Genomic DNA, 61,108 nt, shown 5'->3' with positions numbered 1-61,108 from the left:
CTTAAATTTTATTCTTTTAACTTCGCTTCTAGATTTTCTGTTAATTATCTTCAGATGCTAAAAAGTGGTCTTATTCAATGAATTTTGGCACTGTGTCCATGATTGTTCTACAGAAATGTATAACTTGAGCAATATTACACCACAATCGGTTATGTCTCATCTTGCTTATGTACAAGTTTTTGGTGGTAATGAATATGGACTTATGATTATTTTCTTACAATACTCAAAGCCCATTCACGTGTTTCAACTTTTATTGGGTGTGGTGTTGATACTATAATTTGATATTCCCTTGCGAATTTTTTTAGCGAGTTTATCTTCACAAATGTCACTGTGGTTACTGTTTCTTTGGTAAGTAAGCTCACCGTAGTGTATTGCGCTGGCTAGCCAAAATTATTATCAATTATAATATATAGTATATTCTATTGTTTTATTGTATGGCTTCTAGAAATTTCGATCTCGTTGTTCGATTACATTCTGCTTCTGTCTTATTGCGAAAATAGTATTTAGACCAAATTAGCACGATTGTGTTAACTGAGACACCAAGCCAATTTGTTTGAATGAAATTTTGTTCTTCAGATCTTTAAATCCAATATGGTTCTATATTATATCAAAATTTTGGGCACGGAGCTCCTCAAACTCGTTTATGATGTCTGCATCATATGAAAAAAATTTCATTTGGACACATTTTCCTGCATTGATTTTTGATTCCTTAATTTTTTATAGTTACCCTTTGTATTATTTTTTGTAGAGGAAATTTGAAACTCTAAATAGACACAAACTAATAAGTTAATGAGTCGAACCAACTCCTAAATAGCATTTAAAGAACCGCAATTAAAGACCGAATATGGGTAAAAACGTTGGAAATAAATCAAGTGACCATAAGGATCTATCGAACAAATCATTATTTCGTACATACAATTTTGTACGACTCTCAGAACTACGTGAATTATGACTAGATTTTCTGTAATCTATGGTCGAAGCGGCTAATAAATTTTAATTTTATCTCCAAGAATAGACGAATTTTTTCTTTTGAAATTTCATTTAAATTCTTTACCATCGGTGGGATCTATTCAAGCAGGGAAATTAGAACACATTTAGTTTATTCTAAATTTATATTATATTCTTCAGCTCGTAGCGACTGGTGCAAAATTTACGAGTGATGAAACTCGCTCAGCATGGCATTGCTACATGGCCGGTCTGAAGATCATTTTCGTTAGAAAATCTACGATAGCAGGATGAATATAGTCTAAGAGGGATGAAAAATATTTACAGTGATGAATATTGAATGGGAAACGGAGAGCCTTATACACCGAGCATACGTAGTTCGCGTGTTATGCTCGAATGTTGAGTGATGATGCTTGAACTTCTCTTCTTTTATTAGAGCGTTTTAAAAATTTTGCACATTCTTTCATATTTACTTTAAAGTTTGAATTAATTTGGATCATATTTACTGTAAAGTTTGAATTAATTTCGAAAATTAGACAAATTTAATTTATAGTTCGAATTAAATGCTTGAATTTGTTCTGGTCAGATGTGATGATAAGATTGGATGATTAATGAGTATAGAAGACACATTTGCCAGAAGAGGTTTTCAAAGGAAGCTAACCATTACTATGGAAGCTAACTCGGAGGAATCTGCAGATTTTGCAGTGACCTTCATTAAAGAATTTCCCTGCCTCTTCTAATATCTTTCACAAGCTGAAAAATCGTACTCTTATTTCGGTACTACATTTAGGTGATTTCTCTCCCTCTGATATGCCGCCATAGTTAAACATTTACCAACTCCGAAACTTAAAAAAAGACATGGAATAGCAGCCGTAGACAATAACGGTCCTGGTATGAAATTTATCCATTCAACATTTATTAATTTCTATCCTTTTTAACATGTCATGAACACCTAAGGTTACTTATTTATTTCTGTTAACATGTGCCCAACATGTCATGGACCCTTGCTACACATGTAACAACAACACGCAAGAATGAGTGCAGCTTTTTGTTCCTACAAAATTATGAGTAAGAAAAGGCTTTCTCCTCAGCTGAACCGGCATTTAGAATTGAAGTTTTGATAAGTTTTTAAACAGAAGCTACTTTTGCCATGAAGTTGATACGATTGCGGATTTTATGAGAATAGTTTGCGCATGTTATCGGACATAATTTATCACAGTAAAAAGGGCCAATATTCTCCTATGACGAAAGAGAACCGTATTAGGCTAAATGAGCTCGACCCTCTATAGCTGCAGCTCTCAAACCGCCGTAATAGTGGTTGTTTCTTTTATCTGGAGACAGTAATTAGGAAGATATCCCGCATATTGGCGGCGCCTGCTGCAGGACAGCGTCGTTGTACACTCTTAATGGTGTTGAGTTCCAGGCCAAAAGCACGGGATGTATCGGAGGCTCTCCGCAACTGAACACGTTATTAATTTCCATCGGCGATAGCGCGCTGCCCCAAACCACGAAGTTGCTCATTTCTCCCGTGACGTGCGATGTAGGATCAAAGCCCGTGAGGCTTGGTAGTAAAGTTTTACCAAGAAGCATCATTCCGTTGGTTGGAAGAGCCTGCACATCAGGGATGGTATTCTCGAGAATACCTGCTAGTTGGCCGTTGATGTAGATGCTGAGTACATGGTCTTGGCTACTCCATGTGAAAGCCAAGTGATACCATGTATTTAAATCAAAGTTGTATGGCATTTTCCGGAAATTTACGTTCAACGGAACTTCCGTCACTATGTCCACGTCATCTTCTGCGAAAATTGGCACTGCGTTGATTTTAATCGGGGTCGGTGTCCCTTCGGTTGTTCTGATCTCTTGCAAAGCTGGGACGTTATTATTTCGCTCAATGAAAGCAGCGGCATTTCTTACCTGTTCTTCGTTATGGATGGGCATAGGCAGCGACTGAGGCGGGATTAGCTCTGAACGGATATTTTTTGGAATGTTCTGAACTTCTTGGACTACTCGTGTCTTCTGGATTTGGGCGGGTCTCTCCGGGGCAAATCTGTTTTTGGATTCTGATTTTTCGCTGTATTCAGGTGGCAGCTGTTCGTGTGAAATCCGTGATGGCTCTTGGTAAAACGATTCTTGTTGTCCACTAATATCTTGCTGTACAGGCATAGCTGTCTCGTATACTGTAGGACGGAATCGTAGTCCGGCCAATAGTTCGTCTCTGGGTCCTGCTGGAACTCTCATTTCGAAACGGGTTTTGGTTCGTTGAGGCCTCTCTTTTTTTAATACTTGCGGCTGTGGCGTTGCCTCCTCGTATGGATAGTATGCGAAGTCACCCGCAATGGCGCCACCAATCTGTCCGAGTTCAGACGGTGGGAAATCGGTTTCTTCGTATTCTGGAACAATTTCTTCTATAGCAAGCACTGGCTCCTCAATGTCAGTTTCCTTGATGATTATTGGAGCTGGTTCCGACTCAGCAAAACGTAGTGGTTCTTCTTTATAGGTTAGAACCGGTAATGGCTCGGGAATTTGCTCTAGTCTATTTTGGTTTGTTTCTTCTTCATTGAGCGCTGGATGGTCGTACCCTTCTCGTGCCAGATCATATACTGCGTGGAGGTTGACTCTGGGACTTTGCCTTGCTACGCTTTCTTGGTACTGCTCGTACATTCTATTGAACGCGTCAACGTCAGTAATGGGCATAGAATAAACTACGACTTTATTACCATTGTCTTCAATCTTCGGCTTCCCTTCCAGTACTTTCTTGAATTCGTCTAGTGAGTGCGAAGTGATGGGGCGGTGTCCTTCAGAATTATGTTTTGTGCTGAAAGGTCCTTTGCTATTCAAGTTGTTGTAGGCTTTTCTTTCTTTTGATTTTGTTGAAGTTGACTTTGTTGTTTGCTGTTGCGTGGCTGGGGTTGGCGGCTTGGTAGAAATCACTGATGGAACTTGGATTTTCCTAAGAGGAGAAGGCGTTGTGGTTCGGGCAAAGGTAGGTCTGGAGGTTTCAGTTGATGTAGCATGCGTGATGGGAGCTCTGGTAGTTGTTCTGGGCCGAGGCGCACGTGTTGTTGTAAGAATTGGTATTTCTGATGCTACTGATTCCTCTTCGGAAGTTTGTTTCAGTCTTGCCCACAGAGGGACGCGAGATTCGGTTTCTTTCTTTTCGGTTTTCACTTGAACGGGTCGACTTGTTGTTGTACTTGTTGTGGTACTCGCCATTTTTGCGACAGTGGCCGGGGCTTCAGTTCTTTTTCGTTGACTGTAACGGAAAGCATCAGTCGGTCTGACCGTTTTAGAAGAATCGCGTGATCCAGGACGTCGAAGATCAGGAATGAAAGGCCTTGATGGTCTGGCTCGTGTAGTTGGTTCCGTGGTGTGAAGAGCTACGAAATCTTGAATGATAGTAGAACTTGGAACGTTGGCGGTAATTGGCTGTACTTGTGATACCCAGCCACCGTTCTTCGTGTTGTCTTCCTGACTCCAGATGAACTTTTCGTTATCGGGCGGCAAAATTTTCGTTCCAACGTTAACGTTTGTGAAGTCTGGAGATTTAGGATCTTCATTCAGTGGGTCCCACTGATTAGTTGACAGCGGCGGGGCATTGTGGCCGTTCCAGTTAATCACAACAAAATCATTCTTTCCTGATGGCTGAGTAATGATTTTTGGTTCAGGGTTAGCGCTTTCTTGCATTTGCAATTCATACCCGACATCGTACCAGTTTTCATAGTGATTTTGAGTTTCGCTACCAGAAGTCTCTAAGTCTGCCACTCCCATTTCTGACACGTCAACAAAATTCATGGGAGTCCAAGTGTTCGATCGTTCTTTTCTTGGGCTCATGATATTAATTACGTCACCCAATCCCATAGAATAATCGTTTGCATTCCTACGTTTCCTTCCGCTTCCGAATCTTGATCGCGGTTGGCGATCGACCTGTTCCACTTGCGACAGCTGTTGAGGCTTTGGTCCTCCCCAAAGCACTCCCGCTCCATCGTGCCTCAGGAAGAAGGCTATTTGGTAGGAAGCGTCTTCGGAGATGATGGTTACCAACGGGGCTACACCCCCAGGGAACTCAGTGACGTTCACCCAACTTGAAACGGTGATGCCGGAGACTGGCGAAGTCGATGGGCCGTCGACCCTGGCGAAGCCGTCTTCCCCCAGCAGCAGGCGGCGGGTCTCCGCTGTGTGGTAGAGGCTTACTTGTACCGCCACCGCTGCCATCAGCAACATCCTGCAAAAATTTAGAATTTTACCCACAAATTTCTTCGAAGAATTTGGTAAATATTTCTTACAGCTTGTCTACTTTTTACGTAGTGTGTTTCCTACTCACTAGAAAAAAAATACAACGATTTGAAAATTAAAATTTGAAAAATTCGCCAGGAAATAACAAATATTTTGACTAACCTTAAAATTTTGCTTATTTGTTTTTAATGAGTTAAAATTTTGTACGTTAATTCTAACTAATTATAAAAGGTTTAGAACAATTTTCTATTATGAATAACTCACGTAGCTTCTGAAGTAATTTGGCTAAGTTCAGAAACGAATGCTATGTATCCGCCTTACTAATTTCCTGCAGAATCAATGCCTTTGACGTGTAAAATTTAAGTACCTACTAAAAGAATATATACATTCCGTATAATATTTTCGATGGGCCACGAGATGGGCTCGGTTTTTCAATGCCTTTCATGGCACGAATTGCATTACGCATTCTAGATTGTGCAACAAGATTGTTCGCAAATCGAAGTGGCAGCTGTCGGCTTATTCCCTACTGCCTCAACCGCTACTTTCACAGCTTACAAGCGCGTGTGTCATGACGTGCATCTATGCAAGGTGTATCAAAGAAGTGCATGCTCAGAGAAATGAGTGGTACTAAGTCTAAATCGCGATACACTTTTGCTATTGTGTGTCATGACGTGCATCTATGCAAGGTGTATCAAAGAAGTGCATGCTAAGAGAAATGGATGGTACTTAGTCTAAATCGCGATGCACTTTTGCTATTGTGTGTCATGACGTGCATCTATGCAAGGTGTATCAAAGAAGTGCATGCTCAGAGAAATGAGTGGTACTAAGTCTAAATCGCTATGCACTTTTGCTATTGTGTGTCATGATATGCATCTATGCAAGGTGTATCAAAGAACTGCATGCTCAGAGAAATGAGTGGTACTAAGTCCAAATTTCGATGCACTTTTGCTATTGTGTGCTGTGACATGCATCTATGCAAGGTATATAAAAGAAGTGCATGCTCAAAGAAATGAGTGGTACTAAGTCTAAATCGCGATGCACTTTTGCTATTGTGTGCAGTTTGACCCAGCGAATGAGTGAATCAGAATTACGTGCAAAAAGTGGGTTACTCATTGGATAGTGTGACTCAATCGTTTTTCATTCCTTAATGAGACTTAAATGTTATTTTGGGGCCTATATACGTATTTTTTTCTTGCTGGCGTGTTCTATACATAGGGCGTGTGGTTCATCTTGTTTATTTGTACACTGTTATTCTTACAAAATATCAAAAGTGCGTGAATTTTTGCAAAAGCTGTCGTACATGCGAGTAATCAACTGAAGCTTCAGAATAGACATAATTCTTGACTAATGTGAGCCTTCTCGTTCTATTTTATCGGTTTCTCGCAATGGATTTCACCACCCATTGAAGAGCTATTAATCTCAGCTTAGTTTGACTGTATATGTGTTGGAGAGTTTTTTAATTCGTAATCGACGTTACTCAACCTAGATCATTTCAGCCAATGACCGCGCGGCCGTTCCAACGCGAAGAATTGGCTCTGCCAAGCCCTATAATCGATATACTTACTTGACGTTCTCTTACAATTCGTCTGACTTTTTTAATTGATTGTTGTGACACGAGAATTGCTAATATTGAACCTCAAGAATTGCTGATATTGTGACTCGAGAATCGCAGCTATTGTGACTCGAGAAGCGTAGCTATTTTGACACGAAAATTGCAGTTATTGTGACCCAAGAAGCGTAGCTATTGTGACCCGAAAATCGCAGTTATTGTGACCCGAGAAGCGTAGCTATTGTGACCCGAGAAGCGTAGCTATTGTGACACGAAAATCACAGTTATTGTGACCCAAGAAGCGTAGCTATTGTGACCCGAGAATCGCAGTTATTGTGACCTAAGAAGCGTAGCTATTGTGACCCGAGAGTTGCTGATATTGTGACTCAAGAATCGCTGTGATTGTGGCTCGGTCGCAACTCGACGATAATGACTAGCGTTTATCACTGGCATAGCAATGCAATTCTCATCTCGTTAATTTATTGCAGCCTCTCAACAAGGAGGTCTTACTGACCAAAATCCATTATCTTTGAATTCGGTTGGAAATTTATTGTATTGAATACACTATAGTGAAATGAAACTTAACTGATGGACTGCATTTCAACATATTTGCTTGCGCTATTTACTCTGAATTTTCATTACACAAATTTAATTCCTATGCATTCAAACTTGTTACCATATTCTTTAAGTCTCTAATTCATTCTCTATTCTGTAAATAATTCATATCTGGTTCCATCTAAGATTCCTTATTGCATGTAACTATTTAATCGATCTTTATTCCTCCAAATAACTATTTTGCTCTCCGAGATATTTTACAAAACAGTTTTTCAAAGCGTGAATGCAAGTCACATTGATCGGCGTCGGTTTATTGAGCCTCTAGCATTTCCTTGCCACGAACAATGGCATGTCGGAGTACAGCAATGCAGTTATTACTACAGCTCGTTAGCTACCAACCTTCACCTGTTGTAGGTGCTTGTGCTGAGTGCTCTGTTGTATTGTTCTCTTTACAAGAGGTCTCACCCCTTTCCCTCACTATGCTTTTTATTACTAACACGCAATTTCATTTCCTTCGTGAAATTTTTTTCGTTACCAGCACGCAATTTCATTTCCTATGATGAATACTTTTCGTTACCAACACTCAATTGCATTTCACACGAAAATATGTTTCTTTACCAACAGGTAAATTCATTTCCTACGAGTTTTTTTTCGTTACCAGCACGCAATTTCACTTTCTACGCGAACTATTTTTCGTTACCAACACGCGATTTCATTTCTTACGTGGAATATTTTTCTTTACTGCCACGCAATTTCATTTTCTATGAGGCGTATTTTTCGTTACCAACACGCAATTTCATTTCCTTCGAGGCATATTTTTCGTTACAACACGCGATTTCATTTCCTACGAGGCATATTTTTCGTTACAACACGCGATTTCATTTCCTACGAGGCATATTTTTCGTTACAACACGCAATTTCATTTCCTACAAGGCATATTTTTCGTTACCAACACGCAATTTCATTTCCTACAAGGCATATTTTTCGTTACCAACACGCAATTTCATTTCCTACAAGGCATATTTTTCGTTACCAACACGCAATTTCATTTCCTACAAGGCATATTTTTCGTTACCAACACGCAATTTCATTTCATACGAGGAATATTTTTCGTAGGCAATCGCTTGTACATGACGCCTATTACAACGCCTATTAGAAGAAGGCTCTGCATGGGATGGTTTCAATTGGTTTTTCTTTGCACGGTTTGCCTTCTAATTTTCTTGTGCTGTCATCATAGTTACCAAGTTATCATAAATCACGAAACTCTGTGTTGGTAACTTTGATTGCATAATAATTACGTATTATATTCTTATAATGTAAGGTGAAGCATATAAATAATTAGAATTATGATATATAATATAATTATATGCTTATCAACTATATATTATAATTATAGGTGATGATTTACTGCAATGACTAATGTATTAATCATTGATGATTTAATCCGGATAGTTGAGGAACAGTAGACGGCAGCGCTAAATGCACCTGCATAATATATTGAATTCGTTAAAATATAATGAACTGAAAATTAGATAAATACGCGAATGAATCACGAGAAGCTTGAAAGTAGTAATGTACAACATTAAAAAAAATGGATTAGTAATCCGTTGATGCAGTGCGCCAAGAGCCTTCGCGTTATACCTAGCGACAGTTTTTCTTCTAATGGTGTGTCTTGTGTTTGTATAACGTTAGGCTTTGTGTTTTCCTAATGGTATGGGTATGAGGTGGATGGTATGGATGTTAGGTGGATGGTGTGGGTATGAGGTGGAAACGTATCAATTTGCCAGTATGAATCTGACTTGCATATACTTTTCCGTAATAAATTTACATATTTTTCAAGCCCTCAAACTAACGTGCGGTACATTATAAAGACAAATGTTATCGTGCACTCAGTGTTTCACTGCGTGGTCGTTGCCACTATTTATGAGACGTCGAGATGTTTTTTTGCAAGAGCTGGTGCCACATTGTAACCCATCTTAACCGTAACCCTCGGCCTGCGATCACAAGTGTACTTATATTTTTCACGGCCTCGTGGCCGCGTGCTGGCCGCTGCTGCAGAATTTTGTGATCTCACTTATATATTTCACGGCCTCGTGGCCGCGTGCTGGCCGCTACTACAGAATATTGTGGCCTCACTTATATTCTCACTTATATTTCACGGCCTCGTAGCCGCGTGCTGGCCGCTACTACAGAATATTGTGGTCTCACTTATATTTTTCACGGCCTCGTGGCCGCGTGTCGGCCGCCACTACAGAATATTGTGGTCTCACTTATATATTTCACGGCCTCGTGGCCGCGTGCTGGCCACTACTACACAATGTTGTGATCTGCAGCACGCGCTGCTCTTGACATTCTCAAACGACGTTATTATAAATCTTGTGAGCTTATTTATTTCAAGAACTTATTTATTTCATTGAACTTATTTATTTCATATTTTGTTGTGACATTTCTTTCAAGACTCATCCAGGTTTTGCATGTCATAAAAGTTGACTTGGAATTATTGTTTGTAAACCACATTGAGCTGGTAATATTTTGTATAATTTAGTAGTTATTTCGATGGCCACGATTTACAATTTAGCTGCCGGGAAGATATTTAGTTCAATTTACCTGCATTTAAATTACAATATTATATCATAGAGAAACGAATACTTAAGGTTATTGTTTTTTTTTGTTGTGGTTGATGTCGCTAGTTGCTTAGCCTCTCGATTATCATGAATTGTATGCCTTACGTACTTGAATATATTTATTCCAGTTTCTTTCTCGGTGGAGTGAATTGATTTCTTTTGTTAATTTACAATGAAAAAAGGTCCTAGTTAGATGTAATAAATATCCCAATTAGGTAGAATAAATGTCCCAGTTAGGTGGAATAAATATCCCAATTAGGTAGAATAAATGTCGCAGTTTGGTGGCAAATTTATAAAAAAAAGTAGTTGATTGGTTGTTAAGTCAATATGCGTGCCTATAGTATAGTTTTATTGGCGGCGAACGTTTCTGTAATAGCGTTAACCTTGGCTGATGTGATAACTTTTGTTAATTTACTATGGAATAAATGACCCATGTTAGGTAGAATAAATATCCCATTTAGGTAGAATAAATATCGCAGTTTGGTGGCAAATTTATAAAAAAGTATAACTCAGTACTCACTGCATGGTGAGTGACTGAGAGCGCATTTTCTCGTTGACGAAAACTTGAGGTCACGGACAGACGGACGGACAGACAGACAGACAGACGGACGGACGGACATGGCGAGCACAATAGTGCATTTTTTCCATAAATGAGAAAATGCGCTAAAAAGTAGTTGTTTGGTTGTTAAGACTATATGCGTGCCTCTAGTATAGTTTTATTGGCGGCGAACGTTTCTGTAATATAGCGTTAACCTTGGCTGCTGGGACGGCGTTTCACTTCCCTGTGATACAGCGCCGTGCATCTGTCATGGCTTATTATTTTGGTATCCGCTCAAAAAATTAATGGGTCATCTTGTCCAAATAGTGATGCACTTGCTGCACACATAACTTATCCGCCCTTTAATCGGGACAAACTGTTTCGGCGTTACCGTCAAAATCCGAAATTGCTTCGCTAGTTAGACAATGAGCCGCTCATTTTTCGGTGTCTTCTCACTGCGAGCCTACTTTTCTTCGTTTCCGAAAATCTCCACTCAGAAAAAAAATCCGAATAAATATTTTAACTTGTTGTGCTTACTGGTTTAGACTGAATGGTCTAGGAATTGAGAATTAATTTAGTTGTAATAATTAATTTTTAAATTTTAATTGAGTTCTGAATTTAATTCGAATGTCCAGTCACAATTCAGTCGAATCGGTTTTCATAGCTTCTGGAATGTTAAGGATAAATTTTGATTGTCATTATAACTGAAATCAAAGATTCTATTCACTATTTAATAAAATATACAGAATGTTAACCGACGGAATAAATAATCATTTAGTTTAAAAATAATAAATAATCTAGTCATTATTGGGTTATTATATGATCTCGCGATGTAAAGTTTAGATTTGTTACCACATTCTTATCAGTGAATATTTATATTATATACCTTCGTAATTTTCTTATCGAACACGTTTAAGGTTTACGTGTAAAGTCGCATTAATTTTTTATTTGAAATTCGTATAAGCCACGATATCATAATTTAAATTTTCATCTCAGCAGTTCCACTCTCACTATTTTTTGAAGTTGAAATCCTGAAACAAAGAATTGCGTTGCGATGGCCGTGCCATATTTTTATTCCTTGCACAAGGCCAGTCATTCGTCGGGTCGTCTTCGTGCGCTATTTTAAAGAGCTGCTTAACTATGGTGCGCTATTTTAAAGAGCTGCTTTACTATTGTGCGCTATTTTAAAGAGCTGCTTAACTATTCTGCTTTACTATTGTGCGCTATTTTAAAGAGCTGCTTTACTATTGTGCGCTATTTTAAAGAGCTGCTTTACTATTGTGATGACGAGCTTGTCGTGATCCGTGAAGTTTAAAGATCACCTGAACTCGGAGGCCTCGCGCGTGTCGGGTCGCTTTGCATCAACTCACGTGAATTTAGACGTGACTTCATTCACTTATTAGATTAAAAATACATTGGGCATCTAATATAAAGTTCATTGGGTTTCTGAGGTAAGTAAGTCGACCTGAAGTCGACTTACGACTGAAGTCGAAGTTTTTCTCTCTGGGTTCTCGAATTCTCCAAGTTGTAACTGTGGGTGTATATGAGGTTATACAATTTCACCGTAATTCTAGCTATAGCTAACAAATTCAGGAGTATCTTCTTTCTTTAGCAGGCTTGTAATATTTAATTTAAAAATCAGGGCCGTGCTTCGCGTAACGCCGAACGTCTTCATTTGAACTTTTCTCGTGGGAGTCGCGCGTGGCATTTGAAGCTCGGAAAGCATCTCACGGGCCCGAGTCAGTTGAATTGTTAGTGCGCTTGAATTGCTTGTAATCAATCCATCGAGTCGTTAAAATTGCTGGCTGCGCGGGAATTCTACCTTCTGAGCAAGAATAATTTCCATGCCAATAAATCTTCGGCTACCTTCACTGGTATCATGAAATTCTCATCGCCTTTACTATATGTCTTATACTTATTATACTTACTTATATACAGGCCATGGGCCTATTTCTTCAACGCCGACACTTCTATTCTATTCCATTCTATTCTATTCTATTCTATGTGCTACCTATGAATTTCTTCACGCGACGCAGTAAAGGTATGTCCTGTTGCTTGCGCGGCCCGTAAATTAACAGATTCTTCTCAGCACGTATTATATTATTGCATCTACTTCTTTCCTTGGTATTCGGATTTCAGAAATCTTTCTTCCCATGCCACTTGTTGTCAAATTTTTTTACGAATCGCTCTATTTTTGCAGAATTCGTTCAGTTTCATGTCGCAGTGGCTAGACAGCCATTACTAAGAGAATGTGAACTGTAGATAAAGATAAAAACACGAAATAAAACGTTAACCAGTTGGTATTGATATTTCTGAAACTTACCGAGAATATTGGCGTAAGACTGAATATTTTCTAAATGAAGTTAATAAACCGCATGTTATGGTATCTCTAGGTATGAATTCTGTTGAGTTAGTTAGTTTAGTGGCCAAATGTTTACTAGCGCTTCAGCTATTTAGCTATCTCGCACCGAAAGTCAAGATGAACATCACCAAAGAGATGGAAGGTCTCAATTATTCATCACCCACAAGGGGCGGAAGTGAGAGACAGAGAAGGGAAATGTAAGGAATCCTACCTACATAATAACTTAACCCCACAACTGAGACCTGCAGTCAGACACCGTGAGCTCAGCGGTGGGGCGCTCAGGAACAATCCCCCTAGGAACGCGAAATCCCATAGGACTTCTGACGCGCACAGACACACGTCAGAAGTCCCCCCTGAGGGGGAATTCTGTTGAGCATAAAGTTCAAGTTTTTTTCCACCTAATGTTTCTCCGTCTTTTCTTGACTACTTCGACGCCTTCGCGTTGAATGAAACGTGAGCTTACTCCACCGATAGCCAGGAGTCGCTGCCAAACTGTTGGAATTATGCGAAAACTCAACTATTCTCAGGGGGACCAGAGGCGAGAAGCAAGCAACAGCATCGTGCATCAGGTGGCCCAAATGAGGGCGGATGAACGATAATCAGAGGCGGCGATCCATCGTGGTCTATGACTACTACGTCCCAAACAAATACTAAGGAACTAAGTAAAAACTCCTACGAGCAACGTCAGCCTGGCTTATAGAAAGTGAGACTAGGGGGCGCTATGAAAAACTTACTCCTCCACTCGACTGGCGTCGTGATCTAACCGAGACTGCATAAATGGACTAACAGGAATCCGGTGCTGCGTTTTCGACGGTATCTTGTCGGCATAACGATGATTAGTTTCTAGAACAAAGTTAATGACATGCTGCGTTTAAAGGTATTACAAAATTTGTCGTTGATTAGATGCACAGTGGAGTTGTTGGACCAAATGTATAAAAACATGCATCTTGTTGAATTTAGAGCTTGAGGATTTCGGTTTGCTCTGAACAATAAAATTGAGTAAATTTCAATTTAATTGAGCTATTGCAATTTCAGTCATAATTAAAATTAATTAACGGTGAATGTAAGAGACTATTGCTGCTGGAATGAAACGCAATTCGGCGAAACAAAATATTCTTGGAATTTGCCCTTTTGCAGCATTTCCGAAAAATATCTTCAATCTGCGCAAATTCGAATGTACTGCGCAATGAGCTGGCACTGAAGAAAGAGGAGACGATATTGGACCGGTTAAGCTTTGCCTGGATGACTCATGCCAGCGGAATGCGAGCAGCGCCATTAGTTGTATAACCTGCCCCGCTGTACTCATGATACTTTTACTGCCTGCTGCTGTGCTATTTAAATGGCTACTTACAGACTCGAATTGATATATGAAATTTCGGCTTATCTTCGTTCCTTGGTGTTTATTTCCCGCGTCCTATTATAGCTTTTGAAAATCTCGTCATTTTCTTTGGTAAAAAAAAACATTGCTGTCCATTGAGTCAAAAAAAAAAAAAAAACTGCTGTCGATTGGGACAAAAAAAAATTAGCTGTCATTTTGTGTGGTATGCAGTCTCCGTTATTGGCAATGAGTAAGTCTATATGCTCCCATATTTCTGTAAAATATGTAAAATGTGTAAATATGTAAAATATGTAAATATGTGTGAATATGTAAAATATGTGTAAATAAACGCGGCTGCTCGCACGTGTCTTGATTGGCGGAAGCTATGACGTCTAAAGCAACCGGTTAACTGCATTCAGTTTTTAAATAGTTACTACAATATGCCACCGGTAGACACTTTTTTATGCACATCATTTGTTAAGAGCTTCATATCATGTTGGCTGAGGCTTTTTTATAGCCGCGGTCTAACTCATTTTTTAGGAGAAACCCGCACTGAATTCGTGAGAAAAAATATCCCTGATTTAATTTGAAAACTTGAATCGATGTTTAATTCTTCGGATTAATGCAAATAATTTGTTCAGCAAGGAAGTAAGTATCTGGTTGCCCCTATAGTAATCTGATGCGAATAAAGCGAATAAATTGAAATTGTTGAAAATCATCTCATTAGGCACGGGTGGCATTAAAGGTCGCATTCCTCACAGGATTTTATGGATTAATTTTCTGTAACGCTCATAACTTTATTGCGTGAACGTCTCGCCAAATGTTCAGTGGTGTACGATTAATCTTTTGAATTGACTGGGGGGTGGACAAACGATTGCATAGGAGTTATCTGTTATGCATTGGGGTTCTTAAGATCACTTGCTCCCTGGAATGCTGCTGCTGATACCAACACCTTCAGAGAAAGGGAGACGCGATAAATGGTAGCTATCAGGAAGTGACTTATAGAAAACAGGCTACTTTCGATTCATGATTATATTTTTTAATGAATGTGATTTAATTTAGCAAGTTTATTGTAATTAAATGTTGGTTTGATGCGCTATTTTTTAAATGGTGGCTATCAAGAAGTGACTTGGAAAATAGGCTACTTTCGATTCATGATTATATTTTTTTAATGAATGTGATGTAATCTAGCAAGTTTGTTGTAATTAATTTTTTGGTTTGATGCTCTATTTTTTAAATGGTAGCTATCAGGAAGTGACGTAGAAAACAGGCTACTTTCGATTCGTGATTATATTTTTTAATGAATGTGATTTAATCTAGCAAGTTTATTGTAATTAATTTTTTGGTTTGATGCTCTATTTTTTAAATGGTAGCTATCAGGAAGTGACTTAAAAAACAGGCTACTTTCGATTCACGATTATATTACTTTAATTAATGTGACATAATCCAGCAAGTTCGTTGTAATTAATTTTTTAGTTTGATACTCCGTTTTTTATCTTTAGTTGCCTGTCGATAAGGTGCTTGGTTAAATGAAGTACATTATCGTATTTAAATTAGTTCGTGCATTCTTGAGAATTAGTTATGTAGACCAAATTGTTTTGTTACAAATTATTATTTTGATTTTAAACGTGTTCATTCTATCGAGGTAAGTCTCTGTTAAATTTGTCAATGTTGGTAATTCCCAACAAGTTTCCCAAATCTAAACTTGAGCAATGAACGCAGACGTACCTTTTATTTATAATTAATAACGCTATAATTAGCCTGCAATCTTTTTTCACCGTGCAATTTAGTGCAAAATTAATTCACGTGTGAAATTAGTTGTCTCATGCACTCGTAGTTTACCGTTAATTTGTTAGATTCATTAAGGTTTGGAAAAATTCGCAGAATCAGCTAACGCTTTTGTGCAGAGTTTGGCCGCTTTATATAGTGGCAATCGGTATGTGAAACATCATTCTTCACCTACACTACATTGCCTCGCATGTAGCGCTTCATTAATCTACCACGAGCCTTCAGTGTTCAGCTGAGAACAAGTGCACCGGAATTAGCGATGTGGGCATTAACCTTCGCCTGTGGCCCGTGACGAAACATTAGACAAGTTGAACTGGTGCGCAGAATAATATGTTAAGTATAGCAGGGGCCATACTTTCAAAACTCGCTAAGTGAACGTAAGTACTTACGCTCTATTTTCTTGTCTGTGATTGGTGGATTTTGCTTGAAAGGCCGTCAATGAACGTAAGTACTTACGCTCTATTTTCTTGTCTGTGATTGGTGGATTTTGCTTGAAAGGCCGTCAATGATTGGCTGATGAACTTACGATCTCTTAAGATTTTTTGAAAGTATAGGAACTGGTGCGCAGAATAATATGTTAAGTATAGCAGGTTAGCAAGCTGCCACTCCCGCTCGGCGCTGTCTAACGAGCGTTTGATCGTTGCTTGCCTGCCTTCTCCTGCGTGGTGTGGCCGGTGATGAAATCCTCTGAAAAATATGCATTTAACATATTCTTCTTCTCTTTAATTATTATTGTTGAATTTCTTAGTTTTTGGTTCGAAAATCCGAGTCAATCGTATGGCTGGAAGGCTATAATTTCAGTGACTTTAGAACGAGATGCCTTGGCAATCTATCAAAGCATTAAATTCGGTAATCTTGTATTTATCGTATTATTCACGATATTATTCTGTTTGCTTAATTTTAAGCGAGTCTATACGAATATGCCGTCATATTCGCTAATTTTTTTTACATTTCCCTAGTAGAAAAAAGGCTCAGAGTAACATCTGTTGCTAGGAAGGGATGCTCTCTATAACTTGCAGGCTGTAGGAAGACATGATGAGAGAGCTCGTGCAATAGTTCACTTACATATACCGCGCAACTGTGTTGCAAAACTTCAGTAATCGTCGCTCTTCTCTGAACCTTCTTTATTTGGCAATGTGAGGTCGGAAGAAAATGAAGAACGATGTGTGCATGTACTGCAAGGAACGATATATGGATTTACTGCAAAGAACAATGGTACTCGCATGCTTCCAAAGCTATGTATTCAAGCATGCTTCCAAAGTTACTCATTAGTTTTTCTGCATCCATGCAAGGGATTTTTTTACATTTTCAATGTATGTTGTTGATTTGCGGAAGTCGTCAAAGTAATGAATATTTCCGAGAGCACACATGCTGTGCTCGCGGGACGCACGCTATGGCCTCTCAAAGCTGTCCGGCTCATCTTAAGATGTGGGCTTAGGTAGCCTTAACTTCGCTACGTTCGCAGTGTAAGCCAAATTTTCGCCTTCTACGGTTGTAATTTGTTTTTTTTTTAATTTTCATTGTTTTTACATTTATAAATTTTCCTGATAAAAAAAATTTTCCTGATAATAATCTCTTTGGTTGCGTTACTATTGAATCCTTACTCAGAAAAGATTGCACTGCTCTATTCTCGTCGTTGTCTAATACGACGTTGTTCTTTATTATTATTCGCTGGTGCAGGAAATTTCGGCGTATTTAAAAAAGAAATCAGCCTTTTTTTTTACCTTTTTTGGGGTCTATTTAATGAACCATATCTTTAGAATTTCACCTCATTTGCAGCTATTTCTTTGCCAAGACCTGATCTGAAGACGACTATGAGCGCTGGTCTGTCAGTCGCTGGAAGATGGCACTCAGTCTAAGTGCCATCGAGAAGATTATCTCACTCAGAGAAATGTGCAAGACTTTGTCCATATAGCGATGCACTTTTTGCCTTACTGTGTTTAATACTGATCAGTTCGGCCCGGCAAAAAAGACATATGAGTGTTTCCATGCAGAAAAAGTTATAATTTGGACAACACAACCCGCTAATTTTTCCGAGTGTTCGGTGCCAGGGGATTGGAACCCCTCTTTTCACTTCCTCATGAGGAGGACATGGTGCCGTGGCGGCTGTATCCTTATCTCACGTCAAGTCTCATATAAATTGATGATCACGAACATCAATTTTTGCCGATAGCTTCACTAATCATGCATCACTCCTTCCGCAACCTCGCCGTTTTAGCTTGAATTCATATGATTGATATTGAACGAAAGAATTTTGTATATTAGTTATACATTATATTAGTTATACGGGTATACATGTGTGCGCCTTCGTAAATTGTGTGCTCGACCAGCAACTGAAATATTAGGATTTTCGTTGCACACTGGGCTTGTTAGCAGTGGGCAATTTTTTTCATTGCTTTTGCCCACTGCATGGGCTTAGCGTTTGTTATTCCTCATTGGATATGTAAGGTTTTTGAGTACCTACCTTAAATTGATGAACTGGATTGCAATGCAATTTATTATTAGTCTATTATTCGTTTTGACTTTTCTCAAAGATTATCATGTAGAATTAGGGACAGTTTGATGAATGTGGTTCACGACTTGTATCTCGTCCTGAAGAAGAATGAAACTCAGTTCTTTTATTTATACCTCCTTGATTTCAAAATTGGATAGCTTAACTTTACACATGGGAAAATGTATGTCATTTTATTTTTAGCCATCCTGTTTATAATTAATTGACACGTCATTATTATCTTTTATCTTGGAATGCCATATTTTATATAAGCTAACGTATGTTGACGATATCTTATACATGAATGTCGTTATCAAGAATTTTCTCGTTAATTTTTGTAGGCTCATCTTGCTACATTAATTCTTTTAATAAACAATGAAAGGCATTCCTGCCATTAAAGCTCGACAGGTTCTCGACCAGAGACTCCTAAAGTAAATGCAAATCTGATTTTATATTCACTTTGTGTGGCTTCAATTGTTGGGGTCAGTGTTTAATTTTTATGCCGATTAACTGCAGATAAAGCGTGCACATTTCGCGTACCTAATTTATTCATGGTATTCACGTTGCACATTCTTTCCTACTAGCATCTGTTAATTGAAAGTAAATGCGCACGCTTCAAGGATCACTTTCAACGCGGGAGCTCAATATATGCCTATATATCCTTGCGCACAAGCACGTCCCGAGCTAGGATCTGGCGCCGGGAAATTTACGCCTTGTGCGTTGACTATCATCGTAATGATTAATTATTCGATACTTTACATAATCTCGATGCACCCTAAAATATTGATGTTCATGCTGGTCACGTCACTCGATTGGCGCTTACGATGACTCAAAGAGTATGGTTGTATTGCACAATATATAGAAAATAAATGTTACCTGTCATACATTTTAATCGATCTGTAATGTAGCACGGAATTTGTCGTGAGACAAATGATTCATGCTGACTCATTTCTTGCCGTTGAAATCTATTGCTATATGATGAGGCAGAACTAAAATTTAAGTGCAACCTTTATACCTAACGGACGTCTAGTTTTATCCCTTAGTTCAATGGAACTCCTGGAACCGTTATCATAATGAGGATTTTTTTCCCCATTAAAAATACGCATTGATCAAACATAAGGCACCTTTAGGTCGAGCTACAATTAAAATTGGAATTTTATGACATTGGGAAGTTGAATGCAGTAATTATTTAAAGAATTCAGCTAGTGTACAGTTTGTGTATATTAACTAAAAAACAAGTGTTCGTTTGAAAACAATCCCATTGAGAAATTTTATGCAACTCGCAGTAATGTCTATAGCTGCGAGCTCTATTGAACAAGCTTGTGATGAATCTTTCCGTTGTTATTGTTATATAGGCTGAATTTATTGATGAATATATTCTGAATCTTTATTCCGCAGTTTACACCACAGAAAGTCGAATGAAGAGGATTAATTAATTATTTAAACTTAATTAATTGAAATTAATCAATTAAAGCGTTGACCTGCTCATTTCTGAGGATACTGGCTTGTATCTTCATCCTCATAGGAAAAAGGTAATGAATAAAAATGGATTACGTAGGTAATTAATAAATCGTACGCAAATAAATGCGATGCTTATAATGAAATCCTTACATATGAAGTGTTTCCGACTACTTGAGTTTTATTAACAACCTTTATATTTTTTTAAATAACCTTGTTTCCAAATAATAAGTTAAAAAATACAATAAAAAAAAATAAAAATAAAATAATTTTGTAAGTTTAGGCATCTAAAATGCTCCTGAAAGCAAAATGCGCGCATTTAGTGTAATATTCGTATGGAAATTCGGGCGCCAATACGAAACGGTTCTTAGGCATTTCATGATTGTAATACATGCACCTAATTTGACTGTGAATGCAAGAATGCAATGGTAATTAATGTTGTGCTAATTAGCGTGCATAACAAAACGGTGACTTCTGACTCGAAACAATGGCAGCGGCTGATATGGCCATACATTTTTAGACAATCGATTTATCGAGTTTTATTCATTGAATTCCCGGAACTTGAACGTGTTCAAATTAATTAATGCTATTTTTCGTGAGCAAATCTAGTTTCCGGATTAATTTTCGAGATTTTTTTACGTTGTATTGAAGAATCCATACGATTTGGCGAACATTGGATAAATGGCAACCAGGATCGGTCAGCGCCCTGAATTTTTGCTGTGTTCTTTATGGACAAGATTAAACTAGGGTTTTGAGTATTTTGATTAGAGTGGAATGGATAGTGTTAACTTTTTAAATTACGTTTGAGATTTGTGAGTTCTTGTTTTTTGGTTAGTTGGAGCCTTCTTTGTACCAATTCGAAAATGTTTGTTAATAACTAATATGGGAAAGAAAGATTCTTGATTTCCTGTTCACGATTTTCATTAAATTTTTATAGTATATGAAAATATAATTATTTCACTGAACTTTACCTTCGGATAACAGTATGACACCTTTTTTTAGATGATAAGCTATCTTGTCGTGAGCTCTCAAAACATTCACGTGCGTTTTAGTCATTGCACTATTTATACATATAACTGAAGTTGATAGTGACTTATGTTAAATTGATCGTAACCAGGTTTATTTTATGATGTCACAATCGTTTAATGCCAAGTATCACTTGTACTTTTTTAATTGGTCTCATTTGTGACCAAATTGATTGTTCTTAGCGACAACTATAATATACTCTTCTCGTCGTCGAATTGTATATCACTGTTACCAATTAGTTCTAAGCCACACATCTACAGTATATACTCTTCTCGTCTTCATATAATGCCTCTCGACGCAGTTCTGCAGTCAGGTCTCTGGCGACTAACCAACAACTGGCATTCAGAAAAATGAATATGTCATATTGTCCAAATCCCACTATCTCACCCACAGCATGAACAGAAAGCGGACGTAGCAGTGCAATAGGTCAAATAGGTTTACGATGCACCCATCAAAAGCAAAAAGTGCATATAGATATTTTGACAATGCCTCTCTCATTTTTCTTAGTGCACGTTGCGTGCAGATCGCCATTTCGTTCTGGTCGTGTGGGAGATCGGATGTCCTGTGCGATTTATGACACCAGCTCTATTGTTTTTATGGACTTGGGTTATTTATTTGTTCTTGTTGACTTTCGTTCGCTATCACAATGATCAACCTTCAGTTGGCGCGAGACAGATCACCGGTTCTATCTATGCTTTATTATATAGGTGCCCTCTCCGGACATGGCAGCTACGCTTGTGCAATCTAACCCTTTGTCTCATACGACAGCCTTTGAGTTCAAAGTCAGAGCAATTAATGCCTGTTCGAGACATCGCTGCTATAATAGCTCCGTAGGAAAGGTTCTTGTATCATTTATTGTGTTGCTTGAAATTTATAACCAATGAGGAGGCGGCTTTGAAGTTTGGTTCGTTGCAACATGTTGGTGCTGGGTCACATCTCATGTCTCATACATTGCAAAATGTATGGGGAATTTTTCATTTCGTACCTGGTATGTTGTAACTTGTAGGAGGGTTGTTGTAGTTCATGCCCGGTACGTGATAAAATGAATATTGTATGTTGCATTTCATGCCAAATACGTTGCAACATGTAAGGGGAAGAAATGCATTTCATGCCTGGTACGTTGCAACACGAAGAGTCTACGTCGTATTCATGCAATGCTGCAATAGGTAGTAGAGCTATGGCTAGGTAATTTTTCGTGCAATGCGAAAGATTATTTTGAAGTGAATTTAGGGATCAATTAAACTTATACTGCGAGAAGTGAACAGATTAACGAAGTGCACTTTTCATGTTCGTAGTGTGCCTGTTTTCTACGCCCTATATGTTATCATTTCTTATCCTAATAAAGGAAACTTGCACAAACTTAGCGTCTTAACTATAAATTTGCTCTTCTTTCAGGAGTGAATGCATTCTTCATAGCAGTCGTAGCGTCAAGTCTTATCTGAAAAATAGGATAGGAAAGCTTATTGTTAATATTACTCCGTAAACTTTTATTTCGGATTTAAGTAACGATTGAATGCCGGATTTCAATTTACCTGTGCAAGTTTGCAGTGTTTTTTAATAAAACGTAAGATAACATAACTTCAGTGAAGGTGTAACTGCAGCAAGCGAACAAGGCTTTCCCAGCTCGAGTTGAATCACTTACGAAATTTTCGTTGTGATAAGTTTTGGTGTTGCAGCCAAGTTGACGTATTGTCTAGGTCTCTAGGATCACGCGAACTCCAGCGCTGCGTCTGGGCTTCACGGTGAAAGGGCATATTGCTGCCACAAATTTGCGTTGCGGTTAATGTGCTCATCCCGTGCAAAAAAACGTGCGTGCTGCGGTGGCGGTAGTGTGCTGTAATATCGGATGCTGGGTATAGCGGAGATGTGGACGAACATGTTAACGATGTTGGAAGGTTAGTCCTAACCTTCCGTGTTGGAAGGTTAGGATCTTCTTCCCGTGTTTCTGCTCGAAAATTGTCTAAAAGAATACTTTTAATCATTAAATGTGTGATACTGCCCAAATAGTGACACACTATCTCCACGTATCAGTAATACGCTCTTTTGACGGACTAAACTGGACCAGGATGACATACACAATGGCACAATTGCATCGCTATTTTAACCACGTTTTCTCTTTTCTTTGAGTGTATTGATTCCCTTCCAATCTCTTAAGTCTAGCTTAACGACGCATTTATACTTTAACTCTTAAACGCGCAGCCCGATATACATTTGCTATACATATTTCCAATCGATGTACAACAAAAAATACTGTATGAATTTAATCTTGAGCTTGACACCTGCAGCGTCGCGTCGCTCGTTCAGTACTTGTTGTGAACACGTTTCATGTTAGGTTGCATTAGACGGATCAGTCAGAGATATTTTTAATGTTTATTGTTGAATGGAAGGAAATCAAGGTGAGGTAAATGCTTGAATGAAATTTTATTCTCTTAATGTTTCATAAGAATGTTGAGGCAACATAATAATTATTAACGCAATACGTGATGCATAACAAATTGTCGACATCGGTCACATGTTAACTTCATCATGTTATGACTGGTATACTCAGTACTTTCATTGCCTAACGCTTTTTCAATGCTTTACGCTCAAGTTGTTCTTCACAGCGGCTAGACTTCGCCCATCTGCAAGTAATTCAAATCGAATAAAGCCATGCAAAAAGGTATTCCCCAATAGGAAAATAATTTGGGTTGGTTGGGGTTTAAAGGATGCATATTATGTGTGGAAAACTTTTTAGTTGTCGTATGCCTTTGCAGTTTGATCTTCATAATAACATAAGAAGTGTACTTCAAATATAAATAAGCCGTTTCCAATGCATGGGTTGGGTTGCATATATTTAGTAAACCCGATTGAAACCGCTAGACGACACTAGAGTTGCACAAGCTGATCTCTAAGACGGATCGAGGTTCTGCGATAACCTTTGTATATTGAGCCACTGAACCCTTCCGCATTCGTGTTGCAGAAATGTGGCTGCAATTGCAATGAGATTATCACTAGTTTTATCACTAGAGCTCGTCCTTGCCTCTGGTGGTCTGAAGTCGAGCTGGACATAATCTCTGCTAACTCTCTGAATACCGTTCATGAAGATGAGAATATCTCGTTACGAAAGTTCAAAGGATTCAATTTCTTAAGAGTTGAAATTAATTAATTAATTTATATTAAAAACTATTACTAGTAATGAGCAATATTTATACTAATGTTTATTAAGTGTGAAGTGCCCTGGATTATATTATATTAAAACTGATGCCGTATAATGTAGACCAGGATTGAGAATATGCATGTTGCTCTATATAGGATTTGATGATACTCATTTTTCGTGGTTGTTGTGAAATAAAGATACTTGCTTAACTTTTACTGATCAAATTGCCTATTTTGGTTTAGTTTCATTGTGACACTATTTCCACAGAGCAAAAAATCATGTCGCATTATCATCTTTGACATGTGCAACTATGCGCGTAGAACAATTGTTTACAGCGAAAATGTATGACTGAGGCCTAGCTGCTGCATTTGGGTTAAATTATCTCTACATTAAAAAACTTCCTGTCCATATTTTCACGCCAAGAATTTTTCACCAGATCAGTCCCAAATAAAAGTTGGATTGTCAATACTAGAAATTTAAATTTGATTTGCCTAGTGCAGCCTCGCTCCGTGCGCGGCGTATGTCAAACAAGCTTCCCTCGATCGTCCTCTGCTGCTCGAAAAAACTTAACTCAAACGCAAATAATGTCGCCTCAGTTGTCTCTTCTCGGCAGTCTGACACCCTCGCTGCTAGGTACTTACGTGCTATTCTCATGGTGAAGCGTTCACAAGTATTCTATTTAGAAGATCAAATACGTTCGAGAAATTTCTACAGGCAAGCGCAAAGCGAGTAAATATTTGTGGTTATTAATTCAAGAATTCTGCTGAATCACGAAAACAATGCGAAATCAAATCAATGCAAAATATACAGAAAAACGAGCAGTAAACGTACACTTGTGTTATTTTAGGTTTCGTTTTAGAGTCGAAGAAGAGTTACACGAGTATTCCAAACTTGAATTGATGAATAACATCGAAAAAAACTAAAGATGTTTTTTTTTAAATGCAGGGTGTAATGTGCCTCAAAATAGGGGGGGTAACATGATAATAAATAAACATGATAAAAAATCATGTTTTTTTTGTAGTTCCCTCTCGAATTTCGTAATGTTTGAGAGATAATATGAAATTAAGACTTGAAAAATTAAGTGGAAGTTTGAAAAAGTACCATGTGTGTTCAGTTATTCACAGCCATGAGTGTACTATCGTCGATAAAATGCATATTCATTCCTAGCTGGATCCCCATTGTTTCAGTGCTGAAAATATTTGACCATCCATCGTTTACGCCAACGGCATTTTAAACCCGAATACACACTGACTATTCACGGCGCTTATTTAATACGAGTCATTCTTTGATGAGATAACCTAAAGCTTTGATGATACCCTTTACTTAATACGAGTCATTCTTTGATGAGATAACCTAAAGCTTTNATTGTGTTTACAATGCTGCATGGACGCACAATGACGCTTTTATATGTGATGGCCTAACGCTTCGATATTTTAATGATAACGCAAGGCAAGGGGTTCTTTTTAGCGTAGTGGTTAGTGATAGGAATTTTGAATTGATTAAAGTAAGTTATATGTATTATTATTAAGTGTATTCAGTGCTGGACGCACAAAGACGCTTCTATGTGATGGCCTAACGCTTCGATGTTTTAATGGTAACGCAAGGCAATGGGTTCTTTGCAGCGTAGTGGTTAGTGATAGGAATTTTGAATTGATTAAAGTAAGTTATATGTATTATTGTTAAGTGTATTCAATGCTGGACGCACAAAGACGCTTCTATGTGATTGCCTAACGCTTCGATGTTTTAATGGTAACGCAAAGCAATTGATTCTTTTCAGCGCAGTGGTTACTGAGAGGTATTTTGAATTGATTAACGTAAATTTTAAGTGTTATTGTTAAGTGTATTAAATGCTGGACCCACAATGACACTTCTATGTGATGGTCTAACGCTTCGATATTCGAATATTGAGACAATGAAATGGAAACTTTTTGGCGACTCGTTTGCTGAGAATAATTACGAATTGATGAACGTGCATTATACGTTTTTGTTTCAGTGTATTTAATGATGGATACATAATGAAATTATTCTGTATGAATGACAATGGTGAGAGGAAAAATAATTTTCATGCATATTTTGGTGAGAATAAATTGTTAATTTTTTTATTCTGAAACATTTACTTATGATTTTAGTAATCACTAACACCTATAGCATTTGGAATATTGGGCAAGAAAAGAAAAGAGAGAAAGAAAAGTTATCTCATTCGTTCTAAAGTGAAGAGTTTAGTCGAGTCAGGCTTACATGACCACTGGACCATTTGGTGCTATGGAAGTAAGTGCCTTTCGAATTATATATAGGCTTTCAATTGTACTTTTTAGCGCCGTTATCTGTAATCGCCGTGTAGATTATGGTGCTGGTGTTTGCTTACTTTTCTTTTTTTTCTTAACATTTTTTGTAGTTAGTTTTTTTGGAAGCTTTTAGATAGTCGAAGCTTTTGAAAGTAAGAGATCAGAAACGCCCTGCAGATATTTGGTGTTTTTACGCCTGCTCTTGAGTTGGCTTCCAAGCTTGGCGCTTGTCCGCAGTCAATATTGATTCCGTTTAGTTAACCGCTTTTTCAGCTATGATCAATGTTTAAGTGTTCTTGACATTATTCAATTATTAATAAGTCTAATTTTTATTTGGACTCATTATTTTGCTTTGCCGGAACTTTTATCTCGTTCATCCGATGGTTAGTTGGTCGAATGATGCGACATTCTTATCTACTCATATCATATCATATATCATTCTCATACATGTAATTTGTATATTTCGCCTATACTCCGGTTGTTAATTGCAATCCAAAAGCATTTTATTTAAGAAAGACCTTGCTGAAAGGTTTGGCCGTGAGGTATATAAAACGTTGAAAACCTAACATATGACACAATTTGAAAGGTTTAACATATTTGGTTTAGCATTTCAATAAAGTGCTAACAAAATACGAGAATAAAAAAATAACAAAAACAAAAAAAATGCATCAACATGGCACTCGTAGTTGTCATGTTGATGTTTCAGCGGTAGAATACATATATGTAAAAAGAGATGCCATCTTAGTGATGATACATCACCATGTCCTCAAAGGGTTGTGTTAGGGGCTATACATCTCCGGCTTGTATAGATCCGCTCGAGGCGTCGAGTCGGACAACTTTCACTGGATGCTTTCTCTGAGAGTGGCCTTGGCTGTGAAAAAAGTGGTGCTTTTCGACTGATGCCGATTCATTCTCTCTATGAAAGGTCGCTATTATTTGGTATTTTCAGCATTAATTTCTTTTCTATTGCCGTGTTTGTTTCACGAGCAAATAGTTTAATAACTTTGAATCTATGTTTTAGCAACGCGCGTTCCATTGCTAGCCGGCGAGTTATAGCACCTGTTTTATCTCGATTTTCTCGTTGTCCTGGCTATAATAAGGTTTGAATATTGATGTACCTATCTCACCATCAATTCACCTTTGAAGGTGTAGCTAAGATTGTGTTTTTTTTTGCTTATCTGAGATTTTAAAACTGAAATTTCGTGCTAATGCTGTAATATTTAGTGTGTCGATCCGTCGAGTGGTCCACGTCTGTCTCTTTGTCACGCGTCGGCATTTTGGGTGCGCGGGATCTGGCGCGCTGCGGAGACCGAGTGCCGCGTCTCAAGGTTTCGGTCAAAGGTTATTGGCGGTCCTAAATTCTTTGTCCTCTTTTATTCACCTGGCTGTCAGAGAATTCATTTAGTATTGTTCTTTGCTTGAGGCGCTGCTGCTTGACCGCCATTTATTTCACGACCCTCTTCCGTGAAGAGACTTGCGTGCCGTAGCCCTGAAATAGCAGCTAATGTTGCGTCCACATCATGGCCTTTTTAGGTTAAATAACACTTTTTTGAGGAACTATATTGCGAATTCTAACTCACTCAAGCTAGATTTGTATTCTCATGTTGTCAATCGCTAAATCCTTCTTGCGCGTAAAATTTAAAGTGCAAGTTTGAAGCATTTGTCCTGTCGAAAATTTTATGGTCATTTATTCAATTCTGGCGAAAAAAATTTCAGGTATTGAACACCAAGTAAAATATATTACAAGAATTGCAACGTATAGTTTGAAGTTTTAAAACAAAACAATTGCTTGTTGTTTCGTTGTTAAAGTTTGAATGTAATTACAGAAATAACATTGGATACAAATAAATGGGTTATTTTGTACAGTAATTCCTCACCTATCGCGGGTGTTACGTTACGGACCTCGCGTTTACGGACCTTATATTAAATTATTCGTTACGACCTCGGCCGCGATAGGTGAAATCCGAACTGGGAAAATGTCCGACTGATGCTACTTATTTAGTATAAAAAGTATAAAAATTGTAACTGGTAAGTTTTCAAAGGTTTATGTGTTTGTTTACAAACCCTCATCACACTCTTACTGCCGATCAACTTCCTATGCATAATCCCGCGAACCAGCGAAGATCCAAGAATGATTCTTCTCATTAATATTTTTATATTTTTTTACAACTCGCGATGAAGTGAAGCCGCGGTAGATGAAGCACTATATAGCGAGTAATTACTGTAATGCCTAGTTATGAGTTTAGTCACTGTCACTCGGCTTTCTCTTATGATGTTGTGGTCTCATTTCATTTATAATATATGATATTTCGGTCTCATTTTTTATATGAAATTGCGGCCTCACTTCATTTCATTAGCCTCTGACAGTTGTAACAATGTTTTTTTTTAATTATTATATATGATGGTCTAATAAAATTTATGGCTTGGTTGCAGCTCCATTCACATGCAAACGCATTGTATGACAGCCTCACTATACTGAAGCTCACTAAACAAACCTGGCATGTGTGCGCCACGGTGTTTGTTTTTGCCTCTCCACCTTTCTTTACGCGAGTTACCCCTCGAATATGGCCGTGTTTACGCTGATTCTGCGAGAAGTTTTTCGTCCCTTTGGAACTGCTTTATATTGTCAAGACTTGTTGGAGTTTTTTTTTTGTTGCAGTATCCGCTTGATGTTCTCGAGGAGAAAGTTACTTGAGCGACTCGGGCCTTCGTAGGAATCGGTTCAATGAGCTTCCCTGATATTCAAGTCTTGAACATTATGCCTGCATTTGTTATAAATATGAACACGTTTTTGATTTGAGTTGAATATCAGTGCGTAACTGATTGTTTTCTATGTCTGCAGACGAACATTTAAAGTGCTGGTTTAAGTTATTACTTCGTATGATACAAATTTATTTTTTTTGTTCTAATTATTTGCAGAGTTTTGTGCATTTGATTATACTAAATTCTTGGAGATTGAGTTGTTAAATTTCCATCCTGCATTAACTCTGCAAAATGTTCTTGAATTAAACTGTCGATGTTTTTCATATATACTGGAACAGTAATTAGTCTCATACTATTAATTATTCTTAGGATTGTATATACACTGTATACTGAAGCTTCTGGGTGTAAATATTTGAAATATGTGTTCAACGATCGATTTATTTGAAATGCCGTCTATACGTTTCATTAACATCATGACAATACTGTCAGATTCAATACCTATGGACTTGAAAGATACTAAATAGAAGTGAATTATTCAATGTGACCTGGTAGTGAAAAGTATTGAATATTTTCAATATTGGATAACATTGTGAATTGGAATTTCAACAACATTGTGAATTTGAATTCACAAATAATGTTAAAGCTGCGCGTAAATGACAAGTCATGGTTTATAGGCCTGCTATGAGCCTCCTCTGCTCTACTTGTACACGCTGAGAAAGTTTGACTTGTACCCCAGCATCCCGTAAGATCTGCATCTCACAACCGGTTGTTGTGCCTACGCTGTTTTGAGGCAAGCATTTGATGTTCTGTTGCACCTGCGCTGTTTTGAGGCAAGCATTTGATGTTCTGTTGCACCTGCGCTGTTTTGAGGCATTTGAGGCAAGCATTTGATGTTCTGTTGCTCCTGCGCTGTTTTGAGGCAAGCATTTGATGTTCTGTTGCACCTGCGCTGTTTTGAGGCAAGCATTTTTGCAAACAAACATCATTTCTTCACGATCCTTACGTATAAGTGAAGTCTAATGAAATGAAACATCCATCTAATTTTTCTTCGTCACGAATTACTTTTACATGAAGGCTCGATGTTACTCCATATCTCGTCGAATTATTTTTTTTTTAAATCCACTTTCGCAATAACCGCGCGCACGTTTAGATTTCTGCATATTGTTTGATCTGCTGCAAAGCTAACATAGGATTACTCGGACAATATGCCCTCAAATATATTCAAGTGCTGAACATTATGCCTGAATTTTATTCATTCATGCACGCCTTGCTCCTTTCAAACTTCCGAAGGGGGATCTTTTCACGGTGCATGCTACCCGTTACTGCCTATAGTGTCTGTCGACGTAAACTATGTTACCTGGCCATTAGTTACAAATAGCATTTGCGACAGTTAATGTGCCTGCTGACCTTTTACCTAATTTAACAATACAGCTGTAATAAGCCCGTTAGCAATAACAATTTTGTTACGAATCTATATGGCTAAATTAAACCATAAAACACATGTTAACCTCTCTATCATCTCCAGTTCTGGAACCACTATCGCAGACGAAGGATCAAGAATTGTTTTCATTACCTGCATTTTCGATTACCATAACGGACATCTCATGCATGCGTCGCCTGCATCTCTTACATTCTATATTATGTATAGGAATGAATTAGAAAGTCGTGCGTTTACTGCCTCTTAATTATTCGTGTTAGGAATGTGACCTGTGAACTTGTGGGCGCTCCAAAAACGCAAAGTCGGTATCAGTTTTGTAAATATTCGTCTTTAGTGTATGGATTCCTTTACTATTTGTTCTTAGATGTCGTTTGCAGCGGTGAAAGTTTGCGGACTACGATTAGATCGGTGCTCGATATCGTTGTCAGGTGCAATTTTTTGTGGCTCGGTTATGGGCAAAGAGAATTCGGTTGACCGAGCTTTCGTGAACAAGAATTTCTGGATCTATTCTTTTACATCCGAGAGTTTAAATTAGTCTGATTCATTCCGTTCTATAGGAATGATATTTCTTCTCTAGAGTTGTGGTCAAGGCATAAAATTTTTTTGCTTTTGTATTAATTTTGAAAACCTGCAGGACTTATGACGCCCAAAATAGCATTGCAAAAATGACTTGCACCTTGATGCTGTTTATTTCGAATATTTATTTTACGTTATATGGCAATGGTACAAATTTCTGCCGTGATATATTCGATATTTGCAGTGTACAGATTGGTTTGTATGTTTTAATTAGTTGACAAAAATGGCATAGCAGCTTGTTCAGCAAGAGGCGATCCTGGTTTACTGTGACACTATCTTGAAGTACGAGCTTTGTCTATTGCATAAGAATTCGTTCCCCAATGGCGTGGTTTGATATTCGAAACTTGTCGAGGACTCAGGCAGATGTTTGCCCAGCCCTTTGTACAAGATATTAATGCAAGTTATATGGTCGCCTATCTGTAACATGTTAGTACGAACAAAAATCGGTAATTTTCGCAAAAGGAAATGCCAGGATTTGGAATTAATAACTAAACTGATAATATCGCATGAGTTGTGTTGACTCATTAACCAATGAGTTTCCTGACAAAAATATACTCGGTTTATTTCATTTATTATTGAGGATGTCAGTCGAAAGTTCCCTCTTTCAGAATAAAGCGTACGGTTACATGTTTTGACTTTTGGCCTTGCAGTACTTGGTGATATCGAAAGGCATGCCTCATGGCTGCATATAGTTCCTTATAGCCTATTGTTACCTTGGAACTGTAGGAAGTCACGGGATCATCCTATAACGCAATGAACCACACAATGCATTGTTTTGAGGTGTCAGTAGTACGTGACTCCCCCTCCTCCATTTCCCTGTGAATCACTTGGATCGACTCGGTAAAAAGGTATTTTCTCGATAGTCGATTTCTATATTTTAAACCGTTGAACGCCCGTTGATAATTAAAATTGTATTTGCTAATAACAGCTTTATAAATAATCTATCAATTAATTAAAATTAATCTGTATTATCTAATCATATTTACCAACTGTATGTGTACGATCTATTTACCTTTCCATCGTATTGTCGTGCAAACGTTGCAGAAGATAGGAAAAATTTGTCGAGGAATTAAGCTTCTGGCACGAAACGAGCGGCTGTGTGAAGATGATCGCTTTTCGAAGGAATCATGGAATATTTAAAAATTGATTGCAAACTGAAACAATAAGATGAATTTTCTTTAGATTTATAACGAGAATAGTTTGTACTAATTTTCTGGCATGAATCACTATTATGAGTTTGTTGTAATGGTGCTATCAAATTCAGATCAATAGGTCAAGAAAAAGCAATATTATTATTTGTTTTTGTTATCTAACAAAGTAATGGTGAATTAATTTTTTGTTGGCTCCGCACTCATACTTGAATAGTGAAATTGCTCTAAGGGAAGATTGCGCTGTAAATTCGACAGTATTTCGTTTATTTGCATTTTTAGGCTCGTGGTTGGGTTCTGAGCTACAGTGAATGTTTGTGATCCAGAAATGAAAGTCCAGTGGCTACTCAATTCAACGTCCGTTTTGAACAGATCTGGTCAAAATGCTAGTTTCAGTAATCGTGTGAAACAAGTCACGAAAATTATAACAATCGGCGACAGACCAAATCTGGCCTATTCGTCAGCGCCGACACTCATATACTATACTAATCTATATTAGGGGGAGTGTTGCAGAATTGCAGCCTCTCACTTGTGAGATCTACTCGCTAAACGAATGCAAGTTCAGCCTTGGTTACGCTTAGCAGTCAAAACCTGATTTTGCTCGTTGCCGGTTCCCTGCTTTACTGGCGATAAGGCTTTGTGTTATTTTCGGTTGTACCCGTCCATTGTTTCGAGTTTTCCTGCTGCGTATGGTTCTCGAACTCAGTGGGAATTACGCTGTGCGTTACGAACCGATTTCTCTCATGGCATGATTTCTGTCGCGTGAGATGGAAATCTTAGTTTACTGCTCTGCTTCAGAGGTCATCGCCATGTACAGCGCGTCTCACAGGTACACTATATTTACCTCTCACTAGTTTCAAGGGTGCAATCTACAATTGACTAATGTCCGACAGGTAATTGACGTAAAATAATTCAAATAAACCAATGAAGTGTCTTTTTTAGAGACCATTTGATTGTTTTTCTCCTATTTCCAGGAGCGATTTCGAGCCATAATATCCTTCTCGAAGTTCTGCGTTCTCGGAAAATGCTTTGTAATAGAAACAAAGGATATTTCCATGTAGAGTGATGTTTTTTGCAGGATATTCGTAGTATTTTTTTGCAGGATACTCGGTGTATTATTTTCACCGGCATCGATCGCCTGCGATCAGATTTGGAGATAGCCTGACCTCCTTCCCTGACATCAAATACAAAGTTCCTCTCGGAAGTTGAGCGTGACAGACTCGAACTCTCCTTCTTTGACGCGAATTTATTGTGCTGCGTTGCGAAGGCTTTCCTATTCTTTGTTCTACACCGGCACTTGCATACAAAGTTCGCTCATGGATTAAATCGGCAAGCAAATAAAGCTTTCTTTTCCTCTGTTCATGTCATTGCTGGTTTTTGGTTGTGACCTGCGTAGATCGAGTCTTGCGTCACTTTGATCAATTTTACGTGTAGCACTCAATGTTTATTACCTAGATGTCAGGTGAACAGATGATTCATTCAATTTTTTTCAGTATTGGCTTTGCATAATACAAGCGACGTTGCTTTATAAAGTCCTTCCTGCAGTCTTCTAAGCGAGAAGTAAATGCACTCCAGGATTATAATGCAAATCTCTCCGTCTCAAGTCTGAGCATTCATTTTCGTTACCCTCATCTGGTACTCTGAATTCATACCGCCAAGTTTTTTCGTCCACTCACGGCTGGATTGGTAGAATTATTCCGGAGTGTCATGATCCGAAGTATACGAGGATAGTAATTGAATTATATTGCAGTCAAAATGTCGAATTATACTGCAGAGCATACATTGCATATCGTTATGGATGCGTTATTAACAACGTAAGTGAAATTTATCGTCATTGACTTTCAAACATTATTGACGATTGACTCGGCCATGCCGAACGATTCAAGTGCTTAATATGATGCTTGAAAATTTATATGCAGACAGAAGAAAGACGGTTAACTAGACCATAACTTATCACTTTTAACTGTGATTACTTTAACAAGCGCATACGCTAGGCTTTAAACATGCCTGACTACGGGCATCCTCATGCACTCACGGGCAATCTTTTGAACATAATTGCAATCTGTTCAGATACGACCAATTCTTGAACACAAATTTGATCGACCAAGGATGCACTGGATTTATGATATTGGCATTACATTACGCGGTGTTGTAAGACATGGCGTGAAGCAAACAGCTTTTGAGATTTCGGAACCATACTTTGCGTAAGATCCTAGCTTGCCTGCCTACACATGAATTGCTCGCTGTGGAGCCAACCCAGGAACGCGCGGTCAATGCGTGCGGGGCATCAACTGTTCCGTGGGGCATCAACTGTTCCGTGGGGCATCAACTGTTCCGTGGGGCATCAATTGTTCCGCGGGGCATCAACTGTTCCGCGGGGCATCAACTGTTCCGTGGAGCATCAACTGTTACGTGGGGCATCGACTGTTCCGCGTCAGGAAAGATTGGCACGATATCTTCTTCATAAACGTAAAACGTTCCATTTCGGTTTGGAAGATTTTTGATGCAAGTTTGATTTAATTCTCGTTTGATTTACTTTCTCATCTGTTAATTAGATTATTTATAGGTCAGATTTGGCACTCGGTGCAACATCGGTATACTCATGGCCGCTCCTTGATTCTTGATGTGAAGCTGAGCTTTTTTATTGTTCGAGGTCTTCGACTGAATCGTTATTTTAGACTTGACATGAGGTTAGCATGCAGGTACAAGTTGATTTTTATGAGTCAGTTAAAACCGTCGCTATACTATTTTATAATAGTTTGAAACAAATAATTTTTTAATGATTTTGATTAATGGGTCGATTTATGATACCTACTCGTTCTCAACAGAAATTTCTGCAGTGTAAGAACAATGAGCAAAGGATCGAGGCAGCAGATGCGTTTAGTTCCTAACCATTTTCACGTCAATTGACTTTAGAGTCTTTTGCTGCTTATAGCATAAGATAATACAGGAAACTTTAGAAGCATTACTTAATTCAATGCATAACATGTAGTTGATAAAAGAACGTTTGTGCGTGACCTCAAGTTGATTAAATGCACAACATTGAGCTAATTCGTGAACGATTGTGCCTGAGTTGATTAGAGAAGGTTAGTGCGCGCATGCACCCAAGTTTATTCAGTGCATAACATGGAGTTCATAAAATAACGTTTGTGCGTGCACTCAAGTTGATTCAATGCACAACATTGAGTTAATTCGTGATCGATTGTGCCTGAGTTGATTAGAGAAGGTTAGTGCGCGCATGCCCCCGAGTTGATTCAATGCGTAACACTGTCATTATGCAGCCTCTGAATGGCGACTGACTTCTGACCTGTTGGTATTTGAGGTAGCAGTGCCGGGTTCACTCAGGGCTCCCGACGCTCATGCCTTCCAAGAGGACCTACGCATACCTGGCACCGGCCTCTTCTTTTTTGCTCTGTCTGCCACCACCGCGTTGTGCACACCTCTCAGGGACACATTCCTTTCCAGGGTTTGCTTTAATAACTTAGCCTTCCTTCTTGCATGTTATTGCCTATTATTTCCTTCTTGCATATTATTGGCGAGCGATTTTCTGCATAAATTTTGTTTGACACAATATTTAAATCCAGTTGAAGTTGTTGAATTGATGGTAATTTTTTATCTCGATAGTTGATTTCAAGTATTTTTGATGCATATTTTATTTTATTAAGATTACGTGTATATCTGATAAATTTTCTAATTTGCTGAATCAATATTATGACTGAAATTACGTCGGATGATATATTGATCTATTATTAAGCGCTACGATCATGTTATTGATTCCATTGAAGATCATTTAGAGTGTTTTTATTATTTTGAAACTTCGTTTCAGCTAGGTACAATCTGTGGTACAACGAAGCGTTAAATATCCGAATCCGAAGGCAGCGTTTTCGAACATTTTCTGTGCTGCCTAGCAATTCACAGACAATTTGATTGAAATAAAGTATTCTAATTACCTTGATGGCTTAATCGGTCTCTGAATTTATGAGAACAGAATTTTACCCCTCCCCCTGCGTATGTTTCGACCCGGAGGGGGGGGGGGCGTTTCAGTGAAGGAACGCCCCCCGGGCGGGGGTCTAGTGCGTTGGCACCCGCACTTCCGAGTGCAGCGCCCCACAGACCCCCTTAAGACCACAGACTTTAAGAGCAGCGCCTTATTGTTCGCTGCAGGGGTCTGCGTCCGAATCATGACGCGAAGGTCAATATAATCTTGGACATAGGGAGTGGATCCGTATATCTAAGGACCATGAATTAAATTACAAATTTTTTTATCTATATAAGTAACCTAATGAGAAGGTGCCCAGTGGCTAATACAAATTTTTGTATCTGTATAAGTATGAGAGGGAGCCCAATAGCTAAATTAAAATTTAGAAAATATGCGGCGTATAGGAACGTAGCCATTTTGAGTTGAGATTTACACGATGTTCCAGCGTTTCCCGCTAAGAATGATGTTTCGGAAGTGTTTAGCCACAGTATTAGTTTCCGGAAATGTGGTGTGATGTCTGTGTGGTGTATTTGTGAATATTCATATTAATGCTATGGAAATCTTTTTGATGAAGAAATGACAGTAACTGTGATGCTAAATTAGGAGCTACTTACTCGAGCACGCAACAATTTTTTGGCTATTCGCGTTTTTTTTTGCCGCGGGATAGAAATAACTCTGAATGCAATAATGTTTTGTGTTCTTTAAGTGAAAGTGAAAGTTTCATATTTTTATCCTTTGATCGTGATATGTTAATTAGGCCCCGGAACTGCCAAGAAATTATTCTTGCACATAAATTTACGGTTTGGAAGTGAGCCATCGTGCTGGTGCTCACTCAATGCAATACAAAAGAAAATATATTTATCTCATTGGTTATTGCACCTAGTGATAGATGATTTTGTTGTACTTGACTGATTTCTTCGTTTCGTAGTCAAGCGAGAAACGGTGCAAACTAAATTTGAATTTCATATATGAGCGGGCCAAGTTCTGATAAGGAATACACGTTTAAGACAAGCTGATATGAAGATACACAATATTTTTCTACATATACATTTTTGCTTTTAATTAATCCTCTAAATGTACTATTGCATGTTAGACAGCAGCTGTGTTCTTATCGTAATCTCAATTAATCCTCTTATTTTAATGCAAAGCAGTAACGATGTCGGTATTCTTCCACTGGCTCCACGCTCTCGACGATGACAGTCTGCGCATTGCTTGCACATACAAGCCTCGGGGGATGGGACCTTTTCCAAGCACCGCAAGGCTCTTATTATACGTGTAATAATATTATCATGCGTTTAAGCGTGTGTGCGAATGCTGTGAACATTCCCTTTTTAGCGCATTTTCTCATATATGAAAAAATGCACTATTGTGCTCCCCATGTCCGTCTGTCCGTCTGTCTGGCCGTCTATCTGCCCGTCCGTGACTTCACGTTTTCGTCGACGAGAAAATGCGCTTTCTGTCACTCACTGCAGTGAGTACTGAATTATATATTTTTTTGAATGTCGCTGCACGAAAAGTTTTCATTTCTTAAAATCTACATTTGAGGTGAGTACATTTCAGTAAAGTTATTGCCTGCATCTATATTTTGAGACGATATAATTACACCGAATAATAATTGCTTGCTACACCCGTAAAAATTCCAGGAAAAATCACCAGAATTAGAATGGATATGATAGTGAGCAAAGTGCGCACTTGTGTTCACTGTAGACGAGTTGGTGTTCCCTTATATTGTGTTGTGTGATTGGTGTGGCCTCAAAGATAGTCTTTACATTCCAAGGACATTGCCCGAGTGTACACATACTTTATGAATACCTCGCCCTTCCCATCGCGCATCTACCCTTATCTTGACCTTAAGGCTTACCATTCCTCGGTATATGCTGGCCATTACCCACTCGCATTAAAACATTTTGCTCTTCTCTATTCAACTCAAGAACTAATTATTAAAGCCTTTGGTCGTGCTTATCAACAACGCATAATCGTATTTTGTTGGTTAAATTCTACGATTTATTTCCTAGTCGCGTATTTGTGCTGTACTGATAAATTTAACATGTTCCTTAAATAATTAATTTTTTAAAGCGTTATCGACTTTTGGATATAAACTGAAATTTGATAGATTCTGCAAGATAGACTTTATTCGGATCATTTTGCGACTAAATTTACTAAATTTCCCGCATGAATTCACGTTGAACTGGCCAGAGGCCGCAACATAATTGCTGGTTCCTCGACAGAGCTTGTAAATTTGTTCTTATATGATACGTATCAAACGCACGCGGATGTTTCCCATAGAGAAATGCACGTCAATTTAGTGCAATTGCAGAAGACAGTCAAGACCCATCACAATCCTTATATGTAATAGAAAAGCACTTATATTCATTTTATGGTAAACACTACAAGCTCAATTGTAGAAAGCTTGAGATCCATTGTCTGACTTGTAATTTATAAGAAAAATGCATGTATAGATTTATCTCAAGGTATATAATACTACCAGCTGAATTGTATAAAGCTTGAGATCCATTGTTTGTCCTGTTATATACATATACAAGAAAAATGTACGAAGACTTATCACAAGATATTTACTGCAGGCGCAATTGCAGAGGGCACTGAAAAGCCATCCCTTGCCTTGTTATATACGAGCAGTTAACATTCAAGGGCATGGTTCGTTCGATATTGAGAAATAATTATCAGGGATTTGAACAAGAGTTTTTGTACTTCCATTCCGCGCTATAGGTCCTTGGCGAACTCGAGAGAAGGAAGGCTCGTAGCCTCGCCTTGCTCAGGAATTTCGTTGACTTGCGCTAGTAGAGGTCAATTGGAGCCTTTTTTTTGTGGGATAGTTTCAAAGCGGCTTATTTTGGCTCTTGAAATTGGAATTATCTTGCGGATTTTATGTTAGGAAGATTTGATGCGTGGGATGTTTAGAAGCCTTTGAGTCCCTTGAAATTGAAATTATCTTGCGGATTTCATCTTATGATGATTTGATGCGTGGGATGTTTAGAAGCCTCTGCGAGTGAGCTTTGTCGAATTCGTCTGCATCTGCTGCCGTTTTATTGTGACAGTATTTTAGCCTACATTTACGTACACGAAATTTATACAGTCGCGATATTATAGATTTGATCGTTTAAATGAGAGTTCAGCATAGGATTGTTTATCCCACACATTATTTCTTACACAATTGAAAAGTAATTTATAATATGATGTGTGATATTTGAGTTCTGCAGTACTCCGCATCAGTGATTCTCGATTCATGCACTTCATCGTATTGGTTCAGAGTTTTATGCATTAATTTTGAATTAGCCGCGTAAATTTTTAAGGGGTTTTTAATGACTGCCAGTTTCATATAAAGCTTTATTTAGTCCTGAAAAGTAATCTGTCATCCATGGCTCCTGCCCAGTGAGTTACCCAAATGTTATGGACCTCGAGTATGCGGCGAATTTCGTTCTTGAACCAAATAGTGAGCACCCTAGCGTACGTATACGTATATATCGTNTACGTTATCGTATATATGGGTAATCCAAAGTACGTATTTACACACGTTCGTAAATATCGTACGATATCTGCGGACGGCCGGCGGCCTTGCGCGTTATCCGATGGCGAGCGTTTAGCTAGTATGGAAGTTTAGCGTGGTGAGGAAGCAATATTCAATGCATTTCGCAGAACGAAATGAAGAAATTCCCAAAAACCCTACAAACTCGTTCGAATGGCGGAAAAATTCTTAAAGTGTTCCTTATTATTCGAATTAAGAGCAGATTTAAGAATTAAGGTATAAGTTCTGCTTCACAGTGCGTTGCTCGAATTGAAATTGCCAACAACCTTCTGGATCGAACTAATTTGTTTTCTGCTCGTAATTGGCGAATATTTGAATTGAAGAATAGAAGTTTAATTGTCCGAGTTGATTTATTTTGTACATCATATTTATAAAATTGAAACGGATTAATTTACTGAGTCGAAAATTGAACATTAATTGGATCTCAATAATTGATTATTGTGATTAGTGATCTTGCGTAACAATAGCATTGCGTTGTAATATTTAAGAATCTTGTGGATGTTCACTTCAATGAATTGAAGTTATATCATGAGTCTGCTTTTAATCCAGGAGTCCACTCCTAATATCAAAAATCTGTTCTCCATATCTTACGTACAGAACTGGTTGCTAGTGCAGCCTTTTTTTTAGTGCAGAACTATTTCCCTGTGCAGAACAATTTTCTAGTGCAGAACTTTTTTTAGCGCAGAACCATTTTCTAGTGCATAATATTTTTTTAGTGCAGAACTTTTTTCCAGTGCAGAGTTTTTTATAGTGCAGAGCTTTTTTATAGTGCAGAACTTTTTCTAGTGCAGAACTATTTTCTAGTGCAGAGCTTTTTTGTAGTACAGAACCATTTTCTAGTGCTGAACTTTTTCTGTAATGCCGAACCATTTTCTAGTGCAGAACTTTTTTGTAGCGCAGAACCATTTTCTAGTGCAGAACTATTTTGTAGTGCAAAACCATTTTCTAGTGCCGAACCATTCTCTAGTGCAGAACTTTTTTTGTAGTACAGACCCATTTTCTAGTGCATACATTTTTTCTAGTGCATGACTATTTTGTAGTGCAGTAGCGCAAGCTCGTTAGTTTGACCGGCAGAGCCGCCGCACGTGCGCTGCNGTTGAAATCAACAATCCATTTTCCTTGTTTTTATTATTGTGGTTCATCGCGTGCGAGTGATAATTTCAGTCACGTAAAATTATCATGGCATTCCGCAGTCTATGCTCGGTCTGTCAACCGTTGTGTTGACTCCTCAGGTCAAATGTTCAACTGGTCATCCGTTAGATCTGAAGTGTTGGCACGTCAACCGTTGTGTTGACTCCTAAGCTCAAAGGTTCAACTGGTCATCCGTTAGATCTGAAGTGTCGGTATACGTCAACCGTTGTGTTGACTCCTAAGCTCTAAGGATGATAGCCGATGGCATCAACGGCACCACTACGCGGCAATACATAAAAAAAACAATCCTTGTATTTCTCTCACCGGAGTTTATACGGATTGTATCCAATTTTTATGGATTAGTTGACCTAATTTTCATATATTTTCTTCAAATAATCTTCTGAATATTACAATAAAAAAATGTTTAAAAATTTGACGGTCATCTTGCTTCAGTTTAATTTGGACCGTCAAATCTGTGTGACGGATTCAAAAAGTGATTTAGCAACGAGATGTTAGCAGATGGTAGAGCTGCAAATGTTAAGTGATACCAGGCTTCTGTTGACTCGTGTTTTTTCTAGGCGCAAAATAGTGTTATGCATACGTTTTAAAATATAACTTCATTGGCTATCGTTACTTGCATTACTATCGCATTAAAACCATCAAAACGACTATCGCCAATTTTCATTATGAGTTAGCAATTACGAGTTATCGTTGATGCGTCGTATTTTCATGCACTTATCCGTGCATGATAATCCGCACCTTGCATGATACCGTACCGTACTGGTATCCGTACCGTGCATGATACCGTACCGTACTGGTATCCGTACCGTGCATGATATCGTACCGTACTGGTATCCGTACCGTGCATGATACCGTACCGTACTGGTATCCGTACCGTGCATTCTACTGCCAAAGGCTGTATGATGAGATTTTTTACCTGACGCAGCTATAGGCAGACGACCTCATTTGCATCACGTGAAGGATGCACTTCACTCAAACATGCATTTGGTGGTGTGTCTTTGAGGTCTTGTTGGCACGCTTCATGCCATTGTTTGCGGTTCGAGCTAACTAAACTTTGCATACGCATGCCTCGCATCAAGACATTATTATTGTTTCGCAGTGCCAAGGACTGGTAAACTATTTATATCTTGATTACTTCAATAAAACAATTTGATTTGTTTTAAAAATTATCTTATCTAATGGTGAAACTATGTCTTTGATCTGACGTAGTTAATGAAAATAGGAGAAGTGAGAATTAGGCACTAGTTTGTCTCGTTTAAAATTTTGTGATTAAAATTTGCAATTCACACTAATTTGTCTTGTGCTAGTATATTCATGCAACTATTTATGCTTCCTCTGAAGATATGTTCTAGATGGAACAGTTCACTTTATTTCGTTATTGAGTTCAGAGGCATTTAGCATGTTTTTACGTTTAGTCGAGGAACATTGTAACTGCTTTGATCGAGGACCACTTTCTCGTATATGTAGAATATATGTATGGAGTTATTATATCTTCTGATACTGGTACATAGATGTAGCGCACACTAGCTTCACAAAAGTGGACTGTTATAGCTTCTCCTGTACTCTGATATCTTCAAAGCTTTACACACCACTCGCTTAAAGAAACGTATTGGTTTCAATCTCTTACTAGGTGTCGATGTCATGAAGTGTTCGGTGTTCAAGCTTTAGACTCAGATGACGTGTTGAAACTCTCAGGCTCCAAAGTGGTTGCTCGCTTTAATGCTTTCGCGATCAGTCAGATATGATTGGCGATCGAATGTAATTGTCTGTCTTGTCTTCAAGACTGGCAGCTCCTATTTCGCTGACGAATGCTGGTGTGAACTAAACTTCATTTCTTCATAGTGTTATGGCATAATGTTTCGTTGTTAATGATATTGCATGTCAGTCGGTCGCTGCAATGAGAAGATAATGTCGAATGCGTTGTCGCCGAGCATTTTGTTGTTGCGTACGCTTGCAAAATTCGATGATAATTATGAGGTTATCGATTTAATTACTTTGATTCTCATTTAAGGATTTCTGATGAGTCTGCTCTTAGAAATCTGCATAAGTTCTCCGGAAAGTTCTTGTAGATATTTCAATTATGTTATTAGCCTTTCAAGCGAGAACCTATGTTACAATCAGTTGCAGTGTCAGAATAGCATTTCAAATTTTCATATCTCCGATCAACGTGGAAATGTCGAGGCGTGTCGATTCAGCTTGGCGGGTTTATTCTGGTTTAAATTTTAATTTATTGCATTTCGTCGACCTTTCAACTGGTAATTAAATGAAAGTATCGACTGTTGCATAAGTGAAATTGCACGGTATAAATGATGGGCCATAAAGTTATTAGAATTTCAGTCATATTCCAATTGATATTAGTTCTAGTTTTATTATGGCCAATAATTCCCGGCTGCTACTGGAAAACATGACTGCCATGTCTGTGTTGAAATTTTATGACGATATGCATTTAAAATTGTTGGTAGTATATTTAAACAGGTTTTCGGTATCCTTGACATTCCTCAACATATTTACGCTTTAAGATCAACTAAATAATTTCTTAATTGGCACTTATTTTCTGACGAATAAATAATGGGAGGCAAAATTGTTTCAAGATAATTATTATGGTAATCATTCTTCTATTCTCTCTCGTCAATCATACTTTTTATTCCACTCTTTTTATGATAGTATTGCATGCCTTTTTTGCGATGGGCGTATGCACCCTGTGGTTGGATACTCCAGAACGGACCAATAATCATTTGATATCAATTAACTACTGAATTGCTACGTCCGAATTTTATTTAAGAATTCTTCTACACTAAACGATTTTTTCTGCAGTTGTGCAAATCGAGTTCAGTTTTTGCGATTGTTCTTGTTTGTTTTGACATCGCCATCGGCGCCGTTAAGGTCGCGTCTGCATTGAGCGGAGTCCAGTTCCACGACTGCGCTTTTTCTCGTACGTTTCGTTGACGTCGTCACGCTCACCGGAACTCAGGAATTACGCTGCATTCGTTACACCTTCATTGAAATTCATTGGTTTTGTCCAATTGGTCGTCATTGACCCTTTGATTTCTAAATAAATGGCTTTCTCCTTTTAAAAGAGCGTGTAGGACATTTTGTAATGCACGTCGGTGCGTTTCGCAGTAATTGCTTGCATCGGTTTACCGCTAATTAATATTTCGATTGGTTGAATACATTCCAACTATATACTTTCAGATTTTTGATCGAGACATAATTATCAGTCAATTGTGGTAGAAAATCGCGAATGAATTTCTAGCAAGCAAAGCTCAAACGGTTTTTATTCGTTTTCTATTGCGTTTTTGCTCTCAGTTTTACTATAAATATTTACTATTTGATGAATTTGCTGATGGATTTTAACGCGACTATGAATACGTCATACGTTTGATTCAATTGCAATAAATGTTCCGATTAATTTTAACAATGTGTGATTATTAATACGTCACACGTTTGATTCAATTGCAATAAATGTTCCGATTAATTTTACAACGTGTGATTATTAATACATCATTTTGATAAATTGAATTTAACCTATCGGAGGCAGATGAAGTTCAGCGATGGACTCCCTGATTGAGGTTGGCCTACTTTCTTCTTGATGCGGTGCAGCGACCGTCGGATTTCCTCTCAAGATATCCACTGATTGTTTTCTCTCTCACGCCGGCACATTTTTTCTCCATGCTATTTAACTGGGGTAAATTCTTCGTATTTGCGGATTGTTATGAACAGCTTTCGCTCACCAGAAACTGGCTTTTCCTTCATTATTTTGAAATTTTCATTAGTGTAAATGATTTATTTTATACATTTCGTGATGTTAACAGATTTTCAATTTGCTACTTCATGTTTCAGCATCACGAGTTGATGAACAATGTTAATTTACTCTCTAATTTCTATTCAAATGTGTTCTACTTGTATTTAGGTGCAACATCAATAACATGAATATAACTATTTCAAACACGTGATATCTTCTTCGGATTTATCTATGTTTTAATCATGTTTTTTTTTTAAGAAAATAGAGGTCATATTGAATTCTGGCGTTCTAAATTTGCGGTTGTCTCAAATCCAGCACCAAATGGTAATCCAGCACCACTAATTTTCGTATAGTCCTGTGTCCTCCTATAATGTCCACTATTGTATTCTATTATTATACTATTCTATATCTAACATTTCTGAGTGAATCGGGGACCTCGGTTGAAAAGACTAAACTAGTGTCAGGCGCGTCTAAAGTAAGGTGACTTTAACGCATGTCAGGTAGTGATCTTTACAGCATAATTTAGTGCAACCTTCGTGCAGTGTATAGGCGCCGATCCTCGGTTCATGTATTGCTATCGCCATGATTATTTGAAACAAATATTTTCAATAAATAAATTCTCATTGATCATCTTCGAAAAAATTGTTTTTGATATTGTTTTTCTTAGGAAAATCACCTCAATATTAGTATTTATTTTGTCAGTGGAAAGTCATCGCAGGAGCCTCAAGCGTACACATATAAAGAAAACGTCGTGAAAGTGCGACTAATTACTAAAACTGCATTTTTAAATGGAGGTCAGAGTTGTCCTGAATGCGAGTCATAATTTTCCGTGATCTTTGGCCTAGATGAAACCTGATACGTTTCCTGTTTTGCGGTGAACCGCGGCTGTCTAGTTGGCGACCTGCACCATGGCAATTTTTTTTAACATTGAATCTACCTCTTCATGTAGATATTGTAATAAGAAAAAAGTGTCCCAAGTATTTGTTATTCCTGCCACTGCTAGAGTTTGAGCTTCAACTGAATGATGCTTTCGTTTTTGTTGTCTGCATATCTATAAGCGGATTCAAAATTTTCAAGTGCAGTGCACTTTCAGCGTGCAATATTAACTTCATGCAAAGTATTGCAAAGTTTGAATTCGTTTACGGTAAAAATTACGATATTTCTTTAGTAGTTCGATACTTATAACGTATGAAAATTACTTACTTAAATTTTGATACAACGCATGATACTTACTTCCTTGTATGAAATTTTCACTTCCTCTAACAAGTATGTGGCATTTTTACTCCACCTTATCATTGTTGGTTCTGCAGGATGCATGTGCCAATTCTTCGTGTTGTCTCTACCAATAGTCCTGGAGGAGTTTGTCTTTCACGTGTTGAAGAATTGACCTCACAGATGAACTTTCACGACTACGACTTTTATTTTATTTAGTTTACTGTTTGAAAACGAAAACTTTTGCTGCTTCCTTGTTCGACGTGCTGGAGATTCGCCGTGTTACCTGATTGAGTGAAATGGCCCCAACACAGCAGGTAAAGGCTGTGCGCAGGCGCCATAGTGTTCAATAGTGTTCAATAACCACTATTGAACACTATTGAACACTTTCAAATAGTGTTCAATAGTGTTCCCCAACACAGCAGGTAAAGGCAAAGCCATTGATTGTTGTCAATCAGTGATGAGATGAGGTGTAGGAAGTGCGTCATGGTAACGCCAAATGTCGCTCACTGGAAAGTAGAAATGTTACCTGCTAAATTCGACCTCTTCTAAATTGCCGCTGAATTGTTCCTTCTCGCTGACGGTGATTTATCTAGCGTGTCCCATCAACTTGAAATTGGCTCCCCTTTACTCGCTGGGATCTATGACTCGTCGATTTACGTTTAATTATTGTTCCTGATTGCGTTTACTCTTACTAACACACTAGTGTTTCATTTGTAGCCTTGTAAATTTTTAGGCACTCAATGAAGAAATATGTCATTGACTGAAGTTATATCATAATTTAAGAGCATTTTGAGGTTTGTTCTAATTTTGTACACATTTGTACGAGAATGACGGTTGATATTCGGCAACAGCACCTGCAATCGCTTATGATTTTTCGATGAAATGAGTGTCATTTCTTCTAAATTGCGAGGCATCTCCTTCACAATCTTCGTTATGTCTGGAAAAACCTTATTTGGAATCTCAAAACCTCGTACTTTAAAACTTTTAAATTTCTGTTTTGAAGAAAAAACTCAATATGCACAACATTGGAATATCCTGAGCATTATCCTCTACATTATATGCGTGGATTGCTGCCATTCTAGCCGTGACGCGTGTGGTTGTGACAAAACCTTTTTTTTAATCTAAAAACCTCAGACTTTAAAACTTTTTAAATTTCTGTTTTGAAGAAAAAACTCAATGTGCACAATATTGGAACATCCTGAGCATTATCTTCTACATTATATGCGTGGATTGCTGCCATTCTATAGCCGTGACGCGTGTGGTTGCCACGTGATGATCTTTACGCGTCTACGCAGCGTTGTCACGGTGACTCTGCCATGTCAAGGCTTCACTGCCTCATCTTGGAGCGTCTCCAAGGTCCGTCTCTAAATACCACCGCCTTAATGAAGTCTCCAACGGGGAAAAGAGGTCATTCACGATGTCATTGGTCTTTTTGGCGGTAATGTCTTGATCGCATTCGGAGATGTTGAGTGTAATAACCTACGAGTACCTTCTAAATACCACCGCCTTAATGAAGTTTCGAATGGGTAAAAAAGGTCATTCACGATTTCATTGGTCTTTTTGCCGGTAGTGACTTCATCGCATTCGGAGATGTTGAGTTGAATAATCTACAATGAGTACCTTCTAAATACCACCTGCCTTAATGAAGTCTCGAATGGGCAAAAGAGGTCATTCACGATGTCATTGGTCTTTTTGCCGGTAGTGTCTTGATCGCATTGGAAGCGTGAAATTAAAGAGAATATTAGTCTACGAGTACCGTCTAAATACTATCCGCCTTAATGAAGTCTCCAACGGGTAAAAGAGGTCATTCACGATGTCATTGGTCTTTTTACCAGTAATGTCTTGATCGCATTGGAAGCGTGAAATTTAAGAGTGTAATAATCTACGAGTATCCTATAACTCGCAAAACTGTTCTTCAGTATGCTAGAGGCAGTAATTCGCTACTAGATGCTTGATTCGATAAAATGTTATCAGTCGAATCGTAAAGAGTAGAATTGAGTAACAACATCGGCAAGGATGAGGTTTGAAATAGGATGGGATAATTAACCCTTTTCTAACGCTAGAGATTTTTTTCTGGGTCAGTATACGTACATGCTTCGCTGATTGATACCGGATCGACGAACTTCAACCATGACAAAAGCGTATGTGACGAACTGCAGAATTACGCTTCAAGACAAAACTACTAGTTTTTACTTGTTTTTAATGATGCAAAATAATCAATATTCTAACATTAATATGCTTTGAATGTCATTGTTGATCTTAATACTTGATTGCACCTTTTCTGACTAAATATTTATGTCGTCAGTTGTGAAATCAATAATACTTATAAAATTTTAGCATAGAATAAACTTTTAAATCTCGAACAGTTCACAATTTTCTTCAACGCAGTGAAAATGTATTCTAAATATTTTCTCTTTGCATTCAATGCATCAGAACTTCCTTTCTTGAATGGCGATATAAATATTATTGGATAGCCTATTGCATGGAATGTTTTTATCCACAATGTTGCGACCTAACGGTAGTTTAATTCAATTCAACGTCTTGTCAAAAAATACTCTAACAATAAGAACATTTTGATTTTTTTATCATGGCAATTTTGACGTTTCCCAGTACGGTCACCGTTTCAAAACTATTATTTTATTTTTTTACTACAATTTCTAAACTGTCTGTCTATCCATCTACTGGCCAAGGAATGGTCAAGTGACCATTTTGCCCTGTTCATGGGTTGATACAAACGTATCCTTAAGAACCAAGTATCCATAGTATCCTTAGGAACGAAGTATCCATAGTATCCTTAAGAACCAAGTATCCATAGTATCCTTTGGAACGAAGTATCTATAGTGTCCTTAAGAACGTAGTATCTATAGTATCCTTAGAAACGAAGTATCCATAGTATCCTTAGGAACAAAGTGCCGGTGCTGGCTCATTGGTATCCAGCATACGTCATGGCAGGCTAACCGTGTCAGCGCGTGGAGAAACTCCAGCTCTCTACGGCCCGAGTCAACACGCTTTACCGGACCTTGACTGCTCCAAACCTCAAGCTTCGAGTTCCGGTTGTAGTCACAGATTAGCTCTCAAGAATTTGAATATAGAATATAGAAGAATATAACATATCATGGCAGGCTAACCGTGTCAGACCGTGGATAAACTTCAGCTCTCTACGGCCCAAGTCAACACGCTTTACCGGACCTTGACTGCTCCAAACCTCAAGCTTCGAGTTCCGGTTGTAGTCGCAGATTAGGTCTCGAGAATTTGGGTCTATGGACTCTCAATGAACTCTCAATGGAGCATTAACATTAACGTTAGTTTTTTCTCGCCAACTCTCTACACTGTCTTACTTAGATGGCATTTACAGAATTTTGTGTTTTGAGTTATGCTCTGTCGTTCTATTGTCACTTGAAGTGTAGACCGCAGAAGTCTCGTAAAAAGTGAACCTCCATGCATTTTTTGTTATCAAGTGTGACGTACGTTTATCATTGTACTGCCTACACGTATATTCCCTCATTGTTGCACATTGACTTCATTAAGTACAAAAATTAATTTCATATAACTTTTAAGATACGATGTTCCAAATTTCTAAAAACCGTTTTGCCATTCTGGAACAATTTTTGCGGCCACAAAAAACCGTCGAATGAAAAAGAAACATGCTTTTCATACTTAATTAGGAAAGTCTCTTCGATTATTTCAAGTGAATCGACGTATATTTTGTCAAGTTGCGTTTTTCTAACGACGTTTGAAGTATTTTATTGCGCATACAATAGACAATAATTTCAAGGAGACTAGATTATTCTATGCAGCTCAGCGAACTAGCGCAAACAGAGGCTAGGCTATACTTGAGCTCATGATTACGTTAGGGCATCTCGTTTGAGGTCATTGTGATGAGCACACAGTTCGTCCAATCACTGTGATCGGATTGGGGGACCTGCGTGACATTCACCTGCGCCCTTATAATCTGATGCATTTTATATTATTCCTTAAATAGAATGATACTTTGACTTTCTTCCGCCCTTGGAAACTCAAACCTGATTTTTCAAGTTCAAAACTCCCCATATGTTCGTTTTATCGTTAGAAAAGCTGATTAAATATTGCCAAAATGTAAAAATCTCTCGTGGCAGATTTTGTCGGACATTCGTTTGAAAAGTCATTTCTACTCAAGTATAATAAAGCCGGTTATCTGTCGTGAAAAGAAATCTGAAGAACCGAATTACCTTTTAATCGAAAATCTTATTAAATATTAAACGTTTTTCGATGGTAAAATTTTGTAATTGGTTTGAAAAAATGGACGGGAACTTAAAAACTCGTAATTTATGATTTCTACAGTTTATTAATTATTTATTACCTAATTTGCGTACTCTAGGTGTACATTATACCTTCTAAATGAAAGCTCACTTTCACTCTTCTAGGAAGCTTTCACATTTTTTCCCCTATAATGTCACTTGGTCACTTGATCTGGAAGCTGCAAGCAGGGCTTATTTTTAATTATTTTATTTCCCCCGAGTTACTTGGAATATTATTCAGGATCTTTCAATTTCTTTTCTAATCTATAGTTATATTTGTCCAATGATTTTTTTACAATCCCGTGTTTATTTCAAGAAAAAATTTTGTTGCTAAAACAGTAATTTCTCAATACCTGAATAGTTTTGGCATGCTCTCCTGTTATTTTTCAAAGTAAATTATTTGCCCATTGATAATTATTTATTGAACGCAGAAATTATTCTGATTTTTTTTCGGTTATCGGATTCATTTTTTAAAGAAGTCGTTTATCTCACTCGTCGTGGCCGCTTCTCGTGTACCTCAGACGATCTGGTTTTAGTCTCGCGTTTGTTGGCCAAGATTCTCTGTTAAAGAAATTATGTTCCGGCATCGAAGGAGAAGTTTTATGAGCAACACATAATTCGGATCTTTTGTTAAGCACCAAAGAACGTTGTGCAATGAGTACGTACAAAGGTTCAAGAGAAAGAAGATATTTTTTTTCATAGTCTGAGAAAAAGTGCGTAGGTTGACTCGTTCAAATCGATACCTTCTACATCTTTGTTCAAATACGCGGCCATAACTTTCTTGCGTCATGCTTAAGTGTGGGTTTTAATATTGACATTTCACTTCGACGCAATTGTTTCCCACTGAAAGAAAGTCACCTAATTCCCGTGTGTGTCCAACGGTGCTGTATTGTTCTTGACGAAGTCGGTCAGTTCCCGTTATTTTGCTGCCCTAAAACAAATGCGATTAGCCAGTTTTCGAACAACTTGTCACTGCGCGATCGCTTACAGACATATTTTAGTGTATCTTCTTTCGCTTGAATGGTATTTTACTCTGTTAAGTTTCAAATTCAGATGTCGTAGTCATAACACTGACGTTTGAGTTAAAATGTGGTGAACTAAAAAAATTGGGTTAACATTTTTATTGTGTTGGGGATTTGAAAGTTCTGATTTTGTATTTCTTTAGGCAGTGAGATTTTCTTACCGCGTTCAATAATGAAATTTTACAGCCTATTTTGATCGGTCTCGCGTTTCACGCTCATGAGACCGACATGGCGCTATGATATTCCAAATAATTTTAATTAATATTTTTGTGTCACACTAGCGCATTGCTCGTAAAGGTCATCCCATGCCAAAGGGTAGCTTTGCCTTACCGTTATATGAGTTTTCTCGTCGTTTGCTTGTAATATGAAAAATTTACTGGAAAATAACAGGTTGAGATAATTCTTTATATGATGCCTGAAATGTCGAATTACAGTGTTTGCTTGATAACATGTGAATTTTTTTCGCATTACATGCCAGAAATAAAACTTATGCACGCTCTCACTTTTAGCCTTCGTATGTTGCCCATACTCAAGATCAAGCTTTAATATGGTTTTGCATTAGCATACCTCTGCTCCTATAAAGTAATATTTCAAATGACTCTTAAAAAGCCTCTCGTCTTATTAGATAATCTGGTTATTAGGTTTGCCTGTTAGCTCGTTATAGTTCCTAAGGAACTGATGGTTTTCATTTAGATCATAAATGGCAATCATTCGGTCCTCGCATGTGGTGGTAGCTCTCACAATGCTAGCCTATAACATTTCCTAAGCCTTCTACTTCCGCAATGATTATTTTTCTAACTCTATGGAAATATAAAATAGGCCTTCTTAATTGTGCGTGGAAATCAGTCGGGGAAATTTTTCAAAATTTCTTGAGTTGAAATCCCTGAAGTCTTGAAAATTTTTAAGTTTAGAAAGTTTGTAAATGAAACGTCGAGAACTCTCTATTTCCACGTTTCCTCTCGAAGAATAGCCCATATGAATGTAAAATGTCAGGCGACGGCTTCATGTAAATTTTTACCACATCGGTGAGCATCATTTGAAGAATACTTTTTTCGCACATAAAAAACGTTCCATGAAGCGGAATGATCAAGTAGCATTTTACTTACATATTATACACACGGACGCAACTATATACACGGACGCAATTATATCATATTACGCAATTATATTATATACACGGACGCAATTATATTATATTACGCAATTATATTATATACACGGACGCAATTATATTATATTACGCAATTATATTATATACACGGACGCAATTATATTATATTACGCAATTATATTATATACACGGACGCAATTATTATCGATAAAATTGAGTATTTTACTTACTTATCCTGTCAGGTATAAATTCATTATTTAAAAATCCTTATAGATAGTTTTCGTCCGGCCCACAAAATGTTCTGGAATAGAATATGAAACGCTGCGCTGCACTGAAAAAATCAATTTATGGTGCAATTCAAATATCGCGGATTGTTCGAATCGTGGATTGTTTGGCGCTGCTGCTCTTAATTAAGCTTGGAGGTAATGTAAAATACAGTTGATTAACAATAAAATATTTTATGAAAATTCTTATTAATATTGATCATGCAGTATGTCCTGATTAGTAATTCCAAATATTCAGACGTTCTCCCTTTTGCCGTTTCTATATACAATAAATTGAAAACCAAAGATAGAATCATGAAGCATGAAGTCGAACTTAACTGTGTTGCGTTGGTTATGAATTTTAATGAAGATATCTCGGACGAAATGTTTTTTGCAAGTGAAGAACGTAAGGCGGGTTGATGTTATGTGTTATCTTATTGCTAGCGTGATATTCCTTTTTCTCTGATATATCCTCTGCATATTATTTATTTATCCATCACAGTTTGTTCACTTATAAATGTAGTAATGTACTCACCGCCACAAAGACGTCATCTTCGTCTTCTCTCCTTTTATTTCAATTATGAATTACTTCTCAGCAAATTGTTGTTGTCGTAGAGTAGCTTCTCACACACGCACCACTGCTACACTTAATAAACTTATTTAGTTTATAGCCATACACTTTCTTTCGTGATGCAACAAAAAATCCAGACAAACTCGATTCTTTTATCTATAAGATAGCTATAAGGCTTTGACGTGATTTTTTTTCTAAAGTTTTGTTGTCATTTCATGTTATCTGCAAATCTGAAAAATATTGCACTTTGAAATCACAGTTCCAAGGGTTTCCAAAACGTCTAAACAGTTAATTTTATCACAGTTATGTGTACGTATAATTTTCTTCATCATCATATCCTACAATCCTTTATTTGTTATTTGCTTTATCAATCGTTTAAGATCATTTACTGTCAAAATATTTTACGACGCTTTATTAGCGCATCAACATCACCGCAGCAAACTAACACAGTTGAAATAATTTAAAGTTCATTTATCTGCGAATATAATCTAGATAATTTACAAAACTAGCTTTAGTTTCCTTACTTATTATGCAAGTAATTCTTGTGTTCTACACATATTCCTGTTGATGATATCCCTTGAAATAAAATTATTTGCATTAATACTGCTTTGAGATTAAACGAAGCTAAGGTAATGATCCACGTGCCGAGTTCAAACCAGTCAATCCCAGTGAAGAGCGTCACTACAGCGAGCAGCACGTGTTACCCCTACGACGACTAACACCACACTGAGGCTCGAGACCGCGTCTTGTAGGCACCCAACTTTCGGTGCCACGCATTCCACAGACCCTTATTGATGAACCTGTTGCTGCCCGTCACTGTCTCGTGCCTCTGTCGGTGTGGGGCCGTACTATAAAAAATATTCAAGAGTTTGTAATTCCGTCAGTCTGTCGGTGCGGGGTCGTACAATAAAAAATATTCAACAGTTGGTAATTCCGTCAGTCTGTCTGTGTGGGGCCGTACAATAAAAAAATATTCAAGAGTTTGTAATTCCGTCAGTCTGTCCACTCTGTCGGTGTGGGGCCGTACTATAAAAAAATATTCAAGAGTTTGTAATTCCGTCAGTCTGTCGGTGTGGGGCCAAACTATAAAAAATATTCAAGAGTTTGTAATTCCGTCAGTCTGTCGGTGTGGGGCCGTACAATAAAAAAATATTAAAGAGTTTGTAATTCCGTCAGTCTGTCGGTGTGGGGCCGTACTATGAAAAATATTCAATAGTTTGTAACTCCGTCTGTCTGTCGGTGTGGGGCCGTACGTTGAAAAAAAAAACTCAGTTCTCACTGAAGTGAGTGACAGTGAGCGCATTTTCTCGTCGACGAAAACATGAAGTCACGGACGGACAGACAGACAGACGGACAGACGGACGGACAGACGGACATGGTGAGCACAATAGTGCATTTTTTTGCAATAGTGGCGAGCACAATAGTGCATAAATGAGAAAATGCGCTAAAAATGTTCAAGAGTTTGTAATTCTGTCAGGTAGATGTGAGTGAGTCAACCTGCATTTGAAGGGTGAATCCATCTTAGTATTCAAAGCGTTTGTGGCTATGGATTAGCTCAAATTTGAAGCTCGTGTTACGAAAATTTGTACTACTTTTTAGTCATTTTTTTTGGAAATTAATAAGTGTATATTGCACGATGTTTTAGTTTCACCTTTATGCCCCCAGACCAGAAATATAGCAAACTGCAGTTTTTCTTGAAAAAAAAAAAAATGAATAGTTGCGTTTCGATTTTACGTTTGTGTAAACGAGCTGCAACTTTTGAATAACATCGCTTCATTGTGAACGAGTATTAACAGCGCTAACATGCATAGAAAATTTTGGTTGTTGAGAATTCTGCTTTCCCGTAACTATGTTTTTAGTCCGATACTACAGATTGCGACTCATTCGATCTGGCGTTGAAATAAAGTTGATTCAAATGAATCAACTCGTAATCAAGGTTGTTTCAACGTCATTTGACTGCAGGGGAGGTTATCTCTCGGTATGACCTGTCACCTTGTCTCCCTTGCTCGTATGCTGCTGTACACACCGCTGCTGTACGCACCGCTGCTGTACGCACCGCTGCTGTACGCACCGCTGCTGTACGCACCGCTGCTGTACGCACCGCTGCAGTACGCACTTCCCTCTAACAGCTTTGCGTGGAGTTGAAATCATGCTTTACCTCCTTCGTTGAAGGTGAAAAACTCGTGTCGAACAGTTGAGCCAAAAAATGTCGTATATGTGGCATTAATAATGTGAGTTACTAACACAACATTGATTTGGTTATCTCATCATGAAGACGTTCTCATTTCGCCTGAAAAACTGCGATATTTTCTATAGACCATCGTGCGTGAAAACTTTCGTGACGACCATCGTGCGTGAAACCAGAAAAGACGCCAGCTGTCGTTATTGTTTCCATCGTTCAGCGCGCGTTCAGTTTCTTTGTTTGTGTCAAATAGAGTTCACGAGTCGTTGAGTTTTCTGTTCATAAATTTTAATTTTTAACAGTTTTAATAATGTTGAAGTTATTTAATATGATGCAATACAAAGTTTAATACATTCTTACATTAGCGGAAGTGTTCTCAAGGGATTTTTCGTGTAACAATTCTGGGAAAAGTTGTTCATTCGTTCATCATTTCTTATGCGTCCGCTAAACTTGACTTATTGTCATAAACAGATCACTTGTTCTTGATTTGTAACAAATATAATTTAACAATACAATATTTCGCAAAAAGTTTGTATTCCTATGATATCGCAAAAATTGTCCAGAAAACTATTTCAAATATTATATATGAATAAAGTTCATAGACTGAAAAATATTTCAATGGGCTCGTGTCAAAAGTACCTGTTTCATTCATTATATATGTTTAGGGAATGTAGACGCGGAAGAAATGCGGTGTAAGATGTTGCTCAAGTATACCGAGCAGTACAACTGTCCAGGGCATTGAATCGAAGAGTTACGCGCAATGAATTATAAACGAGTCTCGTTTGAGAAGAGTTCTGCCATGGCAGCCTAAAGGTTATGACCACGAATGACGCATTCTTTTGCCTTTCATTATGCCTTCGGCTTGGTCTAGATTAGCGCTGGTGACTCATGCATGCACCTTCCACTTTCTTACAACGACAGCTTTTTTTAATGCGAAGAACCTATTGAACCGGTATGAATTCGTGCGACTCGAGCGACTTTAATTTTATTACTAAAGTTGGACTGGTTTTCTGGCCTACTTGCGTTCAACCGGGACTATTAAGTTTTGAAGTAAATATAATTCTCGCCAATTGATTTTTTTATTATTATTTTTCACACACTGCACGGGTCATTGAGGGGATTGAGGTGGTTCTTTTGCAGTAAGTTTTAACTTTTTCGAATAATAATTCTAATTTCCCAAGTCTTGAAAGGCAATTTGCTATTTCGGAATGTAAAAACATGAAAAGTGCTCATAATCATTATATTGTGATTACCTATCAGTTGTCTAAAAATTAATACGGAAACCATTATGCAAAAAAAAATATTTGTTTTTTAAGTAGATATTTATTTGTGTTTGAAAATATATTTGTTTGTTTGTACTCAATTTTAAATACTTTTGTTGATTTGTTCTTTTCCCAAATTATGTGTTTTGTATGTTTCCTGACTTCGAACCTAAGTTATCCCTGCGTTACTGGTGCTTCTAGAGGTCTTGTGACGCATTTATTTTCTCATCAAAAATCTTATGCCATTTCACGTTCCACAAGAACAGCCCCTGAGGGCCACGTCAGACCGCCACATCTGACTGCGGGTCTCAATTGTGGGGTTACGTTGTTGTAGCTTTCGGAAGGATACTCTGCACATATTCAAGTGCTAATGGTACTGATTAATGATAGTGACATTAATAATACTATATTTTGATATATCTTCTCTCTTATTTTTTCTGTGCTGTTGGCCACGTCTCGTCTATCTAAGCTATCTTCGTTTCTTCTGCTGTTCTCCTATCATTTTATTTGTTTTTTTTTTGGCTCACTGAGATGCTAACGCTATACCTCTTGTCCGGCAGGTTTTGCACGTTTCTTTTTTATTCAAGATATTTGTAATGATCAAGATCTTCCATCGTATGCATGATGTTTATTTTGTTATTCCCTTGCGAGATGGTTTAATAGTTGATGCGCTATAAAACCATTATGTTATAATGTACATAAATTACATGAATGTACATACTATGCTACATTCCGCATATTAATTACTATAACAGTTTTGCCCGTTTATGAATATCAATTCTCAGCTTATAAGATTGTTCACAACTGTGCACAAGACTTGATTTGATATTAAACGAGCTACTTTAATTGTTTCCAGTTCTTCGTCGTTATTTCGAAAAATCACGCGGTCGCTTGCTAGCAAAATTTCCAAGGGCTCAGAAACGAGTTATTTGCGTTTAGAATATGATGTTAAAGCGTACGTTTCCTTATTTCACGTTCTATATAGTTTAAAGTGGCGTGACCGCGGTCTGCGTACCGTCAGCATTTTCACGTACGGCCTGCCAGTTCCGCTGTCCGTGTGAAGGCCGCTGATCTTAACAAACATGGAAGTCGCATATAAGGAAACCCTCGCGCATTCGGGCCATGAGATTCCTTCAATGAAATTTCCCGGCGCACATTTTTATAGGGTTTCTGATTTGGGAGAGGCGAGTAAATTGTGCGCGCACTCAAGTCCAAGGACGAGTGGTCTGTAGGTTTATGTAGCAGACCACTCAGGGAATTTATTTGTTCTAGAATCAATATTTGCTCGCAGTATATTTTGCCCTATTAGTGGGCAAAAGTGGATTTTATAGTGTGTATTTTATAGTGTGGATTTTATAGTTTTTATTTATTTCCACTTAGTGCCCTAGTGGATTTTATTCTCATTTGATGGAAATTCTTTTAAGTACTTGTTTTTTCAATCTAAAGTATATCCTAACTCGGTAACTAGAGTCATGCATGAGCCATGTTCAATGCATATCGTATATTAGAACACGCTCACCTGTCTTGAGTTCTGGGAAAAATGTTATCATTGAATTATACGCTTAGCCTTCATGATGTATCTCAGTCGTGATGATCAGGATGTCTTATCTAACTTATGATTTATTTTGAATATCATTAACGGACAGTCAATTCATTGCAAATTTTGGTGTGTGTGTTCGAAGGAGAAAAAAATTGATACGTTAATGGTTAATGTTTTCATACGTGTAGTAAAATTAGAAACTTAGTGTCATTTGATCAGTGCGTTACGCGATGCCGGCAACGGTAACTAAATTTCGTTTCATTATTTCCTCTCTAAAATGGGGATTACAAATTATTATGAACTGTATGGTGGTATATGTGTCCCAAACGTCGGGAATTTTCACAACGTCATCCAGAGCATGAAGGAGAAAGTGTTGAGGCAGAGCAGCGTTACGCGCTTTAGTCTTTTGCCGTCAGAAGTGCTTATTGTTCTGACGGATACACTCGTGTTATTGAACGAAAACTTTCTGTCTAGCGCCTTAACTTTCCCTCATCGAACGGAAACCCTGGACTTACTCCATTGTTACGACTGCAGTGCCATCTTTACTGAGGTGACGGCGAATCGTAATAGCTTTCTAGTATTTTGATCGCTGCACGTACGCAAGCCAAGCAAACTTTTGCTCGGTATGTTATCCGGAATCCTTGCTTCTTTTGACGCTGACAAGGGGAATTTCTGCAATTTAGTGTTATCTTGTCAATTGCGCAGTTGTGTTTTGTTACTTGTGATAACAACAAGCGAGCAGGTTCTTGTTAAGTGGCGATAACAGACAATTGCTTCGTTCTGTTGGAACTTGGACTACAATAAACAAACCCCACGCGCGCGGTTGCAGAAATGAACCAAACGTCGGGTGCGCGTGAGCGAGAAATGACTGAAACGCTATTTCCTGAGAGCTGCTCGAACGAAACTTTCAAGTATATTTTTAGTAACTTACTAAACTTTTTCAAATGATAACTTTTTTAATATATCATGTGAATGGTGAAATTTTTACGGATTATGCCAAACTGATTCGTCTGTATTTGACTGGGACGAGCGTTGCATTCAAGTTTCCATTTTCAAAGTGATTTTTTAAATTATTCACAAGGTACTATATTTCCCTGGTCTTTCCGTATACGTTTCAGCCTCTCGATGTGTTCTTCTTGACGCTCTAGCAATTCTAAATTCTGTCTTTTCATGCGTGCGTTAATTGTTGCTACTCGCACATTGAGGCTTTGGAAGGTAAAACAAATACTCGAGTTATTCTTGTTCTCTTATTCGTTGGTGCATCAAATCTGTCTTACATTTTTGCCTTATTTGTCAGTACTTTACTTACATTTTTTGAAATTATTGAATTCTGCTCCTTTAATTAACTCGTACCGCTCGTTATTCTGTGATCGTAAAATTTAAAAACAGTATTGTTGACTGCAGCAAATTTTTGTTCATCAACTCGATTTATTGAAATTTTACAAGAAATTTCAGACATCTTTCATCTTTCATGAAATTTCATATTTCATCTTTCATACAAGAAATTTTCAGTAACGTATCAAATTTTATGATGTGTGTTGGAAAGGTTTCGTAGCTTATTTTAGTTGTAAATATCGTGCATATTGAGTATATTTACTAGGGCTCACAGCGAATTGCCTGTCACTCATTAAATGTCCTTGCGTTGTCTCAGCATTGTGTGCCACTTATAAAAGTTAATAACGTTGGTGGTAATTTAAGGTTGGTGGTGACTTCTAAGTCATGCATTCAGTTTACTAGTTTTTGGCTGAAATTCAGCGCCGCGTTTTCATTTTACTGGCGTTTCCAAGAAATTCAGTGCCGCCCATTCAATTTACCGGCGTTTGCCTGAAATATAGCGCCACGCATTCAATTTACTGGCGTTTACAGTTAGTAGTACGGCATACATTCAATTTACCAGCGTTTACAGTTAGTAGTGCAGCATTCATTCAATTTACCAGCGTTTACAGTTAGTAGTGCAGCATTCATTCAATTTACCAGCGTTTACAGTTAGTAGTGCAGCATTCATTCAATTTACCAGCGTTTACAGTTAGTAGTGCAGCATTCATTCAATTTACCAGCGTTTACAGTTAGTAGTGCAGCATTCATTCAATTTACCAGCGTTTACAGTTAGTAGTGCAGCATTCATTCAATTTACCAGCGTTTACAGGGCATGGAGCGCAAGTAACGTCGTGATGGACGATTCGCGTGTGAAGGCTCGAGCGACAAACTGTGTGACCGACCTTCTGCCGAGCTTTATTAATTATCGCCCTGAGAATAACGCTTATTTTACATTAAAATCTCGCCAATAATAGAAGCAATTCTCATGATTCGGTTTTGTCTTATTCTTGATTATTGCTTACAAATAATTATTCAACTCATTACATTTTTTCAATTGTCAGGGAGCCATTTTTACAATATGTACTTTCATGATCGTATTTTTCATCAAAGTTATTTGTCTATGAAAAGGTATATATTTACAATTGCGTGTACTTCAATTGTGCAGCAAACTCTGCACAGTTGTATGTTTTTGTGGCCTTCAGTCAAGTCTGCTCTCAGACTTCGCGTAGTTTTGGATCAGGATCCATCCATGCTTTACAAAATTTATATTTATATACGATATTTATGTGAATGTTAAATCTTGTAATTTTATGGTATGGCTTATAATGTTATTAGCCTTTCCTGTTTAGCAAAAAAGAAATTGGTTTGCAAACTCCGTTCTTTGATTGATCCCAATGCAAAATGATACTAAATTGAACTTCTCTATATTCTAAACACGAATTCTTCGCAAGATTCACTTGTTTAAGCAGTATTTCTGTTACAATCCCGCTATAGGCTTTTTTGCTGATCGCAATTCTACCTATGCAAGTCGAAAGTTACTATTAGATCGCAGCCCGGCGCTGCTTTCACGCGTATTGAAGACTTGCTTTGTCGACAAGGTGCTTCTCGGCGCGCTTCTTGCACTCATTGGACAATACGTCATTGGACAATATGATCCATTTATAATTTTGAGTGTATATGTCGGTGGCCGTCAGCTGTGGCGAGGCGTTCGAATTTTCTCCTTGCGGTAGAAAGTTTCCGCGAGACAATGTGTCCCTG

The 61,108-nt window shown here is 37.9% G+C and overlaps 1 protein-coding gene across 1 annotated transcript; it reads right to left on the bottom strand.

Annotated features, from left to right (window-relative positions):
• Nucleotides 1–1,448: 1,448 nt before the first annotated feature.
• Nucleotides 1,449–53,280, bottom strand: LOC108665015. The gene is made up of 2 exons (XM_018151726.2): nt 53,014–53,280; nt 1,449–5,167 (listed from the first exon to the last, which is right to left on the bottom strand). Exons 1-2 carry the CDS (start codon nt 53,028–53,030, stop codon nt 2,290–2,292), a joined length of 2,895 nt encoding a protein of 964 aa, XP_018007215.1. The 5' UTR covers nt 53,031–53,280; the 3' UTR covers nt 1,449–2,289.
• Nucleotides 53,281–61,108: the final 7,828 nt, after the last annotated feature.

Source organism: Hyalella azteca, unplaced genomic scaffold (genome assembly GCF_000764305.2).
Source record: "Hyalella azteca isolate HAZT.00-mixed unplaced genomic scaffold, Hazt_2.0.2 contig13225, whole genome shotgun sequence".
NCBI classification, from domain to species: Eukaryota; Metazoa; Arthropoda; class Malacostraca; order Amphipoda; family Hyalellidae; genus Hyalella; species Hyalella azteca.
Note: the sequence above shows the minus strand (reverse complement) of the source record. Positions and strands in the feature narration are given on the sequence as shown.